The following is a 72089-nucleotide window of genomic DNA, read 5'->3' on the forward strand; positions in this document are numbered from 1 at the left end:
TGTGCGTCTGTAGCCTTAAGGTTCTGTTAATACATTATGCAGTTCCATCTTTTATTTTGGTCTGTCATGCAGTGAATGACAATTATTTTGCAAAAATTCAATAGTCTTTAAAAATGCCGCTGCCTTGGAATGAGGTACTACTGTATATACAGTACAGTAGAACTGTCTACTTGAAATGTAATATCATAACAAAGAGTCATATTCTGCTGGTTTGCATGACTCTTCACTATTATAAAGATAAGCAAAGCTTCCGTTATTTAAATAAGAAAATGACAAAATTATAAAGAAGCAATTTTTCAACCATGTTATAAATTTCTTTTTTATAATTTACATGTTTTGATGGTTACATTTCATACATTCTTCCATTTATCTGCTTCTACATAATTTGTCATATACTGTATCTACAGATCTACAGTAAATTGAAATCTGGTGTCTATAGCTTTGTACAAATTCAGCAATTAGGTTCATGATTGAAATGTGCATCTAAGTACCAGATGGAACCCAAAACAAACTGGCATGTTTTTGGTCACCTCCATTAAATCATAAATTAAATCACTTGAACTAAATTCTGAGGGAAGGCAGAATAATAGTGATGAAACTAGACACAGCATTGCAAATGTCCGTCATCCATTTTCAGTACTATCAAATATCAGTTTTAAAAAACAATGTCATTCATTAAATTATTTAAATAATAAATAATGTATATTCAGCAATTAAATATAGTACAAATAAGCTTTTATCTATTGGGTTTCAATATTACTGTTTTACAGCATGACGTCCAACAATACCCTCAGGGATTCCCTCCAGAGGTATTGAGTAGGTTAAGTATTTAAACAAGTATTGTTTCATTAACATAGATAATATTTCCAAAGTCATTCATTTCCATAATTGCTTAAGAGCTCAAAGTGTGAAGAAAATTAAAAATTAATTATAGTACCATTTCTTTTTTCGCATTAAAGAATATGCTCATTAAATGGTTGAAATGTCTTTAATAGGTATTATCTGCCCCACTTCACTTTAATTACAAAAATGTTTTGGTGACATAAATGTTCATATGTTCTCTAGTTATAAAAGATTAACCTTTTGAAATACTATGTATTGTCAAATATTACAAGATATTTATATTTTCCATGGAATAATTTTCTAAGATGTCTAAAGTAATAATGCACCACCTTTAATGGCCAGCTGTAGTCCGTGTATTCTGGTTTTGTGGGAGAGTTTTTATAAAACTCCCTTATACACTACACATTTTGCACACATACTCTTTTCCTTCCCCATAAGTATAAATATAATAAATATGTGAAACAAATATTAATAATTAATTAAGTAATTAGCAAATTAAGTACCCAGTATTAGAGTTTTGCATAATATTGTGTAGAAGGAGGAATATTTTGGCACACAGAAACCTATAATCATATTATAGTATTATTTATGATTGGCATGTAGATCAAAGTTAATCTAATCTCATAATAAAAAGTAATATGTATAGGTTCTTAAAAAAACACAGTTATTCATCAGATTACAGACCCATCTAAGGAGCGTACATATAATTTAATAAAATAACACAAATTGTCGGTAAAATGTTCATAAATACTGTATATTGGATGGAAACTTTAAATAGTTTTGTAAGAGAAATCAAATAGTTTAATGGCTAAGTGTCAATACACTTTGCATTTGCCAAAATCTTTAATCTATTGTTTTGAAACTCTCAGTAGCTATGGATGATTTATGTAAATGAATACAATAAATAAACAATTCAACTTATATACAGTATATAGTATATAGACAGACAGAGGTAGGAGTAAGGTAACCAAGATTTAGAAAGCTTATTAAATTTTAAATTTTGAATTTTTTCTTCAACAGTACATACAGAAAATTAACTATTTGCATATTGTAAGGAATAAAGGTTCAAACTATTGCAGCCCACATATTATGTTAAAATATCCAACTGTGATAATTATATAGTTATTACATCTTATTAAACTAATATTAAAATATTGCTTAGGGCATTTTTTTCTTTTGGACCTGAAAGTGGTGGAAGGGGAAACATTAATTATTTGTTTTCTATGACTTATGTAACTTTTTTGTTTGTTTTTCATAGTCCTCTGACAGATTGATTCTCACCTGAGACATTTTAAGTCTACATCAGATCCTCTGTTGTTGTATTGTAATGAAAAAGCCTCTTATTCCTAATTGTCTGTTTTCATGCTTGAGAGATGGAAGTTGCTAGAAAGGGCATATAGTCCTTGTTATAAACAGCATGACTCTATAAGCAAATCACTTACTTCTCTAATTACAGTATGTTGTGAAGGTAACAGCAGTGAATGCTTCATATTGAATGCATTTTCAGCTATAGTTACAATCAATATTATCAATTTTCGTTGTTATTTAAAAAGACAGCTACTGTATTATATTGCTGCTTATTATATTTCATAAACAGCTATTACAGCTAAGAATAGAAATGCATACTTAATAATAATAGTATCTTTCTCCCCTCTCCTCCTTAATTACAGGATGTATTATTCCTAACCAACAACCTATGTGAATATTATTTTACTCACACCTTGAGAGGTTTTGATATGCCAATAGTACATTATTACTGCACATGCAATTCTTAGTGAAAGAAAGAGTGAAAGCACATACTGTACAAGGAAAGACGTGTGCCTGTGAGTTGATGCACACAATGACACAATAATGCACGAATGCATCTTATTAAAATACACTGCATTAAAACCACAGCTCGATACAAGAGAAATCAGTTGGGCAATGTTACATGTAAGAATATTCCAATGTGTTATAAATTGCTAAGGGTTCAAGGGCTGTAATCTGTACACCCATAAACTGCTGAGTTCTCATTAGTAACATCTTATTTCATCATCACCACACTATACAGTACGTGTATACGTACGTACACATCACCACACTAAATGGCCAGCAGCCATATCATTCTACAACTCACAACTGGCAACCCACTGAAGCTAAGCAGGTGTGAGGCTGGTCAGTACCTGGATAGGAGACCTCCTGGAATAACTAAGGTTGCAGCTGGAAGAGGTGTTAGCGGGGCCAGCAGGGGGTGCTCACCCTGTGGTCCATGTGGGTCCTAATGCCCCAGTATAATGATGGGGACGCTATACTGTAAACAGGCACCATCCTTTGGCCGAGACGTAAGACCGAGGTCCTGACTCTGTGTGGTCATTAAAAATCCCAGGGCGTTTCTTGAAAAGAGTAGGGGTGTAACCCCGGCACCCTGTCCAGATTTTCCCATTGGCCCTAACCATTCGTTCACAGTATCTTGAAGAGCTCCTTTTCTAGGCTAAACTCCCCCCCCTAGAATATTCCACTATAAAGCAAAAATAATTTGACAAAATAATAATCAGAACTCTGATATACACAGTTCTCCATTGAGTACCCAACAAATCCCCAGAATTTCAGAATAGTTTGTTTACGTTGGAAACCAGAGTTATTGCCTTTGTGTAGATAGTGAAATGTTTGCGTATCTGTGTATATGTGTACATGTGGATACCTCACGAGTGCCAGGTGATCTGGAAATGGAGTCTCCAGTCACACGGATGTTGAAGATCTTGAAGCTAAAGAAATCTAAAAACGTGTTGTAAAGTTAGGATTCAATTCAATTCAATTCAATTTATTTTTATATAGCACCTCTCAAAACAAAGTTGCCCCAAGGCGCTTAACAAAGCAAGTGACCATACAAGTTGTGAATACAGAACAGAAAACAGAACAGAACAGGATGAGGAAAGTAATGTGGTGGGGCAGTTTAGCTTTTTAGCTATTTGAGAAAATAAGAAGGTATTGGGTGTTACCATATTCTCTAATAACTTGTGTATTCTGAGTGGCCTCATATATAAATACAGTAGGTACAAATGAAAGTCATGTTGTTTAAAATTATAAGCCAAATTTTTTACTTCATTACACAGAATTGCATAATAATTATTTTGATAACTTCTTCAGCAGTTTCTACAGCAAAATTGTGTTCAGCACAATCTCTTCATCTCTCATGGTAGTTGATTCAAACTGTCAATGAAATATCATCATAACTCATTAATTGTTCATCATATAAGTTTGTAACCAATAGGCAAGACTTACTAAAGATTTTTTTTACATCACTTTAGGATAAATTTCTTGCAATGATATGCTGTATCACCCAATCTAAACCCAATCAAAAATCTGTGGGATGTACTGGCTTGTCATGCACAACAAAATGAACCATCACTAACCTGTGTTGCTGATCTGGCAGATGCCTTTAAGATGAAATGGAAGTGGGGAAATATCACTTTGTCACACTGTTTGAAAAGTCATGAACCATGTTAGGATCAAGACCTAGTCTTTTTCTGTTTAAGGTTTATCTTGGATATGGAGTTTTAGTTTTAAAAGTGTTTCCGTTTTTTTTTTATTAATTTCTTAAGAATTAAGAACAAAAAAATAAAATTAATTTGACTTAAATCCAATATTAGAGTTTACTGTGAGTACTGATATTTAAATTCTGGAATAAGTTCTCATATTACTAACTATACATTAAATAAAAAAAAAATAGAAAAAATAATTTCACCATTGTACTTTAGTACTGGAATTGTAATAATAAAATCAGCCAAGCCTCATAAAAATTAGTATCAAGGAATCTGAAAAGTTAAATAGGTTCAGGGATTTATATTCTCTTTGACTCAATTACAAATGCCTCATTGAACACATTCCATATAAAAATTCCAGCATTTTAAGTTTTGAGTAATTGTACCCAGCATTAATCTAATCACACATGGGTCATTATGCTGTGATTGAAAGCTTTAATAATTTAACTAATAATTTATTAGTACTAATCAAAAACATTACTTTTTACAGTTCTTTGAAACTGAAAAATAATACTCTTTTTTTCTGCCTATTTTTCTGTTTTTCTGCCAAACTAGCATGCATTTTGAATGCAGTAGTTGACATACAGTACATATACACTATGTAAATTAGAAGACAGAGGTTAGTTCCAGGCAGAAAGGCTAAGGAAAAATACAGTTTCTACTCTGGAGCCCTTTTCAGGTGTAGAGAAATAAATAGATAGGTTGATATAGATAGGTATAGAAACATTGTTTTCATGTCAGAATATGGGCTTTGGTCTTTTTTTTTTACATTTTCCAGACTTAATTTCAATGCAGTCCTATTTTCCATTGTCCCATCTCAATTACACTTGGATAATGTTAGATCTATGCTTTTTTATTGTACAGATGCAGCCATTCAAAGTGCACGGTACAGACACGTACCGGAGGTAATTGGCTACGGCCTCGCACGTTGACGCAAAATACCGCAGTACGTGATTGGTTGACCGACAGGGGCACTCGTGGTCCGTTGGTCGGTCGTAGAAAGATTTAAATGTCTTTACTGTGCCCGTTTTAGTATTGAATATTTATATGGAATTTTACCACTGAAGGGAAATCTTAGTAGCTGAGCATAAAAAGAATAGGAGCATACTGTAACGCGTGTGAAGGCCATAAACGATATTAATTTTGGAACATAAACATACAGAATATGGCTGGTCTCGGTACTTTAAAGAAAAAATACACACCAGTATTCCATTTCTCCCTAAACATTTTAAGCATCAAAGTCTTTAACTAACGTGATACCGGAGTCAACAAGCATACTTTTAGAATTTGATTAAAAGGGCATATAATATGGAATCGCGTATCTAAAGAAATAAATAACGATATAATTATATTCATGTACCGCAACACAAGAATAGTACACGCTGTACGATGTCTGTTGATAATGTTTATAGGGCTTTTTCAACACTCCTCATGTGACCTTGCCGGTGGCGCTGTGGGTTAGGTTCCTGACTCCCACATCACCCGTTGCGTGTTCGAATCCAGCCGAAGCCATGACTTTTTTTTTAACAAACATTTCTTTGAAAAAATAAAATGTTTCCCTGGGTCAGAGATTAAATAAAACTTCACTCGCACCAAACAAATTTATATTTCTAAATATCACAACATGATCGAATTTAAGTCATTTTAATAACAATGAATAGTCACCTATGCGTTACAATATAAACATTTATATTGATTTAAATCGCGTTTAAATTGCCTTTATTTAAAACCCATAAATAAAGCTGATACTGTTTAGACTTTTTATTATTTAAAACTGTATTACAGCAGCACAATGCACAATGCAACGTAAATCGCTATCTTTGTCTTCTGCGTAATAATGTTCACCTCTCTGTCCAGCAAATTAACAATAGTAATAATAATGAACTTTATTGTATATGGCGCCTTTAAAGTTGGCTCCTCAAAGCCCTTTACAGGATAAAAACAATAACAACAATACTGTTAGGCTGGGCAAACGATTTTTTTTTTTTTTTTTAAAGAAATACAAAATGAGATATAATGATGTGTTCCGGCTTAGACATTAACGAAGAGCATAACGAAGGTCATAAAGGTCATAAACGATATTAATTTTGGAACATCAACATATTATGTAAACTGTATGTTGCTGTTATTGGTATTTTAAAGAAAAAATACTGTAAAATCCTGGGTTCGGTACAATGATTCAGGCATTCATGTGAAGGACAACAGAGCTTTCACTGGCTCAAAAAGACAAAAAGACAAAAAGAATAACGGACACAGCGCGAGCCTGCATTCTCTCCTCAGCCGTCCACACCACACTTTTCCCTGGGTCAGAGATTAAATAAAACTTCACTCGCACCAAACAAATTACCACACACTGAACACTGAACATGTTAACCCAAATATGTCTCACAATACTTTTATGGTACATTACTTTGCTAAAATGTATTTAAAAATAAAAACAATTACAAATGCCAGCAGAGAGAGAGACACACACACAGTTCTTCATTGTCAAAAAGTAATTGTTTTTTACTTTGTCAGCACCCAGACAAACGCAAACGCGTTATTAATGAAATGCTTTTATTCATTCTTAATCGAACTCACAAGTTATCATCTGCTGTTGAAGCTCTGTGAGACTAGACTTACACATGGCTAGACTTGACTCGGCTCTGGCTTTCCCATCTATACTGATGCACTGCAAGTACAACCCCCCTCTCTGCGGGAGTGCTGGCTGTGACTAATTAAACCAGTTTCACAGGTATTTTCAAAGTAGAAGGGGCGAGATTTCCAGCGAAAGACACCTCCCCCCCTCCAAAACCCAGTAAGTACAGTACTTACTAGTTAAGAAAACTAGGCTCCTCAATGAAATCGCTTTAACATGCTAATACGTTGGTATAACAGTCCGGGCGTGGCAAGCTTCTAATGTCTAGCTTTTAAAGTTGTGCGATGTGTAATCAGGAACACATCATTATATCTTACATATGAAAAATACATAATATAGCTCCTAAACAAACGCAAACGTGCTTTTAATAAAATGCTTTTATTCACTCATAATGTGACAATTTCAGGAAGACTAAGGAAGGACTAAGGAAATTGTCATCTGTTGTTGAAGCTCTGTGAGCTCGGTGACTTTGAGACCACTTGTTATCCCAAGTTGTTTGAATCGCCACAATTCAAATAGAGAAAAAAGAGCTGACTGACAAGATTTAAGATGTGGCTGTCAATGCTGGATTAAAAAAAACACGTTGCCCGACATTAGTTGCATTGCTTGAAAAATAATTTTATTTCGAGAGACTGGATAAGTAATTCAAGTGTTTTTTTCACTTCCTGAAAAACAAGTGATAATTTAACAATATGTGCAAACGTTTTTTTATGATATGTCGCTGTTGTGAATGTCTGTGGAGTGTATCTTATTTGCCTGTCTGTCCTGGCTGTGCTCTCTCGCTCTCCCTCCCCCCCCTCTCAATTCAATTCAATTCAATTAAATCATTTGCGATTTAAATCAATATAAATGTTTATATTGTAACGCATAGGTGACTATTCATTGTTATTAAAATGACTTAAATTCGATCATGTTGTGATATTTAGAAATATAAATTTGTTTGGTGCGAGTGAAGTTTTATTTAATCTCTGACCCAGGGAAACGTTTTATTTTTTCAAAGAAATGTTTGTTAAAAAAAAAGTCATGGCTTCGGCTGGATTCCGGCTTGTGTTGTGGTACATGAATATAATTATATCGTTATTAATTTCTTTAGATACGTGATTCCATATTATATTAGCAGAAAAGCTTAAAACTACCAGTTTTTTACACGCTATTTCACATGTTAAAGACTTCGATGCTTAAAATGTTTAGGGAGAAATGGAATACCGGTGTGTATTTTTTCTTTAAAGTACCGATTCCTGGAATCTGACTGGCTGACACCCTTCTGAAGTGGTTTCATAATATCTGGTATACGGAAAAGAAAGCGTTGATAAAAAAGCCTGGATTCTCATGTATCTGATACAAGTATCTTTTAATACAGTCTTTGATGTGCTCTTGAGGATCCTTGTGATATTTTGAGCTCTGGTTGAATGATAAGTGTCGCAGTTTAAATAATTTTCGTAGTTAGAAATTATGAAACGCTCTGTTAAAAGCAAGGGAGTTTTTATGTCCTTTGCAGTAAAAGAAAATGCCTGACAAAGTAGGGCTTGGACAGATTCCAAGTGCTTGTACAAATGTGCTAAAGAAATTAGCAAAAAAAGTCATTCCTTTATCGTATTGGCTAGCTAATGTCCTGTCCTCGTTAGTTAGATCTACGAAATGCTGTGGTGTTTGTCAAAGAAAAAACTAAAAGTATTTTCATTTAAAATGACTGTTAGAAAGAATGTCGACCAGCGTAATACTTTGAGTTTACAGCTTGTCCAAAGTCATTCATTATTAATACTATTAGTAATATCTTCGGAAAAGGCTTTGATGCATAAATATTTCTGATAAAGGTAGGTTGTGTACTTTTGTCCAACTAAGCAATCTTGCTTTCATAAAATATACCAACTTTTTAATGACTGATGATTAACATGCTGTAATACACAGTTTAAATTTAAAAGCTCAAATGCTGTACATGAGAGGTTAAGCTTAAGCTTGGCTCCTCCTGGCGGTTTTACAAGGTGATTCCGGATACTTTCCGGCATGACGTCAAATGACGCTATATACTGCATGATACTGCGTTTTGATGCGACACACCCACCGGGGTATACCGCGAAATACCCCACCCATTTTGAATGGCTGCATCTGTACATACTGTAAATCATCTTGTATTATTGTAAAGTTACATTATCAATCCATCTGTTATCACTGTGCCAACATGCCACCCATAATCTTGTATTTATTATCCATTTTATTTGGCTAACACTTATCCAAAGCAACTCACATTTCAACTCATTTATAAAGTCAGGTATTGTACAGCAACAATCCAATGAAGTACCTTGTTCAACAGTATAACAGTGGTGATCCTCCTAGGATCTGAATCCGTAGCCTTCCAATTCCAAAATTTCAAGCCCAAGGTCTTAACTACTATTACACATCGCTGCTCTTTTTAACTATAGCTGTTGTTTTCTTTTATTCAGCTTTTGGTGCTTATAAATTGTCTCATAGACAAAAACAAACTCTAAGCATTGTAAAGTAGGTGTCAATAAAGAAAATTTAGATCTTGGTGACCCCTTATAAGTAGCAATCACTTTCTGGTAGTACATCCCTGTACATGTATCTAATACACTACCAACCTTTACTATATACACAGTATAATACATTTAAAGATCCTTTCTATACAAATTTCTCTTTATTAAGCTCACATAATACAATATATTCGAGGAGAAGTTCATATTAAATATTAATGATGAAATAAGCCCTTTCTTTTGTGTCAAAAATAAACAAATTCTCTTTTTATTCTGTTGTAGTGGCAAGGCTTATTAAAAATACAGGAATTAAGTTTGCTACTCCCTTGCCAGTCTCTCTCTTCCTCATCTCAGTGGTGCTGGATACAGAGAGGCCATTCCATTTGGTTCACATATAAGGTGTTTTTCTACTTGATTAGCTCCCAAGGCTGAGATTCACCAGCCACCCTAATAAATGGTCATCTCTGGAGCCTTACTGTCTGGGAGATTCCTTGGGAGAGTCTCATCCCAGGTTGTTTACAACCCTAATGTCAGAGAGCATTGTTACTCATCCTCTACCTCAATCAGCCAATCAGGAACTGGTAGGGCAGGATAACCCACGTGGGTCTCGAATGCCGGCTGAACATTCAACCAATGAACGACCGTAGTTCCTCCAGATAAAACAGGCAGCACAGGGCCCAGAAAGGGCTCCTCCAGGACATTCTCAGACTCATCTTGGACAATCATGTAACGGCCAGTGGGTCCGAGTGCCGGGACTTTTCTTTGTTCTAAGAGTCGAGAATGGAGGTCGCCCGCATGTAACCAAAGGTTCCGCCCGAGGTTAGCCCAGCAGCAAGCCTTGTGAACCGCTGGTACCCACTGTGAATGCTCGCCTGATCAACGAGTGAACTACGGTTGGAACTGTCGCCAGCTGAATATCAGTATTCAGGACTAGCGCTACATCAGGAACGAACCGGTCTTCTTCCCGTCTAAAGAGTGTGACTTGCTTGGACCGCAGTCACTTTCCATGTGCACAATCTCTGCTAATAAAACCAACACTAACTAGCAGGTCTTCAGAGAGCACACTGCCAGTGCGTCACAGCAGGAATCTCTCCCTCCTTCTCCCACACCTCACGCCGAACCAGGACTGCCTGGCACCGGGCCAGAGGATGCTGATTGGACGCAGCAACAGCCTGCCGCTGTTTCTTTGTGTCCGCGGGAGATCTGAATCCACACAGATTGGATGAGTATTCAACATTCTGCATTACAGCTCAAGAATTCAATTGTTACCTCAACCCCAGTTGCCATCAATTTAATTCCTATGAGTGATGTACTTGCCTTTGAGTATCTAGTGTAGAAGTTGTAATCAAAGTTCATTTACGAAACAGTATAAATGAATGGTATACTGAATGTATGTCCCTCTTGGTTTGTAACTCTTTGTGATTGAATATACATTTTGTATTCTGCTAGCCTTCACTCTTAAAATCGGTTATGTTTATATGCACATTTTATGTATTAATAAATATATTATCGTGTATTAGTATCCGTGTGTGTGCCTTGCTGAGTTATCCCACAAGGTCGGTTTTCTAATAGCCATCAAAGAATCATTTTGTGACTTACTGCTACAATTAGTAATTGTCCCAGTAAATGCATAAAACCCCTACAGTGTAATATTAAATAATGACAGCATTTTTTTAATAATAAGCAATAATCTGTTAATCTTATACAAATGTATAATTTAACCAATTTTTCCAAGTTAATGCAAGTGACTTTGGTAATTTGTAATACCCAAATGTAAAGGTAATTATATAATTATATAAATAATCAGAAATAGACTGTGAAAATAATACTTGAATACCTCCAGCTGAGCTATTTAAAAAGAATACACACATTTTTATTTATAATATGAAAAAATAGATATTAATTAATATCTGGAAATGGGCTTCTGCATTTTTATCCTATGCAGTACACGTTAACACATTATACCAGGAGATACAGTATCATCTATTTTGTCTGATGTCACTTAATACAAAAGTCTTTAAAAATGATCAATTATGATTCTGTGTTTCATTACATCACACATCTATATCTCATATAGTAAAATACAAATCTTATTTTTTTAAGGTGTCTGAATATTATTAGAGGTACCTCAAATAAATTTAAGCGTACTGTATTCAAAGGGTAGTAAGATATCCCAGACATTTTAAGTTAGTTTAATATTTTCAAATTCAAATATAATGCCTTAAAACATTTCATATTTATCTTACACAAATTTTGACACTTCTAGAAGTGATTTAGAGATATCTCTAATTATGTAATAATATGTTGGATTGTAATTCAAGATATTTTTTAAATAATGTAACTTGCAATAGTTATTTAAACAGTTTAGAATAATTAGGTGTTAAAGAGTTAGGTACTTAATACCAGGTATGGTCTGTGGTTTAATACATCTATAAACAATACAGTACATGCGCTGAGTGTATGCAAACTATAAAATTCTAGACAATCCCCAAAGTACATGTATACAATGACAGAGATGTGCCACAAACTACCTGTGGTGCTGTTTCCTGAATACCAGGGTGATCACTAATTTGCTCTAGAGAGATTCTTTTAAAAACATGTCAGTTGGCTTAACAAATGTAAGAGGCTTAGAAAGGGCATGCCCAGTACGTCTGCAATAAAACACAGGCAAAGCCTGTCAGAATACTGAAAATTGAATATTGAAAAGGACAATATTGCATGGAAACTCAGAGATTTAATGAACTTTTATTATTTTTAACCTACTTTTTTGTCTTGTATTAATAAGTCTGCTCACTATCATAAATGTAGGAATGTACATTAACAGTCCCAGACTAAAATCTGCAATGATACAGAATACAAATCCGTAAGTAAGTTATGTGTTTAAGCCTAATTCTTGCACATAAGCATAAAGTGGTAAGAGTTTAGAAAATGTTGTTACAAATGTAGGCAGAGATGCCAAAGACTGAACCAGGAGAGAGCAATTCTAGATTGTATTTGACTCTTTCATTTTCTAAGTACACTCAAGAGATATTAATGGACAGAAGGATAGAAAAGTAATTTACAAAAACTACTGTGTTGAATAATTTCTTTCTAGTTAATGTTTCCAATGTAAAGAAATAGTATACTACAATTTTAGTATCCACAACAATGACAATGTCTCTACCACACTTGAAATCAAAATGTGCTACAAAGCTATTTGTGGTTACACAGACAACAAAGTTATTTATTAATAAATCAATCATTTTCAGACTTTTTGCAAGTATATAAATATAAAAGTTTAAGAATTTTATGTAATGTTTTGGAAACTAAAAAAGTTTGTGACCTAGTCGGTTTATAAAACATAAACTGGGACTAGAAATCGAGAAGGACATTAATTTGCATAATGCATTAAAAGCATAATTGCAACCCCACATACTTTTTATGAATTAAATATGTAAATATAGTGTGCATTTAAAAATATAAAACCTCACACAAGATGAAGCCTTAGAAAAATGCTGAAAAGGGCTGACTTGTCTCACATACTGTACACACACATACCTGTACTATACATGCATAATGTTAGCTTTAAATTGGCTTGTAGGACTTGGCTTTTATTTAAAAAAAATCTTTATATGCCCAACAACTGTAATAATTACTAAAAAGCACAAAATTCTTATTATTTCAGCCATCTCCAAACATTCCAGTAATCATCCCCTTTAATTGTGTGTATTGGATTTGCCTCCAATCAGAAAAACATTTATAAAAATAAAGCTAATTATTATGTATACAGTATGTACCTTAAATGGTGGTAGTGTGAAATGTAAACACAAAAGGAAAAGCATTTTACTTATCATTTTTTGGGAGATTTGTTATTCCTATAGACATGAAAAAACAAACATTTGGCAAATCATGCAGTGCACAAAGAGGAGGGCATTAATTGGCAGAGACATACTGAATATTGTAAATTACAAAATAAATTAGATCTGTGTGTATATATATCTGTAGGATGTTGTGAGATTTAATCCAACAAACCCAGTTTAGTACAAGTGCTATATATACTCTGTGCTGTCTTCTCGTTTGATTTATGGAATCAATTGTATGTGTTTCAGTGCTATTAATAGTGAATACAATCCTTGATTGGATGGGAACAGCATTTCACACATTTCTAGGCCTTACTCTAGTTTCCTTGGTTAGAAAAAAAAGACTACCTGCATCCAAGGAACTCTTACACTGCTTCTAACACATGGGTGACCTTGAAATCCAATTTAATCTCAGCTCTCCATCACCACTATCATCCTGCACTTAAGTGAGCTCCCAATTATTAAAAAAAATCTGTCAATAAGACTTATTTGGAAAGTATGTAGCTTGATGGGTGAAATACAAAGCAAATGTGACTTGAAAAAAATTGAACAAAAGATGACTTATGGATGCTGAAAAGTAAGGTGCCATGTCTCTTGGTTTGTCAAATGTACATAAATCTAATAAAAAATGAAATGTACATCCTAAAATAGCTTTGGATATAATTAGTATTACATCTTTCAATGTGTCGCTTGTTTATTAGTCAAATATCATTTCAATAAAACTATGTACTATGTTTATTTAATGTGCTGTGTGTATTGGATAGAAACAATACTAGTATTTTTTTTGCAAATGCACATGAAATGTGTTACATCATTTAAATAACATATACCAGCTAAGAAAAAATGTCTGAAGGGCATATCATATGCAAATGCTTTTTAAAAAAGGGTCATGAAATACAGCACATGACATGTTTTTATTTGATTTGGTAAGAGTTTTTTTTCCACTAAATTATATAAGGAAGTGGAACAGTCAGTGTTAGTTAGGGTGGACATAGTTTCAATATAAGTGGGACAGTCTTATTAATTGATTTCAATATGTGTTTGCCATGTACAATTAGGAACTGGTACACATTAGGAATTGAGTTAATAAATTGTACATCACTTGCATGTTACTTTGCAAAAAATATTGGCTGAATGCCCAGAAGTCTTAAGAGACTATTTTAAATGTATATATTCGTAATGTCCTTTTTATAGACTTAAACTGGAATTTGTAGCATTTCACAATCTAATAGATTGAGGCAGGATAAAGCTAAATGAGAGAAGATCAGAAAAAAGTAGACATGCCCTTGCTTTTCATTTCAAAGTTATATTTTTCAGTGCACACAAAATTGACCGCCAAAATACTGAGATCTGAAACTATTGGAAACTGAGACATCTGTTCCATTTTCTTTGTAATTTCTGAAGTCTGAATTTGCCATTCACAAATATATAGAAATAAAACCCTTGTATTGACATCTCATTTATCAACCACTTTTGCAAAACTCTGTGGAAGAAATGTAAATCGGTAAGAAAACTAAATTAACAGAAAATGTCACTTACCCAAGTGTAATTTACTGACAAATGTAATATTTTAGACACAAGTAATGCAGCATTTGTTTTCAATGATCAAAACAGCTTTAAGGTCAGAAAAACTAAAATCTCCCATCATAATCTTGCCTTCCTTTAAATGTACTTTATAATTCATGTAATAAGATCTGCATTAATAGTATTAAACTCATCTTAAACTTTCACTGGACTGCGGTGTGATTCCTGGCATTCCTACAACCTTTATAAAGGATGCAGTGGTTAGGGCAAATTGTGATTAACTCTATATTTGTATATATTTGAATATTTATTAGAAATTGAATAAATGACATTTTGGTTATGTTACATTTCAATGTCTTTTTAAAACATAAAGTAAACATTTCCAATACTTTGTGCTTCAAATCTTGGCCAGTGTTAGGACAGACAATGAAATACATACGGTAACAACCAATTAAAGAATTCTAAGAAAAAATAGCAAGAAAACAATTTACATTTTATTACAGAATTTCAGCAGCATAGAGTGCTTCTTAAAAGACAGGCTCACAAGGGAGGTTTCATACTCAAAGATAAACTAATTTAAATACACTGCAAATATGATGCTTTGTCTTAATTTGCCCTGGAGTGAATCATATAGGACTTTACATAAGCTGATATTGTTACATTGAATAATTCATAACTACTTGACCCAATGAGGGTGGGTCAAGTATTTCTGAGAAAGGTACTGACATAGCAGTAGTAACTCCAATTTTAATATTAACTCTTTATTTATACTCTCTGTTTTCTATTTACTAAATAATTATTAATCCAAACACATTTTCTTGAATTTTTGGAATGTGCATTCCTACAGTATTGGTCACCCTGAGTATCTCATCAAGTGACCTAAGTGCTTACCTAAAACCCCAAAAAAGACCTGAATGCCACTGATTGTTAATTTTCTACATTTTGAAATTGTTATTCAATGGACTATTCCTGCATAATGAATTGCATAAATGTTGAATAACCATTCTTGATGGGTTAATACTTGATACTGTTTTTATTTTTTCTATACTTGAGATAAAATCTTCATCTGTCTTCCTTCTGGCTGATAGAGGCTCTGAAAATAAAGATGCTTCAAAATTGAATGTGAGAACATGCATGATTGCTTACACTGTGTAATATATATATAATCAAATTCCCATCTTATATATGAGATCTGAAAATTACAATATTATATTATTTAAAATATTCATCTATGATGATAAAAAGCAGGTAATGGGCTTATATATGATCATATATACATACAGTATATAAATTTGTTTCTGTCAAACAGCTAAATAAGCTTACCTGTATATCCCAATAAAATGCCAATAGCTTTAACATCTAAGTATCAAATTGGAAATAGGTTGGTGAATTTTTTTTTTTACCTTCCTATTTTCAAAATTAAAGATTTTGCATATTATTGTATATTATTCTTTCTAAATAAAATGGAAATAATTCAAAAGGCATACATATGAACTACCCTTAAGAAACTTACTGTATTAGTCAACCTGTTAAATAAAATTATACAGTACAGTGGAAAATACAGATGCAGCCATTGTGCGCCAATGGTGACTGCACCATGCCACTGTGTGATTCATTTCACTGAATCAAACTGCACAAAGAATTTTCACTGGCCAAAGAAGATAGATAGGTGGTGCTTGTGGTGCATTAGATGATAGTGAAAACAGTAGCTTCATTTAATCGTTTGCATTTCTTTATATGGAATATTAATATTTAATCATGTAACTAGAGGGACATTTTGGTAGCTGAAACTAAAAATAAGTTTCAGAACATCATTAATTTCAGAATTTTAACATAATATAGTTATATACAGTAGCTGGTAGTGGGAGCTGAAAATAAAAATAAGGTACACAACAGTATTCCACTTTCTTCAAAAACATTTGAATTCTTGAAGTCGGTCACTTGCTGTGTTTATTCTGGGAATGATTTGATATGCTCTTTGTAACATTTCCTGTTAGCCTGCAAGATTCAAATTAAAAACAATAAACAACTTACTCTGTACTTGAACAAACATAAGTTATATAAGTACTTACAACATATAATATATAATGTTATAAAGCTGTTTTTAATAGCTTGTTTCTCAGTAATTTTAGTGCAAGTTTTGTAGAGTTGTTTTATTCTTATCATTTCATTTTAAAACAGTTTAAAATTAAAAGGAATTATGGTACTTTTGGTTTCACTTCCTCTGCAAGCAATTGTGATGTCAGTTATTTTATCTATTTTTTTTTGTTCATACTGTATGTACTTAGATATTATGCATAATGCTTATTTGCAGTGTCATTTAGGTTGTGCAGAGTGACACTTTGGTTCAGTAGTAAAATTCTCGCCTGCCACACCACCAGTCTGCATTCTATTCCCAGTCAACGCGCAAGTTGAACTTTTCACAAAATTGCTCCTGGGGGATAATAAAGACACTTTCTCTAATAATAAAATACAATTAATTAAAATATACATTTAGTATACATATTATTTATCTCATATATTAAAAATAAATTAAATAATAACATGAATGAACCTCCAGACTCCAGTGCTTTGGTGGACACTGATCAGTGCAGACCAGGTTACGAACGCACCTTACAGTATGCGATAAATTCATTCAAATGACTACTTAAAACCTTATTTTAATTTAGCCTCTATTTGTTTTTTCAACAAGTGTATATTTGATTTTAAATATGATATGTCTTCAAAGGCACTATAAATAATATTTTTTCTAATTAACATTTTCAATAATTAAACTCTCTAAAAATAAAATCTAAAAAATAAATCTTAATAAATTGACATTTATATTAATTCACTTTACATTCATAGTCTCTTAAGCTCATAGCGGCCAGCTAACACATGAAAAAGTTTCAAACCACTGTATAGCATCAGCATTCGTACTGGGGGCATATCAGATATTAGGCTAAGAATATTAAACTGAGGAAGAAGGATAGGAGACAGTATATTTACACCCCCACCCAGACAGAGTGAGAAAGCTGCATGAGTTATTATCTATCCAGAGCATGCCCATCAACATGTTCAGATGGTTATCATCACACTTCTTTTGATTTTGTATCAATGTATCAACATGACTGATGAATTACAGTGTTGCCAAAACCTTTACAATCAACACAACATCTACAGACATTCACAGGACAAACACATCATAGGACACATCATAGGACATTTACCTACAATAACATACAACGCATAAACCATTAACGAGAGACAGGCTCACCGTTCTATGTATGTCTTCATACTGTGACAGGAGATCACGTACTGTGCTCATAGTGTCATGTATGAGCTGCATTCATTGGTATTTAAAGTTATTTGCAAAATATATTTTTTCCCAGCCATTTATACAAACAGTATTCCTAAATTAATCAGATAAGTTTCTCCAATAGTAATAACATTTTTTTTTTCTGTTAGGTAATCCTATTATTTCAGCATTTGAAAAAACGTAATTCATCTAATTTGTGTACTCAAGACACAATCTAGTCTGCTCCTCCAGCAGAACTGAAATTTGGAGAAATGAGACAGTTGTGAAGAATTATTGTTCGTAAGTGCAAAGCATGTCCATATTAGCTATCTAAACGGAAAACACGGAGCACTAGAATTGTTGCGCCATCCTGAGAACATTCCATTGCTAACATTCTAATCAGATATTTGTGATAGTACTCTGCAGAGACCAGTTGTCTATGTTCACATATATTGTATGTGTCAATGGGTTAATGAATATATGAAGCATTAGATACTTGTAAATCCAATATAATTAAATTGCAAAGTGCAAATAAACTCTTATTCCTTAGTGTCTGTTATCTTTACACAGCTTAATATTAGTTTGATTGGCTAAACTAATTCTGACACTCAGCCAATTGCTGTCTGAAATGAGCATGAATAACAAATTGATGTAATATAATATACTGTATTTTTCATTAATAAAATGTTTTTTCTCCTACATAGGATGTTATAAACTCTTAAATAGAACTTTTTTATTTCCAACGCAGGTCTTTTTGTGTATTGTACAATGATTTTGATGGGACCTTGGAATTAAGTGCATGACATGATGCAAGATGCTGTACATGTTTATTTTAAAAGTTACAAAGTCATTCTTATTGCTTTGGCAACAATTAATAGGACAATGATTAGTATGAGAACATTAAAACAAACCTTGAAACGTTTACTTTTGTTTCTATTCATACAATATACTGTAGATGTGGTGCTCTTTAAGTCTTTACACTCTTGGTAATCTAAACACAACACTCAATAGGCATATCCTGCCTGAACTCACATGTGGGTGCAAAATGTTTCAAAAGATTTCAAATTTGTATCTGTTGTAACTGTTATTAAAATGGCAAATATAATTGCTATTTTACTGTTCAACATCTTATATTGCAAGTCATACATGTATTTATTTTACCATGGTGATGTGGCTGGGTGTGTAGTATTATAGCACAGGTTCAGTCTTAGCATTTAATAATGAAAATAATTGTTGTTTTATAATATATTGAATATGTATTTTTATTTATTCATAGCGGAATTTGTCCGACATATTTTTAAATTACTTTACAGAATAGAATAAAACAGAACAGTGTTAAACTAGAACATTATTAGAACAGAATAATATACATTATAGAGTAAATTATTAAAATTACGGATGTTATAATTGCTTCTTGAGTAATTCAAACCAAAGGGATTGTTTTGAAATGAAACAATATGAATAAAAAAACACTAAAAACTTGCATGTACTTACTGAGAAACACACTAAAAACAGTATATTATAAATCAAAAACATTTTGTCGTAATTACAATACACTTACAGTATGTGACCACAAATCTTTAAAAGTCATTCAAGTCACTACAAACGTCATTTTTTGTTTTTACATGTTTATTTGCTTTTTAAATATAGTTTTTAAACCCAGTATTTCTAACATATTTTAACAATGAAAGTCTAAAATAAAATTTGACGATTGGTATATGAATCTTTGCTAATCCGAACATGAAGAATGTGTACCCTGTAATTCATAATTTTCGCTTATATAAACCTTGAAGTTCGTAAGTGACCGACTTTGGCTGAGAACGTTCTACGAACATTTGAATTCAGTTCCACCGAGCAGCTGTTTGTTTCTGCGTGGGCACGAGACATTATGGTTAAGGATGCCATGAGGCAGCAGTTCTTGGTTTATGATCACAGCGAAAGCTTGTGCTCTCGTTTTTAAAATGTTTTTTTGTGTTTGTATTGTAGCTGCTGTTCATTATGGGCCCCAAGGAAAGAAAAAGATTAAAGTGTTGGCAGGTTGCATGCTTGTTTGCTTGTTTCACATACGGTATTTTATTTAATTCTGACTAGGCTTTTTATTTTTCTTGTTGATTTCTTTAGCGTAATAGTCAACATATTATAGCAGTTTGCACATTGTTCTAGCTGATCGCCTGGATATGGATATTCTATTACGAAATAATGAAAAATGTAAATATGATATCATTAATTATTTTACAGCTACCTGTATAAATTGATTAGACCTGCGTTGTTCACTAAGCTTCCTATAATGGTCTTTATGGTATTATATGTTTAGGGTGGTTTTGGGGTGAACTTGTCTTCGGTTCAGAATGGTGTGGAATTTTCACCATAAGAAATAATGGAATTTTTATTTTTGATTTATGATCTCCCGCCTCCCAAACACATTTTCAGGAATTAAGTTGGTTCAGATACCAGGGTATAAGTGTATTTGTTTTCTAATTACTATTTATAAACAATGACTAATAATTTTGTGTACTGTATGTCATTTAAAAGAAAAACTATTAGTGTTACTGTACAGTATGATTAGTGCAGCAATGCACTAATACGTTAATACACATTTAATTTGTATTATAAATATGTAATTAATTACATGTGAAGAACACATGCTGACACACAGATTCACATTCATGGATTCAAACCTGGCAGTTTTGAAGGGCAGTGCAGTCCTCCTTTGCCAGTCTCTCTCTCCCTCATCTCAGTGGTGCTGGATACAGAGAGGCCATTCCATTTGATTCACATATAAGGTGTTGTTCTAGCTGATAGAGTTTCCTGATAAGGAATAGCTCCCAAGGCTGAGATTCACCAGCCACCCTAAGAAATGGTCATCTCTGGCGCCTTACCATCTGGGAGATTCCTTGGGAGAGTCGCATCCCAGGTTGTTTACAACCTTAATGTCAGGGAACTGGTAGGGCAGGGTAACCCCACGTGGGTCTTGAATGCCCGCGGAACATTCAACCAATGAACGACCGTAGTTCCTCCAGATAAAACAGGCAGCACAAGGCCCAGAAGGGGCTCCTCCAGGACATTCTCAGACTCATCTCGGACAATCACGTAATTTAGTTTGTTCTAAGAGTCAAGAATGGAGGTCGCCCACGCGTAACCAAAGGATCCACCCGAGGTTAGCCCAGCAACAAGCCTCGTGAACTGCCGGTACCCCACCGCGAATGCTCGCCTGATCAACAAGTGAACTATGGTTGGAACTGTCGACAGCAGAATATCAGTATTCAAGACTAGCGCTACATTGGGAATTAACCGGTCTTCTTCCCATCTAAAGAGTGTGACTTGCTTGGACCCACAGTCACTTTCCATGTGCACAATCTCTGCTAGTAAAACCAACACTAACTAGCAGGTCTTCAGAGAGCACACTGCCAGAGCATCACAGCAGGAATCTCTCCCTCCTTCTCCCACACCTCACGCCGAACCAGGACTGCCTGGCACCGGGCCAGAGGACGCTGATTGGACGCAGCAACAGCCTGCCGCTGTTCCTTTGTGTCCGCGGGAGATCTGAATCCACACAGATTGGATCAGTTTTCAATATTCTGCATTACAGCTTGAGAATTCAATTGTTACCTCAACCCCAGTTGATATCAATTTAATTCCTATGAGTGATGTACTTGCCTTTGAGTATCTAGTGTAGAAGTTGTAATCAAAGTTCATTTACGAAACGGTATAAATGAATGGTATACTGAATGTATGTCCCTCTTGGTTTGTAACTCTTCGTGATTGAATATATACCTTTTGTATTCTGCTAACCCTCACTCTTAAGATCTGTTATGTTTATACAGATGCAGCCATTCAAAATGCGCAGGCGATACCGCATTATTTTCCGGTACGCTGTACGCAGTCTACCGCGACTTACCGGTAAATACCGCAAGTTACCGGTAAATACCGCTAGCAAAATAATAGTATCCGGAATTTCCGCAAGGTGGAGCTAATAAAGCTCAACCTCTCATGTTTGAGCTGTAGCCATCAAAGTCTTTAACGAAGATATTACTAATAGTATTAATAATAAATGACCTTGGACAAGCTGTAAACTCAAAGTATTGCCCTGGTCCACATTCTTTTTTTCATTTACCGTCTTTGTAAGTAACACCACAGCATTTCGCAATCATGCATTTTTTTCCAATCATGCAAAGTACAGTAATTTTTGAGAATCGATTCACCATGCCTTACACATGCTCATAAAAGAGATTGATTTAGGAACATAAACATATTACCGTATGCAAACTGTACTGTATACAGTATGTATATGTATATTTAATGTCTTAACTGTGCCCGTTTAAGTATTGAATATTTATATGGAATTTTACCATTGAAGGGAAATCTTAGTGCCTGAGCATAAAAAGAATAGGAGCATACTGCAACGCGTGTGAAGGCCATAAACGATATTAATTTTGGAACATAAACATACAGTATATGGCTGGTCTCGGTACTTTAAAGAAAACATACACGAAACATGGTTTCATTATGACCAGAATCGGTCTTGAGATATTTTTAACTTGATTTACAGTATTTGAGAGGTACAGTATGTCTTGACACCGATACTACGTAAATACTGCTCACGTACTGTATATGTTTCTACGTTTATATTATGCATTTCATATGGTCAAATTACTTTTGAGCAACTGATAAGAAGCGCGAAACGGTATGCCCAGGGCGTTTTAGTTTCGTTTTGTGCGGGGACTGCTTTAACTATATCGCCGTGAATTGATTAGAGATATCAAGTACATACAAGTCATTTTTTAAATGTTGTAGTTTGTCTTGTAAAAATGTTACGAGAACATCATCTGTCAACAATTACACAGGTTCTTTTTCCATATTGCAGATTTTGGTTACGTAATATTATTTTCTAATTTCACGTTGTGAATATATGATTTGGGCAAACAGAGCCGCAAAGAAGTACATTATGGGTTGTTGTTTTTTTTGCAGTTTTATCTAGAACAAGCGATGCTTAAACCTTTGTCTGATTCTTGTGAAACTATCCACACGACAGTTACCTACAGTAGGAGTTGACTTCAGTGATGTCACTGATGGGATGTTTCTAAAAATCCATCCTCTGTAAAACGTCTTCTCTAGTTGTCCCGCATATGTATTCGCTAATGAAGCTGTGTTCTGAGCCTGGATCTCTACATTTCTGTATGAACCAGCTTAGAGGGCTAAAGACAGCTTGTGTTTAAATTGAGTGTAAGGTAATTTATGCTTCTAAAGTCATGGTCAGCATTTATTATTGTACTGTGCTGTAAACTTGTTCTGTGCCTAGTCACATTATTTTATAGCGTTTTTATAGCGTTATCAAATCTGGTGGCGCTGTGTGTTAGTTTCCTGACTCCCATGTCACATGGTCTGTGATTGAATCCCATGGAACTACTGTATGGCTTTATTTTTTAACAAACATTTCTTTGAAAAAATGAAACGTTTCCCTTGGTCAGAGATTAAATAAAACCTCACTCGCACCAAACAAATTTATATTTCTAAATATCACAATATGATCGAATTTAAGTCTTTTTAATAACAATGAATAGTCACCTATGCGTTACAAAATAAACATTTATATTGATTTGAATCGCGTTTTGATTTAAATCGTAAACGCATTTAAATATATGTGTTTAAAGGCGATATACTGTATAAAAGCGCTGATTCTTATGGAGTGTGTTCCGCCGGGGATTCAAAAAATTTATTTTTTTTAATCGCGTATCTAAGGAAAATTGCAGTATAACTTTGTTCATGCACAAACAGTGGCACATTATAATTTGGGTGTCTCCCCTTGCCAGAAAGCTCTAAATTGCATTTTGAGTGCGGTTTTTGACTTTTTCTAAATTGCAACCCATAAATAAAGCTGATAAAGCTTAGACTAACTGTATTCTAAACTGTATTACAACGTAAATTGCAAAAATGCACTTGGAATCTGTCCAAGCCCTCCTACGAAAATTATTTAAACTGCAACACTGATCATTCATCTCTAAATAAACTTTATTTTATATAGCGTTTTAGGCGAATAGGTAATTAGATTGCTCATAAACCTAATCGCTTTTTCTACATAAACACAGCGTGATTGCTCTCTGAAAATGCTTTTCCTTTATATTTAGGCTCAGATTTCAACTATAGATTGCATTATTATAAACTTTCTTGGAAAAATGTATTTTATGTAAACCATGTTTGCTATTAATTCATTTAGGGCTAAAATACGTTCATTGTCTTCCAATCGAGTCGAGTTGACATTAGAAGCTTGCCACTCCCGGACTGTTACACCAACGCATTAGCATGTTAAAGCGATTTCATTGAGGAGCCCAGCTACCAGTTAACACTGTACTTCCTACTTTGAAAATACCTGTGAAACCGGTTTAATTCGTCACAGCCAGCACTCCTGCAGAGAGGGGGTTGTACTCGTAAAGTAGAAGCAGGCGAGATTTCCAGCGAAAGACACCCCCCCCCAAAAAACCCAGTAAGCAGTAATGCTTTATGTTGAAAATTGAGGTGGATTTTGTTTATGATAAAGAGGATAAACTGGGATGGGAGGAGGGTTTGGTTTTGCATAAGGGGCGGGATTATGATAATTGGAGGAATTTGCGAGAGTATAATGGTTTGATATATTTGATTTTGTATTGTGGTCGTTATCTATGTTTTTGGTTGGTATTATGTTTATATGGTTGTTTTTGTTGGTTGGTTGTTATTATGGTTATTAATAATACGATCTATAGTTGAAATCTGAGCCTAAATAAAAAGAAAAAGCAAGTGATTAGGTTTATGAGCAATCTAATTACTTATTCGTTTAAAACGCTATATAAAATAAAGTTTATTATTAATTTGCTGGACAGAGCGGTGAACATTATTATGCATAAGACAAAGATAACGATCCTGATCAGTTTAGAAATCTGTGTACGCTGTAAGGTTTTTACTTCTTAAACTTTTAAAATACACATTTCGAATAGAAAGAAATCCTCTTCCTGGTACAGTCGCATGAAGAGAGAGGCGAAACAGCCCTACACAGCCCTGTCGCAGTACACGAATATAATCATATCATTATTAAATTCTTTAGATACGCGATTCCATATTATATTAGCAGAAAAGCTTAAACTACCACTTTTTCACACGCTATTTCACATGTTAGTTAAATTTAATTTATTTATATATTATATATTTATATCTCTGACCAAGGGAAACGTCTCATTTTTTCAAAGAAATGTTTGTTCACAACGGCGACTGTCAGAAGATAGGACACAGCGGCTCAGGCACCTGCTGAATGGAAAAGGGGCACTTTAATGTTCTGTATGGCTAATACTAAAGCCAATACTAATATTCAATACTTTAATATCCTTTTCTGTATGTTTAACAATAGTGGGTACTGGCCTAATTCGTCCCTGCTCCCGTTGTTAGGTGTTAATGTGTTGTTAAGTGTGAATTTGTACCTGTTTCCCTGAGGTCTGGCTTTTTTTCTGGAAAACCATAACTCTGGTCTTGTCCAGATTGACTGTCTGCGCCCAGGTCTGACAGTGCTGCTCCAGCAGTGCCAGGTTCTGGCGCAGCCTCTGTTCTGTGGGCGACAGCGGGACCAGGTTGTCTGCACAGAGCAGGAACTCGATTTCCATAATTAATGCAGATCAGTAAATCAAGGGACAAAACAATTATTGCGCCCGGGTCCTCAATGGGCTTTGACGTGCTAATGCGTTGGTTTAACAGTCCGGGTGTGGCAAGCCTCTAATATCTCCCGACTTTGGAAACCAAGTAATAACTTAACTATATGTGCAAACGTTTCATATGTTGCTGTTGTGGATGCCTGTGGAGTGTATCTTATTTGCCGCGCGCACTCCCCCCCTCTTTCCCTCAATTCAATTCAATTCAATTCAAGGTGTTTTATTAGCATGGCAGATGGGTTCAATCAGTGTTGGATATTTACTTTGCTTTGAGATTCCACTTTTAAAGGTGATATATAAATTTTTGACTAAAATAAATTGATATCTTTGTCTTCTAAGCTCTCTGTGTACAGTGGAGCCTCCTGTCCAGCCAGCACATGTCCACAGACATTCACAACAGCGACATATCATAAAACGTTTGCACATATAGTGTGCAAAAATGCACTTTATTTACTAAAAATAAGACAGAGATACTGTATCAATTTATGTTGCATTAGCCTGATTATGATTAAAAAAACACATATAATTAAACACGCGTTTGCGATTTAAATCAAAACACGATTTAAATCAATATAAATGTTTATATTGTATCGCATACTGTCCAGCCTCCATTTCTCTATAAAAATTTACTCTATTACACACACACACACAATAGAAGCAGGAAGCAGAAGCAGGGACCGTTGTCAGAAGGGAAGAAGGTGACTATTCATTGTTATCAAAAATGACTTAGAATCGATCATGTTGTGATATTTTGAAATATAAAAGTCAATTGATTGTCCATAATATCGCTATTCTATTTTTTCGAAGAAATGTTTGTTAAAAGAAAAGTCCAGCACCAGCTGGATTTGAACACACAACCCGTGAGTTGGTAAGCGGGCACATAGACCAGTAGGCTACAGGGGAATTCGCATGAAGAGGGAGGCGAAACAGCCCTACACAGCCCTGTCGCAGTACACGAATATAATCATATCATTATTAAATTCTTTAGATACGCGATTCCATATTATATTCCCTATTAATCAAATTCTAAAAGTATGCTTGTTGACTCCGGTATCTCTTTAGTTAAAGACTTCGATGCTTAAAATGTTAAGGGAGAAATGGAATACTGGTGTGTATTTTTTCTTTAAAGTACCAAGACCAGCCATATACAGTACTGTATGTTTATGTTCCAAAATTAATATCGTTTATGGCCTTCACACGCGTTACAGTATGCTCCTATTCTTTTTATGCTCAGCTACTAAGATTTCCCTTCAGTGGTAAAATTCAATATCTACAACGGGCACAGCAAAGACGTTTACTGTAAGTCTTTCTACGACAGACCAACGGACCACGAGTGCCCCTGTCGGTCAACCAATCACGTACTGCGGTGCCGCGCGTCATCTTGCGTCACAATGCGCGACGCCACCTGCGGTACGTGTCTGTAACGCGCACTTTGAATGGCTGCATCTGTATGCACATTTTATGTATTAATAAATATTTTGTCGTGTATCAGTATCCGTGTGTGTGCATTGCTGAGTTATCCCGCAAGGTCGGTTTTCTAATAGCCATCAAAGAATCATTTTGTGACTTACTGCTACAATTAATAATTGTCCCAGTAAATGCACAAAACCCCTACACTGCATTTTAAACATTCGTTAGGAGAAATTTCCTTATTGTACTGTACCTACAGAATTTTAATTTAACATATATGGTGGTTTTAGCCACTGAAATTAGATTTTGGATTTTTAAAAAAATATTTTTTTAGTTTAAAACTTGATATATTTATACAGTAGTATGTGATTCTGGAGCTGGCTGTCATAGGGTTGACAGCTGAGAGGCTTAGCTCCATATCAAACAGTTCTAGCACTAAGTAATAAGAATAATACTTTTATAATAGTATGAGTAACATCTAAAACTGCTTTCTAACACTTTTATGATGTATACGTAGGAGTATTAATCTCAAATGTCTAAACATACTCTGTCATTGAAATGACTCCTTGTTAATTTTCACTAGCTTTAATGAATAAAAACAGTCATTAATAAAGAAAACCAAGTATGGGACATAACTGAAAAAAAACAAAGCTCAAAGGAATTACTCCCTAAAAAAATTACATTTAAACAGGAGACATCCTAAACACAGAATTATACTGCAGAGCCTGTATAATAAATGCAGAAGAAAGAAAATTATTTTTGACACATCATGTTATGTCTTCCTGAGCTATGCATGACTGAAAGAAAAGAAGAAAAGAATGATATGTTCATATACGGATAAAGACTTGACTTGGATCTTGTGTCTTGATGCACAGAGTAGGACTGTTACAGGGAGGGCAGGAGGGGTGCCCAAGTGAGTCCTTTTAAAACTAAATGACGGCTCAGCCACAATTGCACTTAGGAGCAAAGATGATGGTATATTATGACAATGCTCCCCACAGACAATTTATATATAGCAAAACAAAAAAAAACAAACAACAAAGTTGAACTAGTACACACACACAAAAAAACAAACCCTTTCTCTAAGAAAGAGGTCAGGAGTTCTAGCACGCTTAGGTCCTATCAGTTCCACACTGTAGCAATAGCGAGACTAAGCCAAGTTAGATCTCTCCCCCCTTCCTAAATAGGTACCATATAGCCCTGCCCCCTTGGATTGTACCACTGTTACAAAATTATGGAGCTGCATTTCACCCCAGATAAACTAATTTCCATAACATGGGAATTCCTTCTTTCTTTTAAAGAATAGTGTAAACAGAATGTACAAAAAAAAACCCCACCAACCCTGAATACATTTCACTTATTTTTAACCTCCTGAAAAAATGGTACTTCCTTTAGTGGAAGATGTGCGCATGCAGCACTCCACGTTGACATTATAAAGCCAAGCTGAAAACGGGTATCGGGTTTGGACCCAAGAGGCCACCATACCAGGAAGTCGGACAGCAACACGGAAGAGACAAACAAACGGACAGAGCGCTCTCTCACACAGATAAGTACAAATAAAGAGAAACAGAGTTTGTGTTTGTGTCGTTTCAGGTAACAGAAACGGATTTTGAAATAAGAGGTGATAATGTATTGCATGAATGAAAATAGGAAACTGCTAGCCAAGCCCCGAGTGTGCACCCTCATGAGCTATCTAGCCGACAGGAAAGTGTATGCGAGATCGTGTGTAACTCAAGATGGATAATGAATGTCTTGTAATGTACTGTCTGCGGACGGTGACAGAGATCCCTCTGTCACAAGGACGATAGTAGAATCAATTGATTATTGGTGTGGTATCCCTGAAGAAAGAAATAAGATATTTTGCTTGAGAGAATTCTCTATAGTGGGAAATGAAATAAGGGTTTGAGAATTAGCAAAACACATTCCAAGAATAACTAAAATGGATTTTAGTAAAACAAAATGATGTAAGATTTTAAATAATGGTTTACTAAATCTGATCTTCCTTGTTATTGAAAATATCAAAAAGGAATTAATTTCAACCAGAGAAGAAACCACTAAGAAGCACACCCTTAAAAAGAAAAGAAATGCACACGTAAACAGATAACACAGATAAAATGAGGAGTCAATAAAACAAAACTGTTTCTGGGAAAAATGGAACAATACTGTATATTTAAAACAAAACCAGAACAACCAGAGATGCAAAATGGATCAGTGTTAGAAATCCTTTTTGAAAACGATCCCAAAGTACAGAAGTACTGCACCAGAAAATATGAAAACTCATTAATCTAGAAATGGTTATAAACAATTACCACAACCGCTTAGACTCCTTGATTGCAACACGATGTTGAGATACAGTTGTTCTGCATTGCAGCAATCCCTGATCAAACTCTTCAGTCTTGTCCTGAGAAGGTGATTCCCTGAAGTCTGGAATCAAGGACTGATCACCATGATCTATAAAAGTGGAACAGACCTGACCCTAATTACTACCAGGGAATCTGTAACAGTAACCTGGGGAAAGTATTCTGTAATATCACAAATGCCAAAATACTGGCCTTCCTTATAAAACAGTGTCTTGAGTTAGATGGGCTTCTAACTACAGTAAACTGCTTCACATCCTATCACATTTGCTCTCTACACACACTCAAAATCAAACAAAAAAATCTCCCCAAAACAAATATTTATCCTTTTTTTATTGATTAAAAAGAATATTTTATTTAATTTGCTATGATGGACTGTTTTACAACTTCTACAAACATGAAAATCAGGGTCATAGGGTAAGGAAAAGCTGCAGCATGAGCCCAAAACTATTCAATATCTAAGGTATCAGAGGTGTTGAAACAGTCTACTGTCCATGGCCTCACACTACACGACATAGAGATCAAGTTTCTGCTCAATGCTGATGCCCGGTGTCATCCCAGAGTCTAGCACCACTGGATACCAACGATATACAGAATACTTGGTTTGACATCCAGCTCATCTGTGTTTTGACCTGGCAGTGAGGGTGCTCAAGTTGAAAGCGCACAGTACTTTCTATGCCATTTGATGTAGGCTCTACAATATTAGCCACCCCTGTAAAATCTGAATACTGAATGCAGATATTTGAAAGCATAATCCAATCCGTTGTCCATTGTCCTATATGGCAGTGAAGCATGGGGTTCATTCACTGAACAGGATTACAGTAAATTATTATAAATGTGACAAATAACCCATAGACATCCTGCACACAGAGTTCTGTAAAAACATTTTCCATGTTTAAAAAACACCTAACAATGCATGCAGGGCCAAATTAGGCAAATACCCACTGCAAAAAAATATTCAGAAAAAAAGCAATAAAATATCTGTTAAAAAACAGAGACCAGAATTTCTACCACCACAAGGTCCTGCTGAGCCAAGAACTGAGTCCATAGAAAAGCCCTCTCTGACAGCTATTCTTGAGGTTCACTGAAACCAACCAACCTCAGGACAGAACAACTAAATACAAATCAAAGTCAACCAAATCACAGCACAAGTCAAACAACACCACCTTACCCAATGGAACACATACACTGTACGTGAATTGGAATGCTACGGTATCCTAAAAAAACAGCACACACTAACTGAGTATCTGACCAGGGTAAGAGATAGCAAAGATGAACACTCTGGCCAAGTACAGGTTTAGAGACCACAGCCGAGCATAGAAACTGAGCGTCACAGACCTGGCTTCAGGGTGACACATAGACAGAGATGCACTGTCTGCAGCATGTTAGAAATACTCTGGGATTAGACATTCTTCTCTAAAATAATAAATCTAATCCCACAATTCCTGCACCTGCTAAAATCAGAACAGCATATCAGAATCATTATGTGATCTCCTGTTACAGCCTGAGGAAGAGAGAGTGAGGGTGTCTCACAACACTGCTTTCTGTGATGTACAGTATGTAAATGTACAATAATACAGTATATGTACTGTACATTGTACCTACTATGGCAACACTGTAATTTATTGGTCATGCCAATAAAGCTAAATTTGAAGTCAAAAGATTGCAATGAAAAAACATTGAATTGCATGATGCCCAGACACTATAATGAAAAGTGTAAATCCTTGATTACATTATATCAGTCTGAAATTAATCAATTCAAATTGAAATATTGATTAAACACTTTGGACAAAGTATATCCCTGGCTTGAGGATTTAAACAAGAAATAAATTATTTTTTAAAGAACTTTTAAAACCACAAGAAGATGAAGACAAAAATGTGTTAACATATCAGATAGTATTATTCACCATATTAATTATAATATTTGTACAGGGTAATAGTTCACCATTTGTTTTTTTCTAAATGTATTTGTTACTAGACTTGATAGATAAATACAAAATACTGCATTTACCATTTTAAAAACATTTATATCACACAAAATATCAGTTAAATCTCACAAAATGTCTTGTGAATAGAGCGTAACATCCTGTACAACAATCGGCACTCTTTAATCAGCTGGTTTAACAGCAAATGAAGTATCATTGATCAGTTCATTCAAAGTCCTTTGCTAAATTTAAAGTAACTACAGTATAATTTAATATACTGTAAATTAGATTGAATTTTGTTAAATCAAATAGATAAGATCACTTTTTTAGCCATATACAATTTCTTGCATTAGGAATTTGTCTTTTCGCATACCCCAGTTTGCTCTCCATGAGACACACAGGCACACAGACAGGGAGAGAGAAGCTCGGGGTCAGAGCACAGGGTCAACCATTTACATGGCACTCCTGGAGCAGCTGGGGTTAAGAGCCTTGCTCAGGGGCCCAACAGGGTAGGAATTCTCTGCTGGCCATGGGATTTCAACTGGCAATCTTCCAGCCACAGGCGCAGATCCTTAGCCACAGTGCCACCACTCTGCAAAATAGCTATAGATACTAACATTACATCATTTAATGCCAATTAGCATTTACATATAAGATGAGTGAAAGGGGAATAAGAATGAAGTAATCAATCAATAATTCATTTATTAACAATTAGGGACATACCACAGGAGGGGCTATTGATGTATAAGAATATATTTATGCAAAATCCTATCGCTTTTGTCCTTTATCACTGCTGATGTTAGAACAGTTAAAAAAGATCATAAAATCCTAGTTATTAATCTTGTATTCTTATCCTAGTATTATCCTGTGATACTGAAGTTGGTTCTAACTTCAATAATCTACCCTAGGTGTAAATCTGAGAGGTTCTTAGTAAAAAAATATTATATATATATATTATTATATATATTATATTATGTGCACATTTTCTTTCTCATTTTTCACCAGGCAATTTGATTTTTGTTTGCCTTTGTTACACTTTGATTAAGCACTTTAATTAATTTTGTTAAATGTTACTTTTAAAGGCACTTGTTATTATTCTTAGTAGTAATAGTAGAAGTGGTAATAATAATAATAATAATAATTTGCGTTCTCTCAAGTTTCTAGCCACTGAAAGGGTTCAACTGGTAGAAGGGGTGGAGATAAATGAGAATTTTTGGGGGGACATGCTTTAAAAAGTGAAGACCCATAAGGTATGAATGAAGAGTTAAATGCATCTGTTGCGTTTTGATTGGAACAATTAAAATAACTAGTTCTAAGAACTTGATAATTGTGTATTATGGAATGCAATTTATGATTGATACTTGGTAAAAGTTGATTACTGAAATGACATCTATTTCATGTTTAGCCCTATATAATAGTCTGCTTATATAATTTTCTGGGAACTTTTTTTTTGGACTGATGTAAATGTGACTTCTGCAATATCTTTTCCTGCCTTCCTGATAACGGGAATTTAGAAAGCATATTTCTTTATGCATTTTTAAGTGCTAGCATCCATTCAGAACTGTATTTAATTTATTTTCAACAAATCATGACATTTGCTGCATGTTGAATAAATACACATATTAGTATTTATGGTGGCTATGTTAGGAAATATATTCAAATATAACTACTTAACACAAATAATATTTTATTTAAAAAAGAAATAATGTTTTATACCTTCATAAAACAAGCACTTGTAAAATAAGGTTTAGGCAGAAAATGAAACAGCTCTCTCTATAACCATTTCCCTGTCATTATGCTAATCAAAATGCTTTGTTTCAGCCCAATAACTTAAGCAATGCACTATAATCAGGTTTGATGTGCTCGGTTTTGTTTGATTTCATATCCATTCTATCCTGTACCTTAATCAAATCTACTAATTTCACTATTGTAACAGACATGTCATTTCCTAAGGATAAGTATTATCCAAGAGATAAAAAAAATGAGTAAAGACTTCCTTAAAAAAACAGTTTCACCCAAAAACCTCTCCACTGTCACACAGATACAGTATAGAGGGATACATTAAGGCTTTTATAATCCTATGAATTCACAAATTAGGTACATTTTTCATTTGATTCTAATTCTCTAGACAAATTAATTTCCAATCTCCCTGAAACAATTAGTGCAATAATTTCCCTCCGTTTGAATTTTACAGGAATAATAAAATGCTCCGTGAATTGAAACAAATAACAACTATAGGAGCACTGACCTCCATGGGTCCTTCATCTTTACATGAACAAAAACGAGCAATATGTTCAGCTTCCCCACACTCCACTTAACACATTTCATTTACTTTAGACAAAGGACAGTGCACTGAGTTTTTATGATTAGAGGGGTGTCTCCTTGGTTAGTTTCTCTACTAGCTCTATGAAGTCTGACATTGGGAGAACTGCTGAGGACACACACTGCCGAGTTAGGAAGACTGGACAAAAATCACTTTACTCTGGGAGTAAATACTGTAAAATTAATAGTTTTTACTGATACATATTGTCTGTTAAATGATGATTTTTAATTGAATATTATTACAAGTAATAACAGTAGGTGGCATTCTTTCCCCTGGACCAGGAATTTGCTATAAATGGACGGTGACGGGGGACACCTCGATATAGGCGCTACCACCCTTGGATAAATTGCTCTTTCATCTTACACAGTTTGGCCTGCCTAAAGTTCCCTGCAATACAACTGTCCAAATTAGTTAACCTTACCACTTAACCATATCTGCTGCATAAGGGCTACCATGCATTACTCACTGTGTGCTGAAAGTCAGTATACAGGTATGTGAAAAGCTTTAGTTTCATTTGGGATGAAAATGCAATTGAAAAAACTACTATTATTTAATACAACATTTAAATAGCTGCTAAAGAAAACAACACAATTTAAACTCCACAGGTATGGTGAATCAAACTGGAAATGACTTGCACAAATGTGGTGTATAGTATATAATGAAACTTCTATTGAATATTACAAGGTGAAATCTTCTGGGAAGTGTTTATAAAATCTCTCTCAACCAGTGTACAGTCACTGAAATCCAATTAAAATTTTACCTTTTCTATATCCCCCAGTTAAAAATATTAAATGGACATGGATTACAAAACTTAGGAGATCCAAGTTTGTTTATCCATACTGTACAGTATGTTGAACAATCCAATTCAATATGCATTTCAATCAAAATGTTATGTTTGAATGTTTATTGTTCCATTTCAAAGTTAAAACAGTAAATACAGTTTAAAGATAAATACACTGTATGCTACAGTATGCTGTTATATGTGACTGTGATTGTTAGGATTTCTTGCATTTCTGTTCTTTCTACTAATAAGCAAATTAATAAAAATGCTCTGCATGTGAATAAAAAACACAGATTCAAACACGCACACATTCACACCAGGGCTAGTTTTCCCAGCATCAGGAAAACACATACTGTACAGTATTTACATCAGAAAAAAAAATATTCATGTATGATCATACATAATAGTTTCATATAACCAAAAATATTATGTACCGTAGTTCACGTACTGCAGGTAGCTGCGTCAGCATGCGTAGGTTGCAAAGGAGCAAGTAAAGGTTTATTTCATGCTGAAAAAGCTGTTCCTTTTCTTCTCTTTTCAGCATGGAATAAACCTTTACCTGTTCCTTTGCAAAACTATTATGTACTGTATATATGGGATAGACAATCATTTTCTTCATTTTATCTATGTATAGGTTAGTACTTTTATATACAGTATAAGATATAAAAGTATAAACCACTCTAATATTGGCATACTGTATTTTATGTTCTGAAGTTCTGTTAATAGCTTCCTATAGCTACCTTTTATTTGGGGAATGGAAAATAAATATTATTTTCTTTAAATTAAAACAAAACCTTATATTTTCATCAGGTATACATACCCAGTGATCTGTGACACCACTACATTATCAATTCCACATTCACCTAACTTGTAATAAAAGGGCAGTTAAGAACTGGAATACAGTGTTTAAGACTGTATGAAGAGTGTGGAATGTTGTATGAAGCTGTTTAAACAAACATGTTTGGATTTTTTCTCAGCTATGCCTATAAATTCATACATGTATAATTAATTTGAATATTATATGCATTATACAGTATATACTGTATATGTATTTATAGTCAGCAGCTACTGTATGTCACCCAGCAATTTACAACTGACCCACTGAAGCTAATCAGGCATAAGCCTGGTCAGTACCTGGATGGAAGACCTCCTGGGAAAGCTAAGGTTGCTGCTGGAAGAGGTGTTAATGGGACCAGTAGGGAACGTGTGTGTGTGTGGCCTTAATGCTCCAGTATAGTGATGGGGACACTATACTGTACAAAAGGCACTGTCCTTCAGATGAGATGTAAAGGTCTCCTGACTGTGGTCAATAAAAATCACAGGGTGTTTCTCGAAAAGAATAGAATAGGGGTGTAACCCCGGTATCCAGGCTCAAATTTTCCACTGGCCTTTACCGATCATGGACTTTTAATAGTACCCATGTATGATTTGGCTTCATCACTCTGTTTTCCTCTTCCCTACTGATAGCTGGTGTGTGGTGAGCGGACTGGTGCAACTGGACCATACCTGTAAAGCGCATTGAGTGGAGTGCCTAGAAAAGCGCTATATAAAGTAAATACAACAAAAATAATAATAATCACAACATGTTATTATTAAGAATGTCAAAGCCGTAATAATAGCAATTAATAATAATAATAATACTATTATCATCTAGCATTCCCATTAGCTGTTACTTCTGCACATCAGTCTCCCACAAAACATTATTGACTTCCTGCAATATTCATTTGATTCCAAGTCAGGTGTTCTGTGGTGAAGTTAGGGTCATTATTATGTTGAAACACAATCTCTTCACCCAGAAGTCACCATCCTGAATATGGCATTATGGTGAAATGCCATATTGGTCTCATGACATTTCATATTTTGTTAAATGTCATTTACTACAACATTTCTACATTGCTTTTCTCTTGTTGTATGTGTGAAAAACTGTCAGATGTCCAAGAAAATATATAAAGTGTGTTTTCAAGCCCAAGACCCCCTATAAGGAGTAAAATAAGAGTGAAAAAAAGGTTTGATGTTGGACTCACAGCATGCAATATGACATCTGCACCAGCTTGCCTTCTTTCTTATACAATTTCACAGTTGATTAAGACTAAGACTGTGATTTCAGAAAGTTGTGTAAATTGTAGAAGTACAGGCTATTTCAGCTACTACTCTTAAAAACCTTTCCTGTTTCTAGATCTCCTGTTTTCCGTTGAACTGCTATAAATGAGGCCTAGATTCCAATAAATTCTCCATCACCACAGCTTCACTTCAAATTCACCTTTGTTCAGAGAAGTGCAGGGGTGTTAATCCCAGGATGAAGGTGAAATTACAATCAAGCCAACACAGCTTGCTCAATTTAAACCCATCCTTGCTAAGTGCATTCTAGCTCATTCAACATAAATTAAAGGATTTTTTTTCTATCCAAATATCTTTTTCAATGTTTCTCAAAACTACTCTAAATACCCTACTATTTAATCAACCTTTTGGCTATATTGCATACCAGTACAATTTCTTGAAACTGCTTATTTAATGTGACAGTATAAATACTTTATATATCATGATATATATTTTGTTGCTGCTGTTGTTTTTATTCCTCTTCTTACTGAGCAACTAAAATATATTTACAGTATCTCCTTTATAATGAAAACAAATGTAGTAAAACGCATAACTGACACATTTGGTTTCATATATCAAATGCTCTTGGTGAGTAAATGAGTTTAAAACAGCCAAAATGGCTGATCAATTCCTAATTACAAAACTTGTAATAGCTTGGCATATTGCCTGAAGGGAGTCGATAAGATATTGAATTCCGCTTATTGGAAAATTGCTGATCAAAATATAAATGTTTACTAAAATAAGTATAATTTAATATGTTAATGAGGTAACAGGAGACAATTTTTGACAGTAGCAAATTAAAACATACAGTACCAACATTGTTTTAAATCTGAAAGCAAAATTTTCATCTGTACCGTACGTGTAAAGGAAATGTTTTGTACTTAAAGGATATTCAGTTATTTGAATTAACTGAGCACTTAATTGAATTAAGGACATGATTGTTTTGAATGCAATATTATTTTCAGTTGGAAGATTTCATGTAAGCTTCCATTTAACATTTCATAATTAACTTAAGATTGTGACTTTAAAGTCAATTAATTGTTTGAAAGGGATCCAATTTACAACGTATTAGTTCTATTAAGGGTTCAATTAAGTATGAGAGACCCTAGCTTGAATGAAAAGAAGCAGGTTTGAGGTTTGTGAGGACTGAAATTGGGTCTAAAGGGCATGATGGAACATCTTTTATGAATACACACAGTTTTACAATTGTGTTATAAGTGTTTAAAGCTTCCTGGCTTCTGTATTACCTTGAACATTTTGCTTTTGATGAGTCCAATTACCAGATTTTTTTTAGAAAAAGGTGAGCAGAGGTGCAGAGTAATGGTCTTTGCAGAAGTGGTGGCTCTTTTGTATCAGGCGATGATGAGTGAGCCACTGATGCTAAGAATAAATAGTTATTGCTTACTGGCCCTTAAAAGAAAAAGTTCCTGGGAATTACATGTTGAAAACATTTTGTCATCCTCTTGCATGTTCTTTTTTTATGAGAATGAAGATGCCAACTTCATTTGTAGTATGAAAGTGTGTTTTTTGGGCAGTTCAAACAATGCTTGGTGTATAATACCTCTGTAATGCCTTTAATGGATTTTTTTCTACATTGTTTTGGATCAGAGCACATGCATAACACTAGACAATATCATGAATGCAAAATTAAATTAATAGATTCTTGACTTTTGGAATTATGATTGGTTAGTATCTTGGACCTGAAATAAAGGTCTGTTTGGTTCACTCTTATGAGGATATTGCACATGCACACACATTAAAAGATGCTCTAAGCCATAAAAGGCTTACATTCAAATTACATGTTGTTGTTTGGGAGATAGCCATCATACATTTTCTAAGGTACAATAAGGACTTACATTCTCTTCCTCCACTCATTGGAAGGGTGAAAAACAATTATAAAGCAAAAGGCACGAGAGCAGGATATAAGAAAATTGTCTCTGGCTCAATAATGCATATCCTGTGCAGGCAGCAGACTAATTGCTGAATAATCACACAGAGGATGGTCTCCTGTGACTTAGTCAGTCAAGCATTAAAGAGAAAAAATTCAATAGATTTTTTAAAAAGTGGACTATCTTCACAATCTACAAAGGGCTTTACGTACAAACATTCATTTTAATAGCTAATTTATTTAAATTTCTTTTGCTGGATGCTTCAGACCTATAATAAAAATAGCTGTGTTAACATCAGGTTATTGACTGCTGTCAGCAATTAACATTCTCTATTCACATATTAGCCTGTGGCACTGGGGCTTTGCTCTTCTCAATAGTGGACAGAGGAGAGATAAATGTGTCAATCTTAATCTTTCAAGAGTCCCTTAACCAAATGTCCAGATTTTAACTATAATATGTTTCATACAAAAAGGACCTCCAGTGAAATGGTTTTCCCTAAAACTCTAAGTTTTAATAATAAGGATGTTTTTGTTTCTTTTGTCTCTCATTTGTAATAACAAAACAGTTTGTAGATTACTACTGTATGTATAAGGAAATATTAATACAGTTCTGAATTTCAATAACCCTATAAGGACCTAAAGCATTAAGAAAATCAATATATACATATGATTAATTTACTACATGTTGCTTAGCCTCCTAGGCTACATTTACTTTAATCAGAAAAATTTCTTCACATTCAACATAAAATTATCAATTCCACATCATAGACTCTGGTTGTAATGAAAATAAATTAAAGGAAGTGGTCTGGAATATGGTGGAGAATAATAAAAGGAATATTGGTGCAGCAGTTTCATAAAAATGAAACCCATTCTTTGACAAAGGGCACTTCAATCTTTATATATAATTAGGAATGAACTTCTCACAACTTTGGTGAATTCCACTGTAATATGTATTGAAATAAGCATATACTTGACAGTGTCTTTAAAGATGGGAAATACTTGATTGAACTGACTTTTAATATGCAAAATTTGTGTCCTCCAAGGGTTTTTTAATTGAATTTAAATTGTCTATACTGCAGAATCACTTACTTTAATCAAATAAATCTGCTTCCTTCGATAAGAATGCAAAATAGATTGCCCTACCAAAAATGAATTATTCTAGAATAGTTTTTACTTACAGTACTGTACAAACTTTTTAATTAGAACCTGCTACAGTAGTAATTGTTATAATAGCATGCGTTTAATTATGAAAAACCAGACGCATGCATGAAAACTCACAATGGGGAAAAAAAGGTGTATTGGAAACCTACTGTATGCTGCGTGTCAGTTATTTTAAAGGTTTTATATATAAGCAAGGCCATCGATAGTAAAAGATAAAAAAAGATCATTTTTTTTAAATAATTGAAGGCATGTTATTCAAATATCCAGTTCCCATGTTAATATTAGGAAATGAGTCCGATTAAATAACACATACTGTACCAAAGAACTTTTAAAACATACTTTTTACAGCAGAATCATTAGCTTTTTCAAATTCAAACTGAGGTCTAAATTACTTAATTAGGCATGATTCATCATTATTTTGCAAATGAAATAGTTTTAGCAGTTTAAAAGATGTAAAGGGTAAAACAAACTGAGAAAAATATTTCTCCATTTTAATTAAAAAATTCCAAAAGTACAACTGCCAGATCACACTACTGTAGTTTCACAAGGAACAAGGGTCTGAAGTCATGCCATAAACTGGGAGCACGAGGCACTAGAGTATAGGTTCAAATCCCAGATTTCACTACTGTCAAAATGTCACCTTAGTTTTTCACGTTCCCCCCCCCCCCCCCCCATCTACATACCCTCAGGGATCCTAGTTCTTTCACTGCAATCTCTTTTCAGAGAAGACTGAACAGTCCTTTACCTTCTTTGGTTGCTCTGTACTTGGTTCCACACAAGTAACAAGATCTTAATTGTCTTTATCACTAAGCACTATAATATTCAACTTAATTAACTCTGCCACCCAATTCTTGATCTTCACTAGTAACTATTAACTTCAACACAGACAGGCACTAGTGTAATCAATTAGACTCTCTCTACTGTATGTTACCCAATCGCAGTTGTCACTAAACCCATTATTTGGGCTCAGTACTTTGTTCTTACTCTTCACCAAATGGGTATTATCTTAATTATCCTTTCTGATCTATAACCATCACTTGCATCCCTGACACAACAGCAGCAACTAGTTTGTCGTTTTCCACACTCTGATACCACCCGTCTACTGATGGTAAGGCTAAAGAGACAAGCTACCAATGCTTCCAGTTAGCACAGGTTCAGCTGGCCAAAAGTGTTTCTCAGCAACACACATCAACCAGGAGTCAGGAAAAACAACCCACCACAGTCTGTTTGTCCACCTGTGACATCCCTCACAACAACCTACACTGTATTTTCACAAGCATCTTCAGCTCCCCGAGTCTCACAGATCTGTAAGCTTGCCCAATATGCGTCTAATGAGACCTCTCCCTTGGGAGTGCTCACTCTCCCTCCTTCAAGACTGGAGCCTAGCTTTTCCTCCTAGCTGTTTTTTTTAAAGTTTTTTAATTAGCCCAGAGGAGTGCCCAATTCCCCACAGAGCCTATCCTGTGAACTCCTGTTCCTCATGTGGAATTTAACTGTTGTTGAGTGTTAATTACATCATTTACATCAATGAGTGTCAATTTCTTCGAGGTTTGCCTCATTGTGCAGGATTTTTTCATTAAGAGGTAGCTTTCTCATGAAGCCTCCTCTGCATACCTCACAGAAATGAGTGATTTTGTTTTTGATTATAGAGCATTGTTATATTTTATATATAATTTTATTGTTATATGGAATGGCAATTGAATAAATAGTTTTAATTATTGTATCTTAAGTAGTTGTCTAAATGAAATTAAACACCTTTAATACCACTGTGTACGTTGAATCCCACAATATAATTCCAATATCTCGGTGCCAGATGTCACAGCTTAAACTTTTGGAATGGGATATCTCCAGAGAAAACTAAGTTGCTACTGTATTACCATTTGCACCAGAATTTCCAAAACTGCCACAATATTATGACAGTTCAGACTGTGCTGTATTTTAGATGAGACATTAAATTGAGGTCCTGATTGCACATCAAAGTTCCTAATGGTGAAATGCTGCTTAAATGTATGTGTTATTCTACATATACAATCTTTTTATTTAGAAATCACTAGATCAACTGCTTCCATATGCATCTGTTTGCCTTTATAATGATATCAGGTCCGAGTTAAGAAAGAAAAGGAGCTCCACATGATCATTAAAGATGCGTAACAGTTTTGGACATGTACAATTCATCCTCAGACAGGATTTGATTGTTGTCTTTACAAAGTATCTTCCATCACCCGAGGTTTACCACATACAGTACAAGACTTCCACACCAAAAGGCCAACCAATATGTAAAAAGGATTTCAGAAAAGTCCCTAGCATTTTGTGTGAAATTCTAGAGAATGACATAACATGGTCTCATTGCCCACAATATAAGATTTGCTACACTTCAAAACAGCTGTCATAATTTTTAACATTGTCTGGATAGATTTCTGTTTTGGTTCTGTATAATTCATTTAAAGAGAGGATGTAGCTTTGTTTGTAACAGTTACTACAATACTACAATTGTAACTACAATTCCTCAAGAATGCTCCAGTTTTAATTTTGATTTCAATCTAATCTAATGGTAATTACCAATAGCAAGGGATAGATAAAAGATAAATATTTTGCAGGAAAATGTATTTAATGAAATAATATGTAATGAAATTCTAATCTATAATTAAAATGTTAGAGTGATTTTTATGTTACATGTACATATTCAGCTACAGTATGTACAACATACAAATCCTTTGAGTTATTGTTTTGTTGCCCATTTACACCATGAACAGCTCTTTTTCTACAGATGTTCAGGAATTGTATTCTGCCTTTAATTAGATGTGAAACATTAGATTACATTGAAATATTTCAAACAGATTTAAACTGCAAACACTCACTAAACCGTTTGAAGGGCAGAGCTTTTTCGTTCTGTCGTCTGTCCCTTTTCCTCTCTCTTTTCTGGGAATATTGTCATATTACTTCCATTCCAATTACTTGTGGTCCCTTAATTAGCTTGAAGTTCAGTTGCTGAAATCAAAGCTTTTAATGGATAAGATTCTGCAGCAGCTCACAGCAGTGAGCTTCTCTCTGAACCTTTCAAAACCTTATAGTGCTAATCAAGCTATTGGCTAATGAAAAGGTAATTGCTGCATTAGCTGATGTTCCCTGCAGTGGTAATTATTAAAACAGCACTATATCTAAGGAACTCTTCAACTTTCCTGTATAATAAGTTTATTTTAAATTCAGTTCCATATAGAAGTCATCTACAATTTTTTTTATTTGTTTTTAGAAAGTTAACATGTCTTGTGTGTCTACATTTTTAATGTGAAATTCAAAATTAAAAAAAAACTCAAAAAGTATGATATCTAGTAAAATACAATACAGCATAATAACATAAAATAATAAAGCATAATAATACAAATTATAAGTGATAACAAATAGGTAATGGGAAGTCAGAAATGAGCTGATGTAACAAATCCGGGTTTTAGGTTTTGTAGCTTTTCTTTTCTAAAATAAATATTTAGATATGTAAGCAAAAATGTGGGAAGGTTAAGTAGACTTTATTTACAGTATACTTCATGTATGAAATATTTATTACCTGCTTAGTTAAGTAAAAGGCACTATGATAACATTGTAAAATCTCATACAGAAAAGTTGTTTCAATGCAAGTTTGAGTACAGAATATGTTGTCAAAAAATTATTTAAAAAGTTGTCACAGCAGAAATATAGCATTAACTCAGTAGTCCTTCAATGTTCATTTGTGAATCTGTAACATTCTGACATTTTAATGTCTATATAATAAAAACAGAACATAAATGTCCCTTCAAGCAACATTTTGCAAACCACACTTAAAAGATTTGTTTTGTATAACTAAACTACAACCTTCCAGCAACATTTAAGAATATTGTTATGAAATTTCTCTCAGGTTTCTGAATGAACGTGTCTACAGAAACACAATCACAAATATATGTAGAGTATATATTACCATAAAGGTTTTTTGTGCAACTTACGTGATTAGTATGCCCACAAAAATATTTCTTGATTAAATCTCTAGTTCATCAGCTTACATTCATGATCTACATTTAACCTTAATTTGCAAATATGTCTTGATTAGATATGCCACAGTTGAAATACTAAGCCATACACAATCACCTACACCTGTTTTAAGTACATTTCCATTTATAAATTGCATAGAATAAAAAGCTACTTAGACAAAAATGTAGAATACTTTAGTCTTAAACGAATTTTGGTCAGTGCCAAATATTATTGCAGTGTTATATTGCAATGCTGAATTTTTTAGTTTATGCACTGTTTCCTAATTTCTAAATGACACCTTAGAACATAGAATTGTTGTGAGCTGGATATTAACTCATCAAACAACAGTTAAAAGAAAGGATACACCTTTACAATGCATCAGTCCATCACAGCAATATTTCCCAAATTGCCATAAAATAATTATGTGTTTCTACCTCACATTTCAATTAAGTTATGCTCTTATCCTTATTGTATTAGCAGCACAATATCGACAGAAGTGGATTTATACAATATAAACTGAATTTATGTTCTGTATCTCAATATGATTGAATAGCAATTCATGTTTACATTCATTTTGAAAATTAGAAAGAAAATCTGTTTTTGGTAGTTTAAGGCTGTGTTATTGAAAGAGACAATGTTAATGGAACTCTTACTGCCATTAAGTTTGAGTATAAATGCATTTACAGCCAATGAAGTGTGACAATTATAGCTAAAAATAAATGTCTGCTTCAGTGTAAGAGCAAGGACAGGTGTGCTGTGCTGCTGTGGGAAATGACAGCTGTTGCATGGTCCACATTAAACTGTGCTATTGTGCTTCCAGATATAGAATACATACATGTAGGCCTACTGTACATGATGTATTGTAAGAAGGTATATACAGTTTATTATAACTCTCTGGGCTGTTGAGTGGGGATGCACAGTTAGTATTCAACAGTGTAATCAGATCAAAAGCTTTGTCAAAATAATTGTCAAGACAAATCCTTGAAAGAAACTCAGTTGTTGGTACTAGCTTCACACTTTATTTGGAGCCCTTACTAATTTGAAGATTTCTATCACATGTATTTTAATATCTCCTGCTATTTCTTCACTTTCACTTCTTTTGTTTACTCTCTCACACTTTAAAATGATCAGTTATACATTTCCCACACAAAAGAAACTCTTAACTTTTTTTCGTTATTTCATCTCAGGATGAAACCTTAATTGTTCCTTTGCAGCTTGCATCTCATGCAACCACTTGTTTCTAACCAGTTATACAGTGTCTTGCAAAAGTATTCAGATCTTTCTGTGGTGTCTCATTTTGTGAAATTACAAAAAGATGTATACACTTTTAATATTTTATCAAAATTCTGAATGTTCAACCTGAAGACTTCTAAGGGTAAGATAAGCTGTGAAAATAAATTGTAAATTTACTCTTAAAAGTAAATGTTAATTGTTACATGTGAAATGTAAAAAGTTAATTGCGTAAGAATGCAGATCCTTCAACAAAAAATGGTGGTCCCCTTTGGAAGCAATTACAGCTGCAAGTCTATTGGGTAGGCCTCTACCAATAGTGCACTCTGGTTCTGTATATTTTCTGTCCATTTTTCTTGGCAAATTTTCTCTGGCTCTCTCAAATTGCTTGGGAATTACTTATGGACAGCAGTTTTAATGTCCCTTCACGGATTCTCAGTAGGATTCGAATCTGATCTTTGCTTAGGACACTCAAGGACTTTCACTTTTGTATTTCTAAGCCACATTGCAGTATAGCTATGACTTTGTGGTTTGGATCTTTGTCCCACTGAAAGGTGAATTTTTGTCCCAGTTTTAGATGGGAAACATGTATTCCTCTTAGATTTGCCAGTACATTGCTCCATCAATGTTTCTATTTGTCTTGACAAGCTTTCTAGTCCCTGCTGATAAGAAGCAGAACTATAAAATCATACAGCAACCACAATCACAATGCTCAATGCTCATTCTCTCCTGATGCAGCTCAAGGTATTGAGGAGAGAGAGAGAGAAGTCCTCCTTTAGCCATGTGCTGACAGTCAGTACTCTTTAGTGGGATGTCCAGGTTAGCAAATGGGACAAAGTCTGTGCACTGAGATAACTGCTTTGTCATGGCGACACACAAAAGGGGGAGAAAACTCAGTTTGCTCCTGGGGTACTTCTGATTAATTCAAGTGTGTTGAAAAAAAGAGTCCAACCATGGTTTCGGTGATCAGACAGATGTATGGTGGTAGGCAGCTGATCATGAGGTACTGGCTTCAGGCTAGACTTCAGGCAGAATTTTGTCTTTACATTTTCACTCTTCAGGAAAAAGTTTAAGTTCCAATGTTTAGGCAAAAGTTGTGTTATTGATGTGGTCCTGTTGTCAGCCAGGCAATTGTTTCAGTAGAGAAAAGCAGAGTTAGAAGTGAAGTGCACCACTTTTTATCTGCAGAAAATGCTGCTAATGGTTGGTCGGTTATAATGTCACGAGGCTGAGTGAGTCTTCTTACCCTACAACCCTACTTGGTTGGCTGGTCATCGTTTTTGGATGATTGACCACAACCTTTGACTTTTAGACCATCATCCAAATATGACTATGGCTCTCTGCCAGACATGATCCATCATGGGGTGAGCTGGTACTGGTTAATGATGCTGTCCTTGGACATGCTCATTATAAAAAAGACAACATCATCTCCCCTACATTCCAACATGTAAAGATCATCAGTTATTTGGTGGCTGGGGCCACAGATATGCCTCACTGAAGAATCTACAGTAACAATTAATTCTGTGGCTTATGAATAAACATTGCTGCTACAACATGTAGACAAAGAAAGTTAAAATTCCATCTATCTGACCACAAAGCAGTTTGACACTTGTTTCACTTATTTGATTTTTTCATTTCATTTATCATGATCTGTGCTTCTATAACTTCATATTTAGCCACTTCATACTCACTAGGAACTCATTTTATTGCATATCACTTTCTCACTCAATCTGCACCCACATGCATTAAACACATTTCAGAATATTGATTATCCATAGAAAGGTCCTTGATACCTTATAGCATAGCAAGGTAAATTAACAGTGCTACATAATAAAACCTTTTAAACTAAAAATGTTCTTTTTCTTTTATAGAACAGTTACGCATTACAATTCTAAAGTAACATTTTGTCCTTGGAAAAAGGCAAGGTTATATCATCAAGTGCAGATAATAGAAATAAAATACGTATAAATTAAAAGAACAGTTTGGACTATTTTTCTTTTAAAAGGGCAGAGACATTTACCAAAGCTACGTACAATGGACTCCACATTTAGAAAAAATAATTTTTGCATGACATATAGAGCTTTTCTCAGTATAATTGAGGTGAACTGTTGAAGGGGAACACCTCAGCTATAAATTGAGTTTATTTTAAATCATTTCACTCACATCACTCACATCCTTAACAGTTCCTATACAACTCATGTTATTCTTCTTTTAATTTGAAACCTTTCATGATTGCTGTACAGTTAGACCGTAAATTATTAGTAGACACCACCAATAAAAAGAAGTATGTTATCAGTCCACAAAAATCAGTTCAAAACAGGAAAAAAGGGTGAATAAAGTTCTATAAAGTCAACAACTGAAAAAAGGCAAAAACAGCTGCATTAAGAGATTAATATTTTCAAGGTAATAAGGAAATTAAGTGAAATTCCAATACTGTTTTAATTCCAGTTCTTATTACAGACACATATACTCATCTTCTTGTTGTTCAAAACTTTAATATTATACTAGCAATACAAGGTCTAATTAATACTATATATAAAAGCTGAATGAAAAACAAAATAATGAAATCTGGAAAAAGGATTAGATTGGATGGACTTGCCTGGAAATGCTTTTGCTGTCTCATTAAATCAGCTTCTCTCACTGGTAATATTTAGTTTGAAGTGGTGCCTATTAAGAAAGTTCTAAAGTATAATTCCCTCTATATTCTTTGCAGTCCCAATTCTTCAGAGAGGAAATTATAATGTTTGCTTTATTGTGATATTAATTTAAGCTATGAGGCTTGATTAATATATCTTAGATTTGTATTTATTTTTTAATTTAAAATTAATTCATTGTTTATGTCCTTGAGGAGAACATTAATCCTACAATTTTAGTCCATTACTGCTGTAATTATTCATTGATTTCATTGACCCTTTGTAGGAGCCAAGGATATCTGCAGAACATGGAGTAGGTGGTAACACCCTTCCTGTGATGTCATGACAATAAACATTTGTTCAAATATCTGTAGTCATTATCACAGGCAATGGTGATTTTGTCTATGAAACGGCTTATAAAGCTGTTCTTGGGAAACATGATGCCTTGTACTATTCTGCCAAACGATTTCTGACTGATATCCACTGTTGCAAACATCATTGTTATTTTTATTCTTTGATTGATTGATCCTCTCTGCATACTAGACAAAGTCTTCCTTGGTTTAAGTCAATCTACAAATCATTACTTTTAAAAATACCTTCTTTCTTAATAATTTATTGCAGTTTTCTGTATCATTCTACAATTTAAGATGCAGTGCTTTAATTAGACTGCACCTTACAAGAGCAACTACCTCTTTTGGCTATAAATCAGTTCAGAATACTAATGATAATGACTGGAATAAAATAAAATGATCATTCTTTGTATCAGGCATTTTGTATATTATGATTAAATCTTTTCATCTTTTCTGTTAACATTGCCATATCCTGTTATGTCATTTACATTGTTCTTGTTTTTCATTTCCTTTGTACTTGTATTGAAAATAATAACTTTCAATTATTGTTTGATTTATATTTACAGATTTATCAGGTTAATAAATACTTTAGCACATAGTTTATGTGAATATTTTTTTTGTTGTTGTTGTGAGCAAGGCTTTCCAATCCCAGTAAGCCTTTATCTTGCTGTTACTTTAAGAGCCTAGTGCTTTGTACGTACAGTATATAGTAAGTATATGTTGCACTCCACTAATGGACATAGGGGGATTTATGAGAATATTTAGTGTTTCGTAATGGCCTTAATTGTAAGACAACAAGTTTTGTTTATATCTACATTTCTGAATGAGTAAAAAATTGGATACAATACAGCAAAAACCATAACATAATGTACTTTCTGATTAACATATTTGCATATTTGAGTTTCCTATCATAGATTTATAAACAAAAATAAAATAACAAACATCAATTCTATAATCAACATTACAGTACCAATACAGTCTTATATGTAATATATTTATATGTAAAGCTCATGTAATTCATGTTTAATAAACATAAATATAGAATACAATGTATGTGTATTAACTATTTTAAGAAACATGCATTTTTCTAACAGCTGTGGAAATCCCTTTCCAAGATTGGGTCATTGGTACTGTATTAATTAAGATGTTGTACAGTACATTCTAAGTTTACAATATATTAAAAAGTGAGTATTCAGTATTTATCTGGCAAAATGCCTGGGCTTATCCAGAGTTGTAGAATTGTTTTTTGCTGTGAAGCTCAGAAAAAACAGTCTTAACTGAATTAAAGTAATAACTGAACCAAATAATCATCGTTCAGCAAGTTCAAGCAAAGACAAATCATGTGATTGTCACGTACCTAAAGATATATTGAAGAGACCCCATGTGATTATTATTGGAAGACTTTAATCAATGATTTCCTCTTTTTGTTTGAAATTCCAACCCAAATTTTAACATTAGCAGCTGCCCAAGAGTACAAGTTGTATGTATGTACACTTCTGTAGTACATGCTGTACCAGTTAGCCTTTTTGAACGACATTCAAAAAAGGTGTGAAAGCAAAAGAAACCTATTAAAAAGAAGCAACCTGACAACTAAAAAGGCTACTATTATTACCCTGACAACTCAAGTGAATAAGGCTTGACAGCCTGCCTTTATTCTATGAGGGGAGCTGAATTCAGGTAATTATAAGTGGCAAGAACAAGTAACACAATATTGGCAAAACATGACATAACTATAACAGTAATAACCAGTCATTACAGATATATGCAATGAAATATACAGTACAAGGGCAACATCCATTCCTAACACAGTTATGGTTTGATTGATAACCCCCAGTTAACTCCTGATTTTGGCCAGAAGGGTTCAAATCCTAAAATTACAATCCATTGCAATAATCTACCTCCACAACAGCTGCACAGATCAACTCTAAATATATATATATATTATTTTCTAACATTTTAATGGATTAATTTTCAATAATAAACACAAATGTGACTTAATAGAAATTACATTTTTATTGGGTCACCTTAGGAATGATTGCATTTTTTGAATTGGTAGATATACTGTAGGACACCTAAATTCCTAAATGTCTAATTTATTTAAAAATGTCTAAGTCACACACTAAGTGCAAAAACCGAGTCCTAAACTTGTGGCAAATGCTGTAGCAATAGTGAAGTACAATTCACCCTTATACTGTAGAAATAACAACAGATAATTTGTTAATTACTTAAAAAAATGTGCTTACTGTTCCTATAGATTACTTTTAATACCAGCAGGCACAAATGAGTAACACTTTTCTTCGCATTAATCATTATGTTGAAATTAATTGGTTTTGCCCATGCATGCTCTTTTTTATGGTACTGTGTAATAACTAAAGTATACATATATCTTTCAAACATCTTACTGTGCTTAAACTAAAGTATTTGCTGTCTGTACTTTCTGTTCCTATTTTCAGAATAAAACTTCACAACATATTGTATCTACAACAGATGTTATGAAACACTACTGGTATAATGTTATTTTTTTAAATTACTTTTCAAATCAGATTGGTTAAGGCTTTTTACTATAAAAGATCAATCAAAATATTCACACAGTATGTATTTCACAAATCTTTACCAAAGCAGACATACATGAAAACAAACATGAGAGCAATTCTATAAGGGTAACACAATTTTCTATATTGCACAGGTACCATTCATTCATTCTTTCTGTGTACATGCAAATGCTAGGGTTAACACACATACAGTAATTAGTATATACTGTACAAAATGCTTTAAAAAGCATGTTTAACCCAATTGTAGAATCATCACGTTTTCATCTTTTAAGATGAAATACTAATGTAATACTAATAACTAAGACTCAATTATAAACATGTTATGGATTTTAATTAGCTGTAACAAGCCAGTCCACAATCTATTTAGGAGAATAATATATTGAGACATACTTTAGACACCCTGGGGTAGAGAGTGGAGGGGGTGATGGCTTATGGAATAAAAAAAAATGTTACGTTACTATGTGGTCATGTGATCATGCTTAGTACAGTACAGTAGGTCATTTCTTTCATTAATAAGCAAATCCTTGTTGCTGGTTCTTTTAAAATAAAACTACAGCCATTTGAAATTACAGTATGTGCATCATGTGTCTACAGTGTTTTATTACTTTGCACAATATCACTCAGGAACTGTGAGATACTTCTACTCATTACTACAAAGACCAGATACTTAATTGACAGTTTTATTCACATGAAAGCTCTGGAAATTAAAATGAGCTGGTTGTAATTCTAATCCTAATTCTCTTCATACACAAACATATGACCTCAAAAGATTTGGTAACAAAAGAACCTCACTGCCGTAGGAGACAGTAGAACCAGTCTATGTGAAATTTCCTACTTTCCAAACCATATCATATGGAAATTAAGATGAAAGTGTTTTTTTTATTATTATTTGAAACAGCTTTGTTATTTCTGTAGTTGAGTAACACAGCTAATCTCCACTACAGGCATTTGAAATTTGAATGAGCTTTAAGGAGGTGAACATGATTGAAGACAACAGGTTAAGAAACAATTGTGAGGTATTAACCTCTCATCTTAAAGATAATACTATACTGGAAAAGGTAATAAATACTTAGTGTTAGAATGTTTAGTTTTAAAATCAGGCATTGATCAGCATTGAAAACATTGATAGGTACGCATTCTTTCAAAATATTCTACTATAACAATAATATTCAGTGGGATTTCCAGACAGCAAATATGGTAGTATAACCATGAAACATTTTTGGGGAGATATTTATACAAAATAAAAGAAAAAGCAGTTTATAATTTCCCTTCTAACTTGTTATAATTAATGTGAAATCACAATCCTAACATTGCATAATCCTTTATGCAATCATGTCTGAAGATGCTGGCTGTTACAGATAAGTAAATGATCTGTGTTTTTAAAATGAAGCTTTAACAGATACCCGGAGACTTGCCAAGAAAATCAAAGCTCATCCGTATTGATGGTCTGAGTTTTAGAAGCTATGCCTTGCATTAACTACATTGATGAGCTGAGACACACATGCTCACAGCTTTCCCTTCTGTTTATTCTCTGGAGAACCATGAACCCCATGCTTTTTTTTACACTATATGATGCTTTTAAACTAAATTATCTGAATGATGATTTTGTGATTAAAAAATGTACTTTCTAAGGATAATGTGGGTTTTTAAAAATATTACATTAAAAAACTGCTCTTTAAATGGAAACAATTAGAAATGTAACAGATTTCCATCTATTTGATGTTCAACTGTGAATGTTCTTCAAAATTCTGATGTTTTGTAAATAAATATATAAAGTGATTTAGTCAATCCACCCAGTACTACTACTGAGATGCATTGTTATATAGTAGAATACCAACTCACTATGCAAGAAACATTCATTCAGGTGCTGAGCTCAAGAGTCTAAAAGACTCTATATCTGCTATATCTGAAAGACTCAGATAAATGTATGTGTACCTGTTACTATATATATAAGTAATTTTGAGATGTAAGAAAAAAAAGGTATGTGTTACTGCTGATCATTCGTTAAGAAAAAGATTTTATTAAGCTATTTTAGGGGGAAAAAGAAGTCTTACTGATGATCTTAATATGTAGATCATACTCGGCCATCTTCTTTTCAATATTTATGTTACCACTTGACACCATAGTTAAAAACTATAGCAAATTGCTATAGAAGAGTGTCACCATCTGTTATGTTGTTATATTGTTCTATATATTGTTACTGTTATATTGTACAGTATACTGTATGTTATGATTTATGACAGATTTAGGTGTCACTTTTTTTAGAGACCTCATTACAAATAGGATGCAACACTGTTACGACCTCAAGTGTCTAGGGGTAAAGGGGTGTAACATTTAGGATGGTTTAGGATGCAGGTGGGTTTCTGGTGAGGGACTTGGGAAGTGTGACAACAAGTTTGGGTGCAAAAGTGATTTTAAAGTGAATAAGTAATTGATATGTAATTAGGACACAATAACACGCAGGGAAAGGGAACTAGAGCGGTGCTGAAGAAAAGAAAATAACAAACAAAATGGAGCTGGCTAATGAAGTGAGGGAAAGCTGACCTAACTACAAAACAAAACCCGAAACACTCGGTCTTCTAACGCCCTAGCTTACCTTCACTCACTACCCAAAAAACATACAAGACAAAAGGCACTCACCCGTCCTAAACTATTGTTACTAATATAGAGACCAACTATGTGTGCAGAATGTACCCGACCACCTAAACTAACCCTTAACACAAAAGTTCACACGAATACACAAGTGAACTACAAATACCAATAAGGGAAAACAAGCGTAGACACAAGGAATAGGGTACAAAAGAACACAGACATTGAACATATAACAAATAACAAGTTTGGGCAAGGTAATGGTGAAATACAGGATAAACACAAACAAATGAAAGTACGACGAACACAAATCAACAAAAGCTGAAGCTTTACGAAAACACATACACAAAGCGAAATGAACGAAAACGGAGAAGCAAAATCGAAGCAAAACAAAAAGTGAAGCGATACCGAAGCTGAGCCTAGCAGAACCAAATTCAAGCAAAAGGCCCCTTCATTCTGGTAACCTCCAAGTTATATACTGAATAAGCTGCACTCTGAGTGGTCGAGAAGCTGATTGATGATGACGTCATATGGAAACAATGGTGAAATGATGGACCAATGAGGGAGAGAGAACAATCAAAATCAGAAAGTGTGGAACATATCAACAGAAATACATATGGACCACACACTGGGATGTAACAAACACATTTTTCTACAACTCAATAGTGATAGGCCAGAAGCCATATCACCTTGCAGCTCTCAACTGGCAACCCACTGAAGAAAAGCAGGGTTGAGCCTGGTCAGTACCTGCATGGGGGACCACCTGGGAAGCTATGGATGCTGCTGGAAGTGATGTAAGTGGGACCAGTGAGGGGTGCCCACCCTGCGGTCTGTGGTAGTCTTACTGCCCCTGTATAGTGGCAGGGAAACTATACTGTAGTGGGCGCCGTCTTTCGAATGAGACGTTAGGCGGAGGTCCTGACTGTCAGTGGTCATTAAAGGTCCCCATCCATTTCATGATAAGATTAGGGAGTTATCCCGGTGTCAGGGCCACATTTTCCCCCTCATCCTTTACCGTGGCCTCCAAATTGTCCCCATGTATGATTGGCTTGCAATTTCCCGGTGATGGACTGGTGCCACATCCAGGGTGTACCCTGCCTTGCGCTCGTTGCTTGCCAGGTAGGTTCTGGTTTGGCAAATGACGTGACATGACATGACAATAGTGACAGAGGTGATGCTTGTGGGGCCATCAATGCCTTGGAAGTTACACCATTAAAAAGAAAGACAGTTACCCTGATAGAAACTTTTGATTTTCTTCTCAGCCCCAGTATATTTTAAGACATAAAAAGGAGTTCAAAATGATATTTCCTTTTTATCTCCTCTTTAGTTCCAATCAGATGCTGAAAAACAAATCTATGTCTTTATTTTCTCTAGACTGGATTATCATAAATTAGCTGACAGTTGACATTCTAAACACTCTAACAAGATATGCTGTGATTCCAAATTGAAAATTTTAATGAATAATCTTTAAATACTAAATACATTAAGGCACCAAAACAGCCTAAAATGTGAATCTGAAGCAATTTGGAAAACATTATTATAAACATATTATTTTTTTTAATAATGTAAATCCCAAAACCATGCTGTGGGGTATATCATAAAGAACACCTAAGTTTTATTGAACCTACAGTAACATTTTACATAGGAAAGAGAGACCTTATACAGTACCTTAAAAGTATTGTATCAGACAAATTGAACAACATGTTATTAACACATACTGTACTGAGTTGTGAACAAGGATCAAGAAAAAAAGACAACTTTAGTCTGTGTCTGACTTCAAAACACATTTCCATCCAGCATCTAATTACTTTATCTAATAGAGGGTCACAGGGGAGCCGGACCCTTTCCCAGCAAGCAATTGGTCAGGATATTGGACAGGATACACCCTAGCTAAGACACCAGTCTATTGCATTAAAATGTAGTAAAATCTTTTAAACACTGGAGAGTAAATGTACAAATGGCACATGGAGAACTGGGATTAAGCCAAAAGTGAGAGGCAGACAGTTTGTTGAATTAAAAGACAATTATAGTACCTATACTGTGTTTAAGAGACAAGTATAATATATGTGTAATTTAACTATAATTACAGAAAAAAATGAAAGGATGTTCATCAATGTTGTTTTTTTTTTGTTAAATTAGTTTCCTTTGGTGCTCAAAAAATAATTCTTGCAGTTTCTGTACTTCATTTCCTAAACACCCATCCTCATTTCAATAATGACTTAATCTAATACAGGGTGACTTGGATCCTAATATGGTAGATAGCTGGTGCAAAGCAATATATAGCCTGTATTACATGATAACTTCCAGGCTAAGTTTTGGAGCTGGGGGATAAAACAAAGGGATTATCTCCCAGTCATGGGGAAGTGCTTCATGAAGCAACTCTCAGCGAGTCACTTTGAGCCCTGGGGGCTGTAGGACCAGCTAACCCACAGGGACCACAATTGCAATCAGCATTCCCAGCATGGTCCAGGAGCTCCTTTCCCATACTCTATGAGCCCCAGCTTCTCCCAGTGAATTAGTATTGAACAGCAAAGACTAAAATCAGACCTGATTCAAATATTCAAAATTCTTAAAGTCATCCCAGTGTGTCACGGATGTTGGAAAGGCAAGCCGTGGAATGACAAAGAGAGCAGTAGAGACCCGATGCGTAGCGGCAAAAGAGATATAGTACAGAGGTTAGTCCGGGCTCAGGGGGTCTGACAAAGTCAGTATAGAAACCAATGCCCTCAGGCCACGGACGTGGGGCGACCTTTTAATAGGTGGGTCTCATGACATAAAACCCTCAATGCTGAGCCAGGAGCAGAGCAGACACAGGAAGTAAATAGGCTACACAACAAGACACACTGGAAAGCCATGAATAATCACACAGAACTAGGAACAGGACAGAAGTAGAGCGCCCTCTAGGTGTACAGGGCGTGACACAGTGGTTTACTTCAAAATAAAAAATGAAACATGAACAAAAAGAAAGAAGTGTAACAGCAAAAACTGAGAACTGTAGGCGATCTATACACAAGAGATGAACAACTATGCAATAAGGCTTTATTCAAGAAATGGCTGGATATCATTCTTGTGTTACATGGGTCATATGGCCTTCCCATGTTTATATCCTTTTATATGTTCTTATGTTAGGCAGTACAGTGGTGCAGTGATTAGCATTGATGCCTACAGTAGCAGTGCTGGGACCCTGGGTTCAATTCCAGACCTGGGACACAATCTGCCAGGAGTTGGTATGTTCTCCCTGTGTTTTCAGGTGTTTGCTCGAGGTGTTCTGGTTTCCTACCAGTCCAAAGACATTCTGGGAGGTTTATGGTCTTCTGGGAAAACTGGCCCTGGTATGAGTGTGTGTGTTTGTTTCTGTGTGTGCTCTGTGTTGCCCTGATGTCCTGTCCAGTGTGTATCCTGTTTTGTGCCCGTTAGGGATATGTTCTGGCTCCACCATGACGCTCTGTGGCTAGAAAATTGATGATTGGATGTTCTTACAGGTATGTTAAAAATTGATATTAATTCTGCACTGTTTTAGCTTCCACATTGTTGTTAACAGTTGGGGGTGTATCCTCTTCTTGCACTATAAAAACTTAGGAAATCAATCAAACAAAGCTAAGAGGTATAACTTATTTCCTTTTAATGATAAAGTGCTAATGAGGAAGTAACTTAATATTTCATCTGCTATTGCATTTTGAATGCATGCACAGCATGATGATGAATTGAAAAGTGAATGAATTTAAAAAATGTACTGTACGTCTAACAAGTCTTTTAATCTTTGAGGAACTGAAATTCAATCCATCAACTCATGCTGTCATGCTGTGCTTTGGATATCTAAGAATAATTTTTCTGCTGCAGTAGGAGTTTGTTATCGGATACAAAACTTTTACTGTATTGATCTGTATCTAATGGGAAAAATGTTCGCTTAATATGCAAATATGCTTTTAGAAAGGGAATGGTTTCTTTTGACAGATTGTGATTCCATTTTTTTATGGAGTATTGTAGACTTACTACTGGAACCATCAAAAACGGCCAAAGTAAAATACGTATTTGTGATAGAATTATAAGCTGTCTGTTTAAAGTTAAGAAGCATTAGACATTTAAGTTTACAAAAAGTTGGAAAACATCTAAAATTATATTGTTTCCTTTTATGTCAAAGTAAATTAATCAGTGCTCTTTCTTTTAGTTCCTGAAATACTTGCTAAAAATAAATTTTGAGTCACTACATATAATACATTACCTATCTTTCTAATAGTGTTTTTTTAAGCACATCCTAGCCCTGATAATCCAAGACTTCTGTTAAAGGCACAGGGCACTTTAGATTTTGTATTCAGACTCAATAAAGAGTGTCATAAATCTCAAATAAGGATTAATTAATGGCTCTTTTCTTTCATGTGCTTGCATACTCAACAAGTATTTCCTCCCAAGTTAAACCTAACTTATAAGAATAAGAATCTTAGCAATGTGTAATTGTTTGATTTATTAAACTATAAAAAGACTGACAACCTGTATTTAAAATGCAAGAATTGCATTCACTAGATAAATGCAGAACTCATTTCTTTATATATACAGTATATAGAGAGAGGACTTCATGAAGGAAATTACTTCAAAATGTTTTTTATGCAAATCAATAAAGGGACATTTTCATTTAAAATTGACCTGAGCTAATAGACAGCTGAATCAATTACAAGAAAAGGAATCACATCAAACTCAAGATTAATTGAACAGGTTCTCATTTATGTTTTGGCCTTCTCAAGGTTACAGAGCATGCTGTAGTGAAATTAAATATTTATTGAGGGGTGTCATTATGTTGCCATTATCATCTAGATCAGGTCATTAAACAACAAGATACCAATGATAAAGCAATTACAGATGTTAAACAAAACAAGATGTTTCGAAAATCCTAAACCTCTCTTTATACTCAAAGAAAAATATACAATATAAATATAGTTTATTCTGAAATAAAATTTATCAGGACTTAAATGTTTATTTAGAGAGTATGTAAAAAATTGTACTGAGATTTTTTTTTATTTCTAGAAGGATATTAATGTCTTATATGCTATAAATTGTAATAAAATAGTGGTTTAACAACATGATCTTTGTGGATAAGAAGCACTTTCCTTTCTAAGACTGTTGAAGTCAGCAGCAATGATGAGAATAACACTTATTTTTGAGACAATTCTTTACAATTCTGAATGCCAAAAATAGAACTGGAAGGTGTTTCTCTTCTGTGAATTCTGGTATGAATGAAGAGGAACTTTGATGGCACCTGGGCTGGGAGCTGCCCAAGTCCCGATGCCACTCCAGGCAACCAATATTATTTTAGCCATATGCAAGGGCTCTCAGCCTCCTTCCAAACCCATGCAAACGTGGATGGGACACTTTTCTCAAAGACCGCTTGTCTTTCAATCAGGCTGTCAATCACATAATCAATCAGGCAATTAGGCAGGCTATTTAAGGCTTTTTTTCCCCACGTATTCAGTGCTCCATTAAGCTAGAGCTATGGTGGTAAGTTGGCAGTCACTTAAATGCTGGCTCATGTTTTATTCTTTTTCTTTTTCGACTCATCGTTACCTCCAGCGTTTCCTGCTTCCCAGACTTCTCTACTGTTGCTTCCAGAAGTGCGTTTTTTTCTGCAAAGAGGCTCCACCTCATTCTGACAGCTTTTTCCCCCAGCCAGCCTCTTTGCTGCAGCTGAAGCAGCCTTTTTTCCTGCTTCATCATCTCCTCTCACTCTTCCAGTCAGCCTGCACCATTTTCTCATTCTTCACTCATTGAAGCCTTGCTCCCACCGAGCCTTTTTGAAGATTTCCAAGACTACTCTGAAAGCCTGTGCTTGGAGCTTTGCTTGTCATTTGATTGTCATTCGCCATGGCCCTGAAACTTCCGGGACCACAGCGTAACAATGTGCACAAACTACCTGGAAATGTACTGTAATATCATTAGAAATTGTATCTCAAAGCTTAGAATGTGGTATAACATTTAGATCAAAGATACAGAGACTTTGTTTGGCTCAATGTTAAAGAAGCTAACAGTGGTGTGAAATAATATACAGTAAATATTAGTCGTAGGTTATCACAATAAATTCCTTGGCTTTGCCAATAAGCAAAGGTCTTGAAACCTGAAAGATCACAGACTGACATGATGTTAAATAACTCTGACTGACAGTGTTGCATGCCTTGGTTTTTCAGATGAGTATCAAAACATTTGTTCCCAGGATATCAGGACGTACTATACAGTATGTTTCAAAAATCTAGTCAGAAAATATAAAAATGACACTGAAAAGACGGTACACTTTGATCCTTATAACCATTGATGCAGAAATTGCTGAAATGTTTCTTTTTTGTGTTTGAAACAAACCAGATGAGTAGCTTCACTCATGTTTATAGTGTATTCCTTTTGAATAACTTTGCATCTTGTGACTGCTAAACAACACATATACACATTATAGTTATACTGTTTCTAATAATCTTAACTGAATCTTACTAAGGAACAGCAAAATACAGTATAGTGTTTAACTTGTTTTCCATCCACTAAGGACAAACCTCAATGTGTTAAACTGAACCCTTAGACTTAACAGACAACTCAAAACTAAGGAAAAGGAAACAAGTTTTTTTATAAGCGACTGGTTGATGATAATATGCTGAGCATGAGATTGATGGAATCATTCCATCATTTCCTCATTAAGTTGCTGTAGAGTGTTGAATTTGCATTATTTAAAATTCTTACTAATAAAATAACTTATTTTTTTACTATGTTTCATATTCTACAGAGAATTATAAATAGGAATGATATTTACTGAATTGCATAAGCACATGATAGTGGCAAAATATGTAAAAAAATAGTAAATGAAGAGCTAAGTGATAAGCCAATTATCAACATGGTTGAAAATAAAGTCAATAACTAAAAGCACAACTGGGGCAGTTGAATTCATTGAGTTGCAATGTTTCTGATGATTTGCAAGTATTTTTAAAAATTTAAAATGTTCGATATTAATGCATACAAATAAATAAATGCCAAAAATGAGATTCAGCATAGGTTTATTTATGTTGTAATTATGTTTCAGATACAGATGAGCGACCTTTATTATTTGTTCATACACATAAATGCATGAATCTGTAAGAATCTTTATTGAAAATGGATAAAGATACACTGTTTTGTCATTTCATCTTTCCTGTTAATGTACATGCACTGTATATATTATTTCTTGTGTTATAAATAATTGAAGACAGTAATTTACACTTTTACAAAACCAGTTCATTCCCTTTGCCTAAAGAGTACATTATTGTTTTGTCAGTGTTTTAAAACTGTTACAGTGAACTGGTTGATAAATTTCAATGGCAAGTTAATCACACCTGTTAATCACACAATAGTGCTGAAATAAAGTGAACTGTTTCAGAAAAAGTAACAAAACATATTTTGTTTCTTTTTTCATATAATGATGAAAACGGTTAATGCTATGTGTGTTACAGAATAAAAACGTTTTTTTTTTGTTAATTTAGGGTTAATACACTCTCAACAAAAAAAGAAAGAAATACTAATATATCTCACTAGAGTCAAGGCTGAATGTACCAGGAAACTAGAATTTATAACTAAAGATTTATAACAGAACTCAAATTTTGATTGCTAAAAAGTTATTTGGAAAGCACAAATATGCATAAATTATATATACAGTAAATGATTTCCAGGATTTGCAACTGTATTAATCTCTGAGCTTCCCTGGTATGAATTCCTTTAGGTATATAGAGAAGAAAATTCAGTTATAATTTTTTATATTTCATGTTGTGCTATCCATATTCTAATGCATTTTTGTCACAGTAATTGATTATAACATCTGGATAAAAAATACAAATAAAATGAACAAATCTCCGCATTTATTATACTGATATGCTGTTAGTTATCACTTGTGAATGTATTTTGCCTCTGTTTTGTTTTGGGAAAAGATTTCTTTAGATGGAAAGTTAAGTGTTTGATGCAATATGATAGTAAAACCATCTGGCCAGATTTCTAGAAGCTTTTACTTTCTCAGTGTCAGTTAAAATGTTTAGGAAGAAAAATATCATTATATTCCTTTTATATAGTACTGTACATTGTTTTGTTATTTGTTAATTCTCCCATTGATAGGAGTGGGCAAAGTGGCCTCTACCCTTGAACTAGTTATCCACTGAGGCAAGGACAGTATTGCAGTGTGTAATTCTATGCTTACTATTTACATTAACAGTGTGTATAATTTATTGATAATGCAGACTGGCTTCCAGGGTCTTCAGATGTGTAATAAAACATGTTTGTGGGGTTGTTCAGATAGAAAAGCTCTATTTATCATTAAACTGAGTCAACATTCCATATGATAATGACTGGGTTGATGTTTTAAACGTGAGATAAAGGGGGTTTATTTTAAAATTATTTTGTATGTGGTGAGGCATTGCAACACAATGCAAGCAATATTAGAGATGAAGATTCCAGTACTACACCCAGAAGCCTATGGGGATGACCTGCTCTGTCTCGGTACCTGATCAGTCCTGTCCAATCATGACTGAGCATTGGATGTATAAATAGGAAGTTACAGTTTCATGGGGGAGAGCTCTTTATCTGCTCTGTATCTGCCAAACCTCCAGAAAGAGTACAAGAGAACGATTGATCTAAAGAGCAAGAGAATGAGTGACTGAGTGATTAAATCAGGTGTTCTGTTACATGTGTTTTATGTTTATTGTGGAAGCTGGTAAGCGGTTTGGCAACCTGGCCGTGTTTAGAGAGTGATCTGAAAAAATCATACTGGAAATCAAAAAAGAGTTTAAGGTTTTTCTGGTTCTGGATGTTTTAGCATTTTACACCATATTCCAGCCTTGGTGTGCTTTTTTTTTAATCTCTGCCTACTTAAAAGAGCTCACATCACTTCACATACAGTCACATTACGTCACATAAAGTGGACTTAATGAGTAATAGGTTTATGGTTATCGTTGCAGTGTACCATAGCAGCCGATGGTAGCCATGATTGTGGTAACTCTGCTATGTTGCGGAGAATCAGGGCTATAGTGAATAGCAAGCCAAGCTCCTAGTGCAGCCTTGGAGCAGCCTCTGGGATCCTCGGATGGAGGGAGGCTTAGTTCAAGGGAATGAGACAAATGGGCTCAGGTTAATAGGTAAATTTATGAAGGCAGGTGAGAATAATTAAAGAAGGGATAAGCTGCTAACAAGCAGTGAGCAGGAAGAGTTAACAACTGTTTGGTTAGCCTTGAGGTTAGTACTCTCAGCCGAAAATGAAGGCAGTAGGGGGGGCTGGTGAGTTGATGCCGATAGGTAACTACAGGAATGAAACTAAAATAAAAAATTGAGAAAAAATCCTATGAGTAGAAAAAATGCAACAGGAGAAAAATCCCTGTGCCTTCAGGGCTATGGGTGGAAAGGCTTGACCAAGGGAGAAAAATTCTGTGAGCAGGGAAAATGCAGCAGGAAAAAAAAAACTTGCTCATTCAGGCCTCTGGGACAAAAGGTTTGAGGCACAGTTCACTGTAACAGCACACCAAATTTGACTGCACTGATGTGAGGAAGGAGAAAACTTTAAATAGTCTTCTCCTGAAGCAGATAACTGAATTATTAGCCACCCAATTGAAAAAAGAACAGTTGCCCGTAAATGTGTCCAGACTGCATTTGCAAGGGCTAAGATTGGGATTGAGACCTCGTGCGAATGTCCGAGTGTCAGTGGCAATTCTGGAACGCGAGCCACTCCCAACCGGGCAGAACAAACTCACTTCTGGATACTATTCTACTTCTGTGTCAGTGCAGTTTATTCTTACTAGGTCGCCAAGGCATCTTCTACAGCCCTCCACAGAAATCTTAACAGATTTAGGATTTGTACATATAGGGTTTGTACCTGTCTGCTGACTTGTGTTCCATCACCTGCATCATGCGGTTCACTCCATTCACTCCAAGCCATAGTGCAAATTCTGCAACTTGTGTTTCTCTGAAAATGGACATATCTTCACCCACTTGATCCAAAAAAGTTTATACTGTAGATCAATAGCTCCATTATTGAAGAAGTCTGGTTATTTCAATCCTTCCCGGGAGTTTTGATATTACAACCAAGACTCATTTCATAAGTCAGGCAAATAATACCAAATACTAATATGTTGTTATGAAATGTCTTGGATCTATATACGATTAGTAACACCTGGCTAATGTCAACATTTCCAGCTTCAGAGCAAGGAGATGTTTGCGAGATTTAGGGGTGTGAGATTCATTGATCAAAGCAATCGTAAAGTTTACCTTGGTTCACTTTAGTTAATTAAGTTCTGGATAAATGATTAAGTGTCAGTTGACAGTCCAGGAAGGCAGCATAAACCTGGCAGGTAGGGGGAAAAAAGGGAAAGAACAGGAGAGGAAAGGCAAAAAGTGAGAGCTCCTTGTCCAGATCATCTGGAAACCCCAGATTGGAAGTTTTTGAACCTTTTTAAGAGAGCTTGCTATTTCATTGTTGATAGGATCTCTGATTTCTTGTGTGAATATTTACTTGGTTAAAAATGGCTCTACTGGAAAATGGTTGCATTTTTAGAGAAGTGAGATAAGTTGAACTAATTTTGTAGCATCTGGGTTTAAAGAGAGATTTAACTGTAGGTTGTATTTTGTTTGGAGGACAGCTTTCTTTTCTTTTGGCCTTTGTAGGTGTTATATACTGTAAGAGTTGAATATTTAGCAGACTGGGTTTTTTTCTGTGTGGTTAGAACTTTGTCCTCATGATTGTCTTGTGTGTAAATTTGTAAATAGTGTAACTTGTATGTTGCAGGATTATTTTCTGTGTTATTAAGTGTGTCATTGTTAATAAATATTTGTTTAACTAAGTGTGCCAGAGAACAAAGAACTCATTTGCCTCTAATTATTCCAATCGCTCAGGTATAATCTAGGAAAAATCATTTACAAGTTGGGGGTTATGTTTATTTATTCTATTTATTGATTAATCCGTTCAGTTATTTTCTGTTATTCACCATTTTCGTAAACCCCCTATTAATATTTGCAATGATATTAAGTACACTATCCATTTATCTTTCTCTTTTTCTGGCCTTTGTAGGCGTTATATGAGAGTTGTATATTTGGTATTAATCTGGGGTTTGTGTGTGTGGTTATGACGTTATAAAGATGTTCTTGTGTTGTCTCATTGAAATTAGAATTTGACCAACTACTGAATATAAAATGGTATTTTCAAGATACAAAGTGAATGTGAATGTTGCATTCATACAGTAGCTGGGTTGCGAAGAAGTTTCTGTGATGTCAAACCACAAAAATAGGTGACTCAATCTTACCAAACATCACTTGAGTGACATTTGAAACAATGTCTTATGGTCAGATGAAATGAAAATCGAAAATTTAGATCATGCTTCATCATCAGCGTTATATTTGATGTAAAAAATGCAAAGTTCATGTTGAGAGAAAACTTACTCACTATGAAATGTTGTGAGTCTTTTATTTTTTGCTGTTATTTTTTATCTATAAACCCTGGACCCCTGGTTATGATGGAAAAATCATGAATTCAAACATTTTACCAGACTCTTGATTGTTTCATTCAAGAAGCTTAAGATTGGATGAAAATGGACATTCCAGCATGCCAATGATACAAATTATACATCCAAATTGACAAAGGAATCATGAACTGCACAGAAAAGAAAATGTTCTCAACTGGTCATCTCAATATCCTGACCTTAGTCCAATTGACTGTTTGTGATTATAACTCAAGATAGCAGTTCAGTAACTACATGTACTGTAGAACTACAGGGGTATGAATAAATAAAACTTTCATTTTTCGGCCATATGACTTTTCATCTGTAAGTCATTCTGTTATTTGATGTTTATTGTTACAAGTCAACTAGGAAACCAATCACAAATGGACATTAAATGCTAAAATTTTATTTAAATAGTTTTTATGCAAGTTCTAGATATTGATATCACGAGACAAGCTAGCCTACATGCAAGATAATCTATATGCATCAAGTAATGCAGTATTTTCAGTCGTCGCCAGTATCATTTTTAAAATGGATTTTGACAACAGTAAATGACTTGAGAGACTCTGGGTATCTGAGCTTCATGTGAAATTTAATTATCAGTATCTGAAGAGTTCAGTAAATAACCTTAATTTAACAGCAGAAACAACAGAAGGATACTTTAAAAATGGTAATACGAAAGGGCTATTGATTTTTCTAGAAAACATTTTGCTTATGACAACACAGACTTCATTCACACCAATAACAATAGTTCAAAATATTTTCAATTTATATTTTATTCAGATTAAATGTAGTTTAAGAAATTAAATATATATATATATTTATTTAATTTATATAACTTTTATTGAATATAATTTGCAGTAGTTACTTCTGCAGTTTATTAGTAATCAATTAGAATTCTTGCTTAGCATAAGAGTTTTTTCATGATAGGAAACAAACCTTCTTCTGGATAAAATCTAATTTCTGGTTAATACTGAAATGAACAAAGTTCATTAAGGTACTTGAGATAAATCAGTTCTCTCTTCAATCCTAAATAAAGAGCCTTCCCTTAAGGTCAAAAGGGATTCAACCCCGATCGTATTAAGTGATTTCCAATCTGTTCAATTGGCACTGCAACACAGGATTGACAAGACTTTTCAGAGTACTTATAATGTGAAGTCAAGTGTCAGTCACATCAAGATTGTCAAAGTCCCTAAAGGCCAAAGACGACTTATCCATGTTTTAACATCTCAGCAATGATAATGGTAAGTCAGGTTGTTAAGCTCCAAATCTTGGCTTCAAAATATTTTTACTTTACGTTAATGAAAAAGGTGTGATGCATGTTTAAATTTACCCAATTTACCTGCATTCTGAGTATCCCCTCTAAAAACCACAAAGAATTCAAAAGAGTTTTATTAAAATTATTTTCTCCTTTATGTGACTTAGCTTCTCTACTATCACCTGTCTTATCTATGGCAATTTGTATATCTGGACTGGTTTGTTATATATTTATACCCATGGCTTAAGAAAATAGATACTTGGGAGTGAGATGCTTTATGTATATTTTATGTATACCATTTTGTGAGTTAATATAATGCACTTCGTGTTATCACTTACCCCCTGTTTTTATCCCCTGATTTTGAATTCTTCCAACAGCAATCTTCCTACTTGCAGGAGAAATGAAGACTGTACATACACGGTCTAGTCATGCATCTTATTCATAATGCAAGCCCACAGCATCTAAAGCATAGTTAGAATGTCAGTTGCACATGTCACTGAAAACAAAGCATACTCACAGAAACCTGGCAAGCTATAGAGGTTGCTGTTTGGAAATTTGAACTTACCCTGGTATTCTCAGGCCAGTCTATATCTGGAGCAATACCAGTCACGACTGGCTAATGATATTCAAATTAATACTGTCTATATTACAGGTCCCAATCTGTGCTCTGCACTGTCCCCTCTGTTGGATAAGGCACTTGGGAGCTATCTTGTATTGAATTTAATGAAGAACAAAATCTCTTTTTATGAGAGCTTTAACTCATTAGGTAGAGGAAGGATTATTGGATGAGCTGAAAGAAAGAGAAAGGAAAACAGAACAAAAGAACATGCACCATATTATGTGCATGGTTGTGTTGAATTCTGTCAAAATGAAATAATTTTATTAACCCATAAACATTCCTCCTGGGTATGCAATATCTGTATTTACTTGTAAGAAACTATAAACTTCAAAGTTTTTAGTAGTATATTGTGAGACGAAATGCAGAAATTACAACAATGTAATAGAATCATTCTAAATGACAGAACAGTGCTTCCTTTCCTTGGTTCTTGTGATTACAGTTTGCTCTCTGACCTTGTAAATATTTTCAGTTTCTAAAAAGTGCAGATTGTCAGATATTTACAAAACATCTTTGACAGTTTAGGATCTGAAAAATAATATTTATATTAAGACAACTGTTAGTTCGATTATACTGTACATTTCACAGTAACCGTGGTTGAGAAGCTCCATGATACAGGGTTGTTTTTTAAACAGAATACTTTACTTGGCTGTGCTACTCTAATAGTCCTATGGATGTCACTATTGCTTTGTCTAGTTTCTGAATTTCACATCCTATGAGTTGTAAAAAGAAAAAGTAGGCCATTATTTCTGATTTGATATGTTCAGGTTGAATTCATTCAGTCAAAATTATAGTGGAACGGTATTGAATTTATAGATGATCCAAATTAAAAAGTTCAATGTCTATTTAAATTGCAAGTGCTATTTTATGAAAGCAAGTACTGCTTTCTGTAATCTGAATAGAATCTCTTAAGAAACAGGAACTTATGCATGTAGTAATAATGACTTTTTAGACTCAGAAATATTACGCTTAGTGCAGTGCAGTAGATATATGTGTTTCATTCACTATATGCATGCATATGTATGTCTGCTGAACTCACTAAAGAAGGAAAACCAAATACTATTACTGTTGTAGCTGTTTGTACTCCAATTAGCATACACCAAACACATCAGGTAGCATCTAATGTAATCAATTACATCAATGCTGAACAATATTTGTAAGATCATGAAGAAGTAGAGGAGGCAAAAACCTAAATGATTCATAAAAAAAGCTTTCTTTGGAGTGAATAAAAAAAATACAAAATCAATATAGTAATTTTATGTTGAATGTGGGGATACAGTATGATCTAATATGCTTCATACTTCATACACACATTTTAACTTCAGGGTTTTCGGAACCTTGTTCATAGTTGTTTTTGTATTTTTGTTTTAAACTGATAAACAGCTATAGACAACAACAGTTCAACTATAGAAGCAAAGCTATATTTCTCACGTTGGTAGTTTACATACAGAAATCAATATCACTAGAAAGTAATTTGTAATTTGTTCATTTCATTTGTAGTTTTCTTCGGCTTTCACTATCTGGATTTGGATGCTATTATGTTTTGTTTTATGTACGTTAGTGGTGTATAATTTTATGAATAAGTTACATTAAGGGGTTAATATTTAATCATCAAACTTGTTCCCCAATGAAAATGATCTTTCCATTTCAGAGAAATAAAGTAAGTATATCAGAGTGAAAAGAATAATCATACAGTATATTTGATTATTATCATTCAACATAAATTATCCAGCAGTAGGGGTTTCTTGCTTTTCTAAAGGAGTGCATACTATTGGTACTATTGTATTACCAACATGTATCATGTTCTTTAGATGCATTTGGTTTGTTAGACCTTATAACACTTCCAAGCATTTTTCATTTTTAATTTTAAATGATAATTTGTTAGTTTTTCAAGACATAATGGTATGATGGTCAGTATTACATTGTAGTTACTGTATATATTGAAGAATAGCAAATGTTTTTTTTTTTCCAAAACTGGAGTGATACAATAAAAAGAACAGACAAGCTGGCATCCAAATGTTGAGATGCTGTCCAGCTAAAGTTACATGTTCTAGATGCGTAATCTTCCTACGTCAAAATTACTTTTTATTAGAACATGTTATACTTGCCAATGTTTTAGTGTACACAAGCTTTAGAAGAAGATATTTATTCAACCTGACATCTCTCATTACAATACTCTAACAATCAGCATAAGCAATCAAAAAGATCAAACTTGGGCACCACAGCAACCGCTCCATATTTTATCAGAATTCCTTCATATGTCCTACCGAGGCATTGACAAGAGTGAATCTTGGAAAATATGAAAGCTTGGGAATACATTTACACATTAAATCTACATTGCTGTATAAATTAAATTTTCATAAAACTTTACCTTCAGGGAATATAAAATCTGATTTTTTAAACTTGCCTGTGCTTTGCCTTTATGATTTCATTTTGTAGCATGAATTAGATATTATTTCCATCAGTTTTTGATTTCCTTTTTCATCTCTTACAAATGACACATGGGTTTAATCTGAACAAGCCAACACATTCCTTTATATTAATCAAAAACAAATATGACGGGAGAACGTGAATTTAAACATTTGCATTTTTTAAGATGGAAAATTCTATTCCAGAGTTTTTTCTGTATTTTGTGTAGGGGGAAGACTTTATATTTCTATTTCAATCACTTGCAGTATTTAAAGGTGGACAATAATACAGACTTTAAATATTTCTTCCATAAATCAATCTTTAGATAAACATTTAAACACCAGTTATTGCTGCTTTTGCTTTTGCTGTTTATTTTTTTATTTTGATTAATACATGTACAGTACCAGAATTAGATAGATACCCACATGCTTGACCTATATTACTTTAGAAGCCTGTAACTATTAATTGCCATATCATAAATCTTTAAAACCTCATCATATTTCCGAAATTTCTGTCAATCATCAGGTTAATAAGCACATACATTTTTAACAACATGTACAGCACTAATGGTTTCCTATTAATAATTGCCAGATTATAAATGCATTTTAAATCCCATGTGAACCCAATCTCTAAATACATGGATATTCGTTGAAGGGGTTCTCCATGGTGCACCAGTACTCGTGGAGAAATTATTACAATTCAAAGGTTTAGTTTATTATGCAATGTAAATGTGATTCTTCATGTTAAAAAGCAAAGCAATTGTGCTTTTCCTGGTACTGGATATTGTTTTTTAAGAAGTTATTTTAGAACAGTGCCTTCCAGCACGCTTTTATTTATGATCAATGAAAATACAAATTAGATGCATTTATGAATATCAGTGGATATCACATCAATATCATATTTTACCCACAATGCTACTGTATTTTGTTGTGACCTTTACCAGTATTAATGATCATTGATGTACAGATTCATGAAAAAGAACAACTGTTTTTTTTAAAACAGAAATGTCTCTGATTGTTTTCTTTCCCAGTCAAAAATGTAGTTGAACTACCCTTTTATCTAGTTGTGTAAAATTGTGGACTATTTATTAGGCCTAATCTTGATACATAGTTTTGAAAAGAATGAGGATTTTACATTTCTGGGAAATGAATAACATTTCTTTTTGCAAAGAGAGAAGAGACTATTTTATTTAGAAAGACATCTTTGCTCGACTTCATATAGTAGTTACGGGGCGGTGCAGTGGCTAAGGATCTTTGCCTGTGGCTGGAAGGTTGCCGGTTCGTATCCTGCGGCCGACAGAGAAATCCTACTCCGTTGGGCACCTGAACAAGGCCCTTAACCCCATCTGCTCCAGGGACACCACATAAATGGCTGACCCTGTGCTCTGACCCCATGCTTCTCTCCATGTCTGTGTGTCTCTTGGAGAGCAAGTTGGGGTATGTGAAAAGACAAATTCCTAATACAAGAAATTGTATATGGCCCCTAAAGTGATCTTTTCTTATCTCATATCTATAGTTACAAAGAATGCATTGAAGAAGAAAGTCAAACAGTATTGAATACTGTCGCTAATAGTATATACAGATACAGCCAACCAGAATGTACAAGGTGTCAGGCGGTACTGTATATCGCAGTAAGCACCACAACATGACAGACAGCACTATGTCACAGCGTTTTTATTTTTTTAATAATCTAATACAGGACTGCACTACTCTATAAGCCTGACAGGAAGTGCAGTGAATCCTTAAAGCACTCAGGAGTTGCTCAGGAATGAACCAAAACACACGGGATTGGAGAGTGGCAGAAATGCCTGAAGAAACCCACTGGTTGGGGATCGAGCCATCAGGTATGGAGGGAAAGTAAAAAGATAAATGAGTGCAAATTAATAATTGATTACAGGCTGGCAAAGCTTAGTAGGCCCATCAGAAGAAGGAAAATTACTACAATGCAACAGACTGCGGTAAAGCCAGTTCTCTGCATTAGAGGCAAGAAAGAAAGACAAAGGCAGGCGTGGCAGACAGCCAGCCTACTGTACAATGAAACTGTCCACCTAAGAACGACCGAAATCAGGGAGACCTGAATGTTGCTCATTTGACATTGGAGTGGATTCCTACTGTTGGGCTTCTGAGGATAGAGGGAACATGGTCTGGGGAACATGCCACCGATTTCCCTGAGGTGTATGATGGCAGACCAAAAGACCAACACGCTGGACAAAGATTAGCCACTAAGATCCATAGCTGTGCTACACCCACAAGTCTTCACTGAGCACAGGGGTCTGACCAGCAATGGCCGGGAGGGAACTCCAGCATGGCAGTCCAGTTGGGGGTTCCTGGGAGCTGGTCAATTCAAGGCACATGACCTAATGATGGGTCTCATCCCTGTGAACAAGGTAACCCTGGAAATAGGATGCTGAAAGGTAGAGGAAAAGAAGAGTTTACAAAATTGATTAAGAAAGACCATGAGAAATGAGATAACACAGAACTTCTGTTTTCCTGAAGTTCTAAATTTAGTGACAAAGGACACAAGCAGGTGAAACAACTTGTAGCAGAGAAGTAACTCACAATTGTTTACAATGTTCCAGAGACTTAATTCTAACATCACTGTATATAAACTGATAATTTAAAACAGACTGAATACATTGCAATGTCTACTACTAATACTCATATTAAGTATTTATGGAATTATATTCCGAAATGCCCCAAGTCTTTCATGCATTCAGTTATCCAATCAAAGTTACACACTGTTCAGTGTTAGAATTCATGCCATACAGGAGACCTAGGTTTGATTCTCTTATATACAAAACTATATTATAATTTCATCTATTATTTCGCTTACTCTCTCTGAGCTTCCTGGAGATTGTGGGTCTGCTGGTCAACTGACTGGTCAAACTGGATTTCTTTATTCCCCCCAATGGCAGGATTCATGTTTAGTAGCTTTATACTATGGAGGTTCATCCATGTTATTACTGCATTTATCACTAATATTTAATTTTATAGAATTAATTTAATATTTAACAGTGTGATATATAAAAATGTCAACATAGTATACATATAATCATTATATTTTAGTTTTAGAGATACAGTATTTATTATCTTCATGCGGCAATTTGTTAAAGCTTTACTTGTGTGGCAGACAATGTACAGTATTTAGCTAAGTTAAAAACTACAAGTGTTTCTTAATAATGGGATTATTTGATAAGAAGTTACTTTTTTCATTATTCTGCAAAGAAATGTTATGTATAATAC

The sequence above is a fragment of the Atractosteus spatula genome, chromosome 11 (assembly GCF_055471065.1).
Source record: "Atractosteus spatula isolate fAtrSpa1 chromosome 11, fAtrSpa1.hap1, whole genome shotgun sequence".
NCBI lineage: Eukaryota > Metazoa > Chordata > Actinopteri > Semionotiformes > Lepisosteidae > Atractosteus > Atractosteus spatula.